General features: G+C 35.6%; 10 protein-coding genes, 1 long non-coding RNA gene and 1 pseudogene across 26 annotated transcripts; 5 read left to right on the top strand and 7 right to left on the bottom strand.

Annotated features, from left to right (window-relative positions):
• The first annotated feature begins 254 nt into the window (after positions 1-254).
• LOC122315392 lies at positions 255-1,238 on the top strand. Its single transcript, XM_043131267.1, has one exon. It carries the CDS (start codon positions 255-257, stop codon positions 1,236-1,238), a length of 984 nt encoding a protein of 327 aa, XP_042987201.1.
• Positions 1,239-3,145: 1,907 nt separating this feature from the next.
• On the bottom strand, positions 3,146-6,760 carry LOC122315730. Of its 3 annotated transcripts, none has more exons than XM_043131848.1 (8): positions 6,567-6,760; positions 6,313-6,464; positions 5,692-5,789; positions 5,403-5,468; positions 4,998-5,080; positions 4,257-4,303; positions 4,013-4,091; positions 3,146-3,929 (listed from the first exon to the last, which is right to left on the bottom strand). In XM_043131848.1, exons 1-8 carry the CDS (start codon positions 6,621-6,623, stop codon positions 3,915-3,917), a joined length of 597 nt encoding a protein of 198 aa, XP_042987782.1. In that variant the 5' UTR covers positions 6,624-6,760; the 3' UTR covers positions 3,146-3,914. The 3 variants fall into 3 exon arrangements, with proteins under 3 accessions (XP_042987782.1, XP_042987781.1, XP_042987780.1); XM_043131847.1 differs by having other exon boundaries at positions 3,146-3,911; positions 6,600-6,756; XM_043131846.1 differs by having other exon boundaries at positions 3,146-3,911; positions 6,567-6,753.
• Positions 6,761-7,121: 361 nt separating this feature from the next.
• On the bottom strand, positions 7,122-10,362 carry LOC122315731 (annotated as a pseudogene).
• Positions 10,363-10,795: 433 nt separating this feature from the next.
• Positions 10,796-12,105, top strand: LOC122315729 (DNA damage-repair/toleration protein DRT102). Its single transcript, XM_043131845.1, has one exon. It carries the CDS (start codon positions 10,925-10,927, stop codon positions 11,861-11,863), a length of 939 nt encoding a protein of 312 aa, XP_042987779.1. The 5' UTR covers positions 10,796-10,924; the 3' UTR covers positions 11,864-12,105.
• Positions 12,106-12,880: 775 nt separating this feature from the next.
• Positions 12,881-20,996, bottom strand: LOC122316751 (zeta-carotene desaturase, chloroplastic/chromoplastic). The gene is made up of 14 exons (XM_043133515.1): positions 20,498-20,996; positions 19,377-19,501; positions 19,122-19,256; positions 18,338-18,410; positions 18,114-18,187; positions 17,709-17,813; positions 16,807-17,051; positions 16,388-16,475; positions 16,091-16,133; positions 15,835-15,991; positions 15,555-15,683; positions 14,727-14,799; positions 14,170-14,334; positions 12,881-13,221 (listed from the first exon to the last, which is right to left on the bottom strand). The coding sequence occupies exons 1-14, from the start codon at positions 20,667-20,669 to the stop codon at positions 13,057-13,059; spliced, it is 1,749 nt and encodes a 582-aa protein (XP_042989449.1). The 5' UTR covers positions 20,670-20,996; the 3' UTR covers positions 12,881-13,056.
• Positions 20,997-26,098: 5,102 nt separating this feature from the next.
• On the top strand, positions 26,099-33,352 carry LOC122316039 (serine/threonine-protein kinase STY17-like). 7 transcript variants are annotated; one of them, XM_043132490.1, is made up of 17 exons: positions 26,099-26,506; positions 27,027-27,141; positions 27,873-27,973; positions 28,132-28,189; positions 28,223-28,251; positions 28,769-28,823; positions 28,950-29,060; positions 30,224-30,274; positions 30,449-30,615; positions 30,699-30,806; positions 31,236-31,309; positions 31,550-31,753; positions 32,008-32,117; positions 32,429-32,509; positions 32,673-32,726; positions 32,818-32,952; positions 33,048-33,352. In XM_043132490.1, the coding sequence occupies exons 1-17, from the start codon at positions 26,316-26,318 to the stop codon at positions 33,129-33,131; spliced, it is 1,728 nt and encodes a 575-aa protein (XP_042988424.1). In that variant the 5' UTR covers positions 26,099-26,315; the 3' UTR covers positions 33,132-33,352. The 7 variants fall into 7 exon arrangements, 3 of the variants coding, with proteins under 3 accessions (XP_042988424.1, XP_042988425.1, XP_042988423.1); XM_043132491.1 differs by having other exon boundaries at positions 28,132-28,251; positions 31,550-31,725; positions 32,022-32,117; XM_043132489.1 differs by having other exon boundaries at positions 28,132-28,251.
• LOC122316040 lies at positions 33,320-35,154 on the bottom strand. Its single transcript, XM_043132492.1, has 2 exons — positions 34,245-35,154; positions 33,320-34,040 (listed from the first exon to the last, which is right to left on the bottom strand). Exons 1-2 carry the CDS (start codon positions 34,500-34,502, stop codon positions 33,720-33,722), a joined length of 579 nt encoding a protein of 192 aa, XP_042988426.1. The 5' UTR covers positions 34,503-35,154; the 3' UTR covers positions 33,320-33,719.
• A 1,773-nt stretch (positions 35,155-36,927) lies between these two features.
• On the bottom strand, positions 36,928-39,430 carry LOC122314765 (thiosulfate sulfurtransferase 16, chloroplastic). The gene is made up of 6 exons (XM_043130343.1): positions 39,068-39,430; positions 38,773-38,883; positions 38,498-38,571; positions 38,268-38,338; positions 38,073-38,126; positions 36,928-37,256 (listed from the first exon to the last, which is right to left on the bottom strand). Exons 1-6 carry the CDS (start codon positions 39,238-39,240, stop codon positions 37,182-37,184), a joined length of 558 nt encoding a protein of 185 aa, XP_042986277.1. The 5' UTR covers positions 39,241-39,430; the 3' UTR covers positions 36,928-37,181.
• A 1,178-nt stretch (positions 39,431-40,608) lies between these two features.
• Positions 40,609-52,705, top strand: LOC122316025 (ganglioside-induced differentiation-associated protein 2-like). 3 transcript variants are annotated; one of them, XM_043132453.1, is made up of 4 exons: positions 40,609-40,948; positions 41,060-41,324; positions 41,542-41,808; positions 52,428-52,705. In XM_043132453.1, exons 1-3 carry the CDS (start codon positions 40,612-40,614, stop codon positions 41,759-41,761), a joined length of 822 nt encoding a protein of 273 aa, XP_042988387.1. In that variant the 5' UTR covers positions 40,609-40,611; the 3' UTR covers positions 41,762-41,808; positions 52,428-52,705. The 3 variants fall into 3 exon arrangements, with proteins under 3 accessions (XP_042988387.1, XP_042988385.1, XP_042988384.1); XM_043132451.1 differs by lacking the exon at positions 52,428-52,705 and adding an exon at positions 41,941-42,028; XM_043132450.1 differs by lacking the exon at positions 52,428-52,705 and having other exon boundaries at positions 41,542-42,028.
• A 194-nt stretch (positions 52,706-52,899) lies between these two features.
• LOC122316026 (UPF0548 protein At2g17695) lies at positions 52,900-55,079 on the bottom strand. 4 transcript variants are annotated; one of them, XM_043132457.1, is made up of 5 exons: positions 54,939-55,079; positions 54,466-54,526; positions 54,178-54,354; positions 53,887-54,085; positions 52,900-53,142 (listed from the first exon to the last, which is right to left on the bottom strand). In XM_043132457.1, exons 2-5 carry the CDS (start codon positions 54,522-54,524, stop codon positions 52,954-52,956), a joined length of 624 nt encoding a protein of 207 aa, XP_042988391.1. In that variant the 5' UTR covers positions 54,525-54,526; positions 54,939-55,079; the 3' UTR covers positions 52,900-52,953. The 4 variants fall into 4 exon arrangements, with proteins under 4 accessions (XP_042988391.1, XP_042988390.1, XP_042988389.1 ...); XM_043132456.1 differs by lacking the exon at positions 54,939-55,079 and adding an exon at positions 54,654-54,932; XM_043132455.1 differs by lacking the exon at positions 54,939-55,079 and adding an exon at positions 54,779-54,932.
• A 1,227-nt stretch (positions 55,080-56,306) lies between these two features.
• LOC122316024 (putative F-box protein At1g65770) lies at positions 56,307-57,895 on the bottom strand. The gene has a single exon (XM_043132449.1). The coding sequence runs from the start codon at positions 57,796-57,798 to the stop codon at positions 56,578-56,580; it is 1,221 nt and encodes a 406-aa protein (XP_042988383.1). The 5' UTR covers positions 57,799-57,895; the 3' UTR covers positions 56,307-56,577.
• A 7,709-nt stretch (positions 57,896-65,604) lies between these two features.
• LOC122317023 lies at positions 65,605-67,854 on the top strand. 3 transcript variants are annotated; one of them, XR_006244361.1, is made up of 4 exons: positions 65,605-65,780; positions 66,569-66,644; positions 67,219-67,366; positions 67,699-67,854. It is a non-coding gene; the product is annotated as an uncharacterized LOC122317023 (long non-coding RNA). The 3 variants fall into 3 exon arrangements; XR_006244362.1 differs by having other exon boundaries at positions 67,219-67,371; XR_006244360.1 differs by lacking the exon at positions 67,699-67,854 and having other exon boundaries at positions 67,219-67,608.
• The last annotated feature ends 287 nt before the right edge of the window (positions 67,855-68,141 follow it).

Raw genomic sequence — 68,141 nt, 5'->3', positions numbered from 1 at the left:
GAAAACAAAACCTCCAAATTCCCCCCGTCAAGTTCCCCCCGTCAAGTTCAGATTACTCATCTACCCAAAAATCAAAGTCCAAGTTTGCTGAAAGAAGAGAGAAGAAAGTCCAAGTTGCTCAAAGAAAAACAAACCAAAACCCCCCATGATTCACACCCACTTCCCCTGATCGATCTCCATGCTCTTTCTATTGTCTTTAAACTTTCTAATTCTTGAAGTGAATATTTTGAGAAACAAACGCAAGGTTAAACACCATGATTCCAGCATGTTTCAGCCAACCCAACACCCTCCCAAGCAGCTCTCAAGTACCTGATCCTCAAAACCTCATTACCTGCATATACCAAACCCAGCTCTGTGGCTCTCCCTCCTATCTCACACTCACCTGGTCCAAAACCCTCTTCTCTCACTCCCTCACCATCTACGCCGCGGACTCTTTCTCCATCACCATCTCTCTCTCCCCTTCAACCTTCTCTTTCTTCAGAACTCGACCCGGCTCAAAATCTATGTACTTGACCCGAAGTCATTGCCAGAGGATCAAGCTCTACTGGGACTTCACCCGGGCCGAGTTCACGAGCAACTCCGCCGAGCCCGAGTCCTGCTTCTACGTCGCCATCTCGTGGGATACCAAGCTTGAATTCTTTCTCGGTGATCTTGTCGATGAATTGACTAGACGGTCCGGATTGGTCATGACTCGCCAACTCCGGGAGCCAGCCCTGCTGTCCAGGCGGGAGCACGTATTCGGACGCAGGAATTACGTTTCCCGAGCTCAGTTCTTGGGAACCAAACACGAGTTTGGAATTGAGTACTGCAGTGGGGGAGTGCTGAAAGTAAAAGTGGATGGAGAAATAAGCCTCGTTATCAAAAGGCTTGCATGGAAATTCAGAGGGAATGAGAAATTCTACGTTGGAGGCATTGAAGTGGAATTCTTTTGGGATGTGTTTAACTGGGTGAATGATAATAATGGAAATGGACACGGCGTGTTTGTTTTTCAAGTTGGCGATGGTGGGGTGTGGCCGGATATGGTAGGTCCAGAAAAGAGGCTGATGAAGAAGAGCTTGTCCTCGTCGCCGGTGTCCGGTACAATTCCATCGCCGTCAACACCGTCGTGCTCGAGTGTGCTGCAATGGGCAGAGGAAAACAGTGATGGGGGGAGGAGTTCGTGTTCTTCATCAATTAGGTCATGTGGGAGCAATGGAGGAGGGTTCTCTTTGTTGTTGTATGCTTGGAGGAAGGATTAATTGATTATAAGGTTTTGAAATTTATTGGTTGATGAAAGCAGTTGATTTGTGGTAATATAATCTGCCTTTTTGTGAAGAAAAAAGCGATTTCAAGTTGATCGGAAGATCATAATTCTTTATATATTATTGGCGTTGGTTCAACCATTTTGTTCTTGATCATCATCATCTGGTCATGTCCCAGATTCAGTAGTGCTACTGTCATTCTGCAATATTTGTCTTTTGTCAGCTCCGATTTGATGATTCGTTCGGTACGTTGTTTATTTCTTATGAACAGATCTAGTCACGAATTTATCAGTATATTATGTATCATTTACAACCTGAGTATATTAATGATCTATATGTAGTACTGGTCATATATACATATATATTTATATACATATATATGGGAGTCGATCATGAGTTACTTGAGAAATTTCCTATGGCTTTTGTGGGGGATTTTTCCCTTTCGCTGTACATGATTAGTAGAAGGTGGCGGGGCAGGGGGTGTGGCGGAGGAGTGAGGAGCGATCGCCACCTACTACGGTGAGGGCTAAAGAGGGCACATAAAATTGCACTTTACTGCGGTCCTGCGGATCCGATACATAAAGATGCCCCCCATGACCTGAGTGATGAGGTTGAAGTAGTCAGTTTAAAAGTGAGAATTAGATCAGGAGAAGGTTCCAATATTTCTCCACTACAAGAAAAATAGTTAGCCACAAAAAAATTATATAAAAATAAATTTATAAACTGATGTGGTTTGATGTAGTATATTAGATTATAAAGTTATTTTTATTATAAAGTAGATATAATAAATTCTACGAAACTAAATTATAGGTTTATTTTGTGTAATTTCTTTATCTCAATAGTAATTCTCATTGTATAATATCTATGATCCCACCGCCCAATCAAACGTAATAAGTACTAACGTTTAAATCATGCATCCATGCTCTCGCATGCACCCGCTCGCCTTGGTCCTCAAACCTACTTGCTCAAAAGGTAAAACCACCTTTGTCCAAACGAAACATTATGTCCTCAATTACCATATCTTTTATGAAAAAGAAGAACTACTCCTTTCTTTAAAATAGTAACCAAATTACTCTCCTCCTTAGGCCGGAACCTGCTCACTCTCCGTGATCTCCCCTCATTGTGCGATCCAGTATGTAGGACTCATGGACCGCACATGCATGCAAGCGGCTTGCGCACGTACGCATGAGTTCCACACACGGTCACAAGTCGACCGGCCTTGCCTCCAACGCCTCAATGAGCGGCATCTGTTGTACGAAGCTTCATAGGACTCAAATATTCAAAATAGGCCCCATTCCAACTCTATCTGTGGCCCCATGTGCAGTACAAGCACGCGCGCTTTCTGGGTGCTGTAAAAAATTTGCAGGATAACTCATTTTCAACTATCCTATTACTTTCTTACATTTCCTGGTCATGGCTTCCAACTGCAACATCTCAATCCACTCGTTGGATGACAGCAAACTATTTCCTTTGGCAATTTCCTCCTTGACGTTGCCAAAGAACAGGGCCCATACATTTGAGATGGTCTTTTCTTATCCTTTTATTTTTGTATTCGGTACTGCATTATTTGTACTTGGGACTTTTCTATGGAGCGCCTCACTCTTCCTATCGTACCTTTGATTTGAAATTCAATGTAACTTTGATGAATAAAATTATAAAAAGGTACTGCAACTATACCATATTGAGAGTGAGATGGCAAGGTGAAAGTTTTTCCTCACCCACATGCAATATGGGGCGTTTGACTTGGAGATAAAGTTGCATTGAAAAACGGTAAACCATCCACATGCTCAATTTCCATATAATAGGTTCCCCCCAATCCAGACCAGGGTCCAAATATTTCTCCTGTTTTTCAATACACGTGCGATGAAATTTCAAGCGTATAGCTTCTATTCTACAAATCTTAATTTGAAAATGAAATAGAACACAAAAGGTATGTCATATATGTGTGTGTATATGTATTCTTCTTAATAACAATATTTTATCAGGAGCCATTACATATCTTACACTCTGACCTACATGTGGCTCCAAATAAAAGCATAATTAGTTGACATGATTTACTTTTAAAGCTTGGACTTTAGTTTTCCAGACCAAGAGGAGCTCTCGCTGTCACTTTTACAACCCATCTTCTCTATTTTCACGTAAAAATGTAATGAATCAATGATTATGTTCCCTAAAAGATGAACATAGGTATAAACTATAAAGCTCACAGTTCTGGACACTGTACACTCATGCGGGCTCCAACATTAGTGAGTGCCTGTGCCATACTATAACCACACAATGGATATATCTTTCACTGTAAAGAATATAATGAATGTCTCAGAAGGGATAGATGATGCCAACTTTCTATTGTTTATGTAAACCCGTCAATTTTTTTTTTTTTTAAATAATAATAATAATAAGCACTATTGGAGTCTTGGAGATATTTGCCGTGTTGTATGTTTTCCCCAATGGTTATGTCTTGATAATTCTGAAGCACCCACAGAAACCGTGTAATTTCCAAGCAAATTCTAATAAGAACTTACTGCTGAGGCAATAGCATATGAATCTTTGACTCCTTCACATTTATTAAGCCTTGAACATTCAAGCACTGGACCTTCCAAAACTAGGGGTGAATATCTGGCCAATTGCTTCGAGTGCAGAAACATTCCAACTCTCAGCATGCCTAACAATCTGTCAAAGTAAAATAGGCTAGTGCCTGTAACTAGTGGCAATCATGGCACACAAACAAAAAGTTCTTATATGAATGTCGCATCAGAAGAAAGGTTTCTTACATTGAAGTTGCCATTTAACTCATAGACTGTACTTCCATCAATGCAAATCAGGGGCTTCCATGGAAGTTTCAGGTAAGTCCTGCAGACGAGATAAAACAAGTTTACCATAAATTAGGCTGGAACAACATCTAGTGGGAAAACAATTTGTACAAAATGGTTGATTTAATCAAGGGGGGATGTTTTTGTAGTTTAAAAGTGAGGGAAAATAATAATCAAGTAAGAGGAAGCATGTCTGGTTAAGCACCTTAGCTTCCACGTTGCTAGCACAAAATTAGTTTTGGAATTCATACCCTGCAGAGAAGTCATATTACCAGACATTAATGAACTGCAAGTATGTGGTAATGCAATTTGACACTGAATAGAAATATTAACAGTATTGTACTAGAGACAATGTTCTGTACACTTCAGTTTTAAAACAAGACTAATCATAGAATAACAGAAAGCAACAAATTACTAGCTGGGTAATGTGCCTTCCTAAATCTTTGAGAGAACAGGAAAATCCCCAAATGGATAGAACTCCCTTTCAAGCTGCATAACACATTTTGGTTGTAACTAGAATGAGATCAACTACAAATTCAACTGATGCTGACACTGAACAACTGTTTTCTTAAAGTGGATGCTGTGTACATTTTCCTTTTAAACACCTCAAAAGAAATTCTGCAAACAGTAATCCAACATCTAAACTTCCACCTTCTAGAAAAACAAGAGAATAAAAGAAAGGCATAAAACCCATCAAGTTTCCGTTTTCATATACTAGATTATAAAGCTATACCACTCATGGCCTGGGAATTACAGATGAGAGAATCTGTGGCTAAAACCAACTACAAAAATGGTAGGAAGCATAACATGGGGACAAAAAGATAAAGAAAACTCACATTTTTATTTTTCCAAATGAGTAATTTCATAATCAGTCAACACAACGATGCAGATACCCAACTATTCTGTTATTAGAACTGAAATCAAACTTCACATTGAGGATGACTACCTTCTCAATCTTTTGCAATCCAATTGATGGATGGTCAAAGAAAGGAACAAGCAATTTTAAGTTTCGTGAATATAACTCCTTACCTGAAAAGTGGAGCAGAGAAATTAGTTGATTCTTCTCTTAAGTACTTAAAAGCTTCCATAAAGTGGCAATTTTCAGCCAGTTTTTGATACTCAAGAGAGAGAGAGAGAGAGAGAGAGAGAGCTCCTAAGTTGCACATTATTAACAGAAGTCAAGTGAGATAATGGTTCTCTTCAAACTGAAATGTATAGAATCTAATAGTAGAAAAGTCAGGTGTTGGTGAACTAATCATTATGTGTGGTAGACATGTAAATCACTTTGAAAATAGTAAAAATAATGCTAATCACACCAAAAAAAAGAAAACCATATAATGAGTCTCCTTACCTTGAAATTTAATCGTTGGATCTTCAAAGATACAATCTTCAGCATATATTGCAGAAGTAAAAGCCCCTATTTCAAGTGAAAAGATAGTATTACTGGCACAGAGCCTTACTGTTGAATAAAAAGATAATTAACTGATCTAAATTCATGTAATTATTCTATAATACACAGAGAAAGGGTTGGTTTCCTTTAAATCAGTTCAACTTTAACCAATCATCCCCTCATAATTGAGTTTTTTTTTTTCCCCTCACATATGCTCTAAACAGAAAGTTTTGAATATGAAACCAGGTACCTGTTACGAAGTAGGCATTCTCATAATCAGATTTGAGGATCGTCACCACATCATCAACACCAGATACTAAAATCTCCTCTCTCTTTTCATCACTCACTCTTTCAAATTTGCAAAACAGTTAAGTGTCGTAAAAGTTAGCAACACACATATACCACACATTTCTTTCATGAATAATCTGTATAATTTATAATGCACCTAGAGCTATACCAAATAACATGTTATAGTGGTCTTTATAAGACTGATATCTATTAAGCAATCGTTCTTAAACTTCCATTCCCAGGAAAAAGGTGGAAACGAGAAAGGAAAAGAAAAGAAAGAACTTTATACCGTAAAATTGTATTAGCTCTGTTACCGATAGAAAATAAATTGTATTAACTCTGTTCACAGAAACAGAAGGTCTCGATCAAATTCCTTTCGAAAGTAGAATCAGGCCCAGTTGATCGCGGTTTGTAACACTTGCTGTGTTACTTTAACTATCGCTAATTTACGCGCGAAACAAACAGAAAATGAAGGAGGTGAAATTCCTAAGAAAAATCGAGCTGAGGGTCGAGTTAAGATCCTAATAAATTCAACTAATTTATTTTTATATTTTTGTTCTCACAGGAAACAAACGGAAAGTACCTATTTTTGTTGTAGGTGGAGGAAGAGGAGAAGAGTCTCAAAAGCTCTGTAGCGCCGCTCACCACGAGTTTCAAAATCTGCGGGGTTCCGGTTCCGGATGCGGCGGCTTTCTTGTCCGGTGTTCTGGAGGAGCACCGTGGGCAGGGGAGTCTCTGCAGAATGACGAATGGAGGGTCAGAGAGATTGAGACTTTGAGAGTCATCGAATCGAAAACAGAATGAATGAATGGATTGGTTTGCACTTGGGAGGGTTACATTTGGGCGTATGGTCAGAGGAGGAGGTTTTACACAGAAAGAAGAAAATGCTGCCATTGCCGGCCCCACTCTGAAACTGAAAGATATTCCCCACTTCCTTTTTCTTGTTGTTTCTTATCCGCTAGTCTTGAAACCCAGAGAGATCCTCTGTTGGCCATAAAAATGTTAGCTTTTGAAGGCCAGTATTAGCGACGGTTTTCAGAAATTAAAGTTGATTTTGAATTAAATACAATCTAAAATAATCTTTAGTACACCTTTGTAAGGCTTTGTTGCTACCATTTTATTGAGGGGAAAAAAACCTTTGATCAGATTGGAAGAAAATTAAATGAAATATTTATTTTAGATGATAATTACAGTTAGTGAATGCACAAATACTGCATAATTATTTAAAAAATAAATAAATATAGTATTTATATAAAAAATTAATCTTTTAATAATAAACTCTACTCTTTTTTAAAGTGACTATACAGCATTTACGTACTCCCACATACATTACTCGTTACATTAGTATTTATAACCTGCAGTTGATATGCCTACCACTTATACAACGAATTCATACATACATAATACTCATGTAATTATTTACTTGCATGAAAAACACCAAGTACATGAACTTTGCTAACGACATTTATGAACATTACTATGACAGTTTTCTACAAAGATGTGTTCAATGTACATAAATCGTGTTTATTCCCAGCAAGAATTCTTAAGGACTGATATTCATGAAGACTGGACTGAACTCCATAAACTCATCATTGGCTCTGTTCATATGTACTCACGCCTTTATCTGCAGGCTTAAGGATTTGAAAAGAACAAGTTAGGTTTTCATCAACACTCATCATGGCTCCAGCATTATCAAATTCACCACAATAGTTTGGAGCAGAGAATATTGTAACAAGCTGCCTATCAGCAAAGAATTCATATCCATCCTCAACAACCTGGAACATTAGAACAAGATGATACATCCTGGTAAGCTGCTTGAGTTACAGAAAGAAATGAGGGAAAAGAAGGTAACGTCACCAACCTGATGGGCACGGCAAACAAGGTCCATGTCATTCTTCATCAAGAATTCTGAGACGCTATCAGCACCAAAAGTGTAAGAGACCCCGCGATCGTTCGTTGCCCAGCCTTTGACATCTCCATCAGGATCCGACCAAAGCAAATCACAAAGCAAACCAGAATCCGGAACATCAGATGGACGAGGTAACTCCCTGATTTGATCTAAATTTGTTAGAAAGGGAGAAAGGCCACCATGTAAGCACAATAATTTTTTTGTCTATGAGCGCCGCCACCGGAAGACAGTTGAAACAATTTGTAAAAACTTTCCAAAGTCTAGTATTGAACCGGCGTTTACATTCATCATAAAATCCATATCTCTGATTCATTGATGCGCATTCATGATTCCCTCTCAAGAGGAAGAAATTCTCAAGATACTTGATTTTATAGGCAAGCAAAAGGCATATTGTTTCTAAACTCTGCTTGCCACGGTCCACATAGTCCCCTAGGAATAAATAATTGGCATTGGGAGGGAAACCTCCATACTCAAAAGGCCTCAAAAGATCAGGATATTGTCCATGAATGTCACCTGGTAAATAAATAACAGAGATTACTATCCAATTTTTTTGTAAAGCTTAGCATTAACCCAACTTCAAGGGTGATAAACAAAATGCAAGCAAGTCAATAATTCAAAATCCAGTCTTTTACACAGCAAAAGGCCAAATAGTCATTTAAGTTCTACTTGTTTGTAATGCATATTATCCAAAAATGTGAACAAAGTTTATTGCTTCTCCCCTTCTTCAGGAGATCCCCAGAGCCACCAGAGCAAAGAATTAGAACACATAATAAATGTAAGAGTTTTGTGCACCTACCGATCACTATAAACTTTAGAAGGCGAGGAGTGGATAGATCATAGATGGTAGAAACATAGTTTTGCTTGCTTTGTACACTATGATTATCCGGAATATCCATTGTTATTCTTCAATTCCTAAACTCTGCTTCTTTAACCCCATGTTCCATTTGCTCTAAAATTACTCAAACGAATCAGACATGCAATGACTCGAGCACCAACATTGATAGCACTCAAGAAACCTACTTTGCTTCATTCATTTAAAAATCAAATAATCCAAATCCCAAGAAACCTGTTGTGCCTTGAGCCGCCCAGAAATCACACCCACAATAGATAGAGATAGTATTTAAGTGGTTCGACAACTTGCATACGTCCATTGAAGCGGAAATTCAATTTTTTAATATATTTGTACAATTTTACAAACACTCACAACATCTCTCTATCTCTCTCAAATGGCCTCCGTTCTGGGTTTCCCCAGAACCCATTTTCGCGCTCAGCCCTCTGCCCGATCTCTCACCTCAGTGAGGATAATTTTCTCTTTACAAATTGTCTCCTTTTATAGGAGAAATCATGGGGAACAAATAGCCACCCTTCTTGACCAAGTGAGTCTGAAATGGTGAGTGGGTGGGTGAGAATTTCGGTGCCTAACAATCCAAGAATGAAAACGGTGCACACTTGGGTTGATTTCAACAATCACCCCCTTCACCCAAGTGTGCCATACCAGGCTGCTTGCAAACTGATTCATTCTTCAAATGATTGCACTCCTTCATTGAAATGCTTGTCAGCCATGAGAGATCCGCTATCAAATGCATCTGCAGGTACGTCTTCAAATGGATGTCCAGATGCTTCTCCAAATACATCTTCAAATGCATTAGCATCGTCTACACCCACAGAGCTTGCAAGGAATTTTCTTCAGAGGAGATTTACAAGTGCCTAACTGCACAATCTCAACTCTCTAGGATTCTTTCTTTTGCTCGAGTCCATGAGTCCGCACTCATGTACACCTTGAGCAAACTGAGCTTCACTCTAGCCACATCCGAGTGAACAATCTGCCTGGTGCCTTTACAGCTTTCAAAACCAGGCTCTATAATCCTACAATCACACCAGAAACCAACCATCAAGACCATAATATGAAAAACGCTTGTTTCGTAAGCTTTAACGATTGAAACAAAAGCTAATATTGACCAAAAGAGAACGTACCGCAGATCTTGATGGGGGCTTCGACCTCCAGAGATTGGGCTGCTGGAGGAATATTTCCCTGGAAACAGTGCAGAGCTGGCGGATTTCGGTCTCCATGAGCTGGACCTGCCTACCTGCCCGCACCTGCCTATACCCCAATAGCCTGTTGATAATGTCGTCCAGTACGACGGGATCCATTGTTGCCAGAAATTCCACAAAAAGCCAAAGACTTCGGAATACAGAGAGCTATCTGGTGGTTTCTTCTGGGGAAGCAGGCTCTTTCTGAAAATGGTGTTGGTGTATGGGAGGTGCTTTGGAATGTGGCTGTTTTTTTTGGTTTATAAAACTCCGCAGTTATGTTCCAGTGCTACAGTAGTAAAACTACAGAGAGTTCGAAAAAAATTAAGGTGTGAGGAATCAAGGGCTTGGGGTGATGTATGTGTTCGAAGAGTAGAGAACAAGATGCAACCGAGGATGTCGAGGAGAATTGGATGCGAATGAAGAGAGCTGACAGCGATTTCTAGGTGGCGGAAATGCCTAGTTCTATTCGTCCGAGTTAGATCATTAAAGTTAAAATGAACTCCACTTTGATGTACAATTTTTGAAGGATTTGACATGTTATCTTGGAAAGACATTCAATTCTGTTGAATGTTGGCTCTTGGCTCGTTTCACTTTCCTTCCTTTTTTTGTTTTTTTTTTTTTTGATTTTAGATATTTGTTTCTTATGTAATTATCTTTCCATACAGTTATCACTTTTTAACCATTCATTTTATAATTAATTAATATAATTATATAATCTTATTAAAAATTAATTTTAATTTTTGAATTATCTTTCAACAATTTTTCTAATCTTTATATAGTATTATAATATTATCCCCATATTTTGTATTAACAGATGTTAATAATGTAATTCTGATCATTGATAATGTTTTAATAAGGATTTCTTTTTTTTTTTAAATCATGGAGCAATTTTTTTTTAAATGATAGAAGGATAATGATTGGTTTATTATTTCTTAATATCTCTTTACTATTTTTTTAATTTTTTTACTTAATAATTAATAAAGTTACTATTAATAAAATTTTAAATTTTTTAATAATTAAGAATGTTAAAAAATATATTTAAAAATACTAATAATAATAACAGTGATAGTAAAAGAGCAGTAACAGGTGGCGGTAAGAAGGTTGTCTATTGTTATCTAAATTCGTAGAGGCTTGTCCTGGTCCCTGGAAAAGAATCCTTTCCACTCGAACTCAAAGTCCCGTCTTCAACAGAGTGGTGTCTTGACTCTAAACTGACTATCTATCCCTGCAACACTTCCAGTCTCCCTCCGCCATGGCCGAGGCAACTAGCAACAACAAGACCTCCACTCGTCCCCAAAAAATCATTGCCGGAGCGGACTCTTTCGGCTGTGCCCTCAAGGATACCCTCGTCTCCCACCTCCGATCTCTCAACATTGACGTCGAGGACCTCGGCACCTCCTCCTACTACTCTATCGCAGCCGAGGTTGGTCGCCGCGTGTCCTCTGCAAACTCTTCCGATACCCGTGGCCTCGTAGCCTGTGGTACCGGAGTCGGCGTATCCATCTTTGCCAACAAGTTCCCTGGCGTCTTCGCCGCCACCTGCCTCACCCCCGATGACGCTCTCAACGCCCGATCCATCAACAACTCCAACGTCCTAGCCGTCTCCGGCACGTCCACCTCCCCCGACTCCGCTATCGAGATTCTCAACTCCTGGCTTGACACCCCCTTCAAGTCCCCTTGCCCCGCCTCCGGCTCCAAACCCTGGCCCGAAGACATCCTGTCCTTCCTTGACAACTCCCTCTCCGAAATTCCCAAGATCGGATCGGAATCCCAATCCGATCCTGATTCGACGGCAACCTGCGCCATATGTTGTTTGGTGAAAAACCGAGAGTTGAACCCGATCGACTTGATACCGGGGGGGTCGATGAAGATCTTGAGGGAGAGCCCGACCTCCGCTATAGTGAGGTTCAAGGCTGGGAGCGTGGAACCTGCGCACCACCATACCTTCGGGCACGACCTGGTGGTGTTGGAGGGGAAGAAGAGCGTGTGGAATTTGACCAAAAAGGAGAAGTACGATTTGGTTGTCGGGGATTATCTGTTTACTCCGGCTGGGGATGTGCATAGGGTGAAGTATTATGAAGATACGGAGTTCTTCATCAAGTGGGATGGGAAGTGGGATATGTTCTTTGACGAGGATCTTGAGGCTGCCAGGACCGCTATTGAGAAGGAATTGGATAGTTGGTCTTCCTGAAAAAAGAAAAAAGAAAAAAGAAAAAAAAAGACTGTTTTTGAATGACAGTCGTTGTTCTTGTTCTTTTTCTTGTGCGTCTGATGTTTTTGCCGGTTAAAGATGCTTATAGGGTTGGGTCCTATGGTATTCAGGTCGTGGGTCGTTTCGTTATAAAACACGTATGTATCATAAACCATCTCGTGTTTGTTTTTGTAACAAAGCTCTTCTTATTATATAAGAAACTGCTAGATTCACGAAAGGAAGTTCATTTTTGTGATTCTTGTGGAGTGTTGATGATGTGCATACTGCCATTTGTTTGGTGGTTTAATGCTTCCACACTAATTTGGATCATGCTGCATTGTCTTTGGTTGATTTCCATTCTCAAGTTTGGGCGTTAGTATCTCTTATGTGCAATAGAAGTGTTCTCTCGTTTGACATCCCCATGTAATAGCTGGTCTGGATGGGAGGGCTTTTCGGGAGGAATGGTGAGAATGCACCAGTCCATTGTTTGAGAGTTATGTTGAAGGAAAGGAAGAGAAATGGTGTATCCATTCTTTTGTATGCATTTTGTATGCCCCGTGCTAATTTGAATATGAATATAAATTTACCTTAGACTATTAAGATTAATTGTCCAAGAATTTATTAACTTCTCTGGTGAGGCTAGATCTAAACTATGGCTCAATTTCGATTTGAGGAAGCGCTTGCAACATCTTGCAGTCTAGACCCCTCTTCTCTAATTTTCAGCGGATGGAATGCTATTATGATCACATCCAGGTAGGAAAACCACTTCGATGCCTTCCTCCTACCCTTTTCATTCAAGGAATAAAAATAAAAAAAACAGTTCAAAGAAACAGATTTTTCAAAGGTGAAAGTTCAAAGCTGCATCCAGCTACGAAAATTTGAACTTCAGTCTTCAGCTGAAGTGCAACAAACTACTTTTTGTATGCTATACACTCCGTGCGCCATGCTCGTTATCAAGAGCAGCCCTCGATTTCCTTTCGAGAATAACTGAAATGCGATAAATCATACTGACAATACTGAACCGAATGCTGGTGGGTGGCATTGATTGAATTCTATTGGTATTAATGTCTCACGCTTTACATAATTTGCTTACATTACATACATAATGAACAAACGTGCTCCAAAGCAAGACATCACCTAGTTCCCTCAATTTTTGAGGTGGGTCACTTCATCTTGAAAAATAGATGAGAGCGTCAGACTAGACTCAGCTCATCAGCAATGGCAGCTTCTGTTTGTTCTTGAGATTCAATAGCAGTAAGCTTCTTCCGCAATGCCACCAACTCTTCCCCAGCATCACATATAAAGGCAGACGCTTGCCTGCCAGATAAAGTTGCCCCCTCCATGCTGTCTATGTAATCCTGGAAAAAACAGAACGATCAATTGTCAAGACTTTATGCTAGTTTCTTCAAAAACTTTTCTTCTGTTATAATCCGCTGCTTCGTGTGGCATGGATATCTTGTAGATAAGACAAGGACTCATCAGCTACCAACTTACATATCAAGGGTCTATAGAAACATTATTGGTCTGTTATTTTTAAAGAAAAAAAAAATTAAGGTTTAGAGTAAGAGATTGTTGGAACTAGTAACTAAATTATGGTGTCCATTCTTTCCACAAGAACCAGATAGTTCCCGTGACAGTGAACAGATGGATAATAACTAATTTTGGCCGTCACAAGGTGCAGACTGGACATGTTAGTAACTATTAGCTAAGGAATTGGCATTTGGCACACAAAATGTAGTCAGCATGACTCACCAACCATCAACGTTCGGCCACATTTGGAGTGGGGGGAAAACAGAATTCCAGTTTTATGCTTAAAAGAGCTTCTTTTGCTTTATTATTTTAGTAGATCATAATATGAACCCAGGAACATAATAAAGAGTCCCGGTGCAGCAAAGGCTCTGATATATATATTATTACCAGAGGATTATGTCTCATCCATGCATTAATTATCTAACTAAAAACTGATTTCTTGAGTAGAGATTTGGTTTAATGATTGGAAATTATAGACAGAGCAAAGGAAAAGGATTTGATAAGTTAAACAAAAAGAAATTGATGGAGAGAAAGCAAATGGGTGTGCATTGGCCAAACATTAAATAATCAGCCACCAAAAGAAGTAGAAATATGAAACTGCTATCCCAGTAATTAATAAAATAGCATTTTGTATGACCATGTTCTACTCAAATACATAACTAGATATCTTAGATTATAATCTTTTTCTGGAAGAGATGCTAGCACAAATGTTCTTAAGTTATATGCATGTAACAACCAAGCATTATATGTGAGTGATTCAGTGGCAGTAACGTTACCTGTTTTGTATATGAGCCAGCAAGGAAGAAATTTTTTACAGGTGTCTTCTGATCAGGTCTAAATGGATCTTTACCAGGTGCCTCACGATACAAAGATTGCCCAATTTTGACAACAGATGACCAAGTAACTTCCAAACCTTGAGATGATGGGAATAAAGCCAAAACCTGATAACGTAAACAACCTTGAGGAAATTATGAGGCTTTTTTTTATGCACTCAATCTAACTCATAAGACGATACAAAAAACTCTTCTGACAGGGCTTTGACCAGTAATATATTGAAATATCGAAATTTAGAAGCTTGCTCTCTTTCTTCTTCTTTTTTTTAATTTATTTTTTTAAAGTAATTTAGAAGCTTTTTCTCTCAGCAGACCTTTTATATTATCTCCTTCATACTAAAGTTGTAACCATCTGCTTCTATTCAGGAAAATTATTTAATGAACTAAAAACAAATTCCCAACAATGAAAATTGGACTGCAGAAAGAACAAATCAAAGCAATCCGCTCTCAGGTTTCTTTTCAGTGCAATTTATTTGAGAAACATGAATGAAGGTACTAACCTGCTTCGCCACTCTTGCAATGATTTCCTCGTTCGGCAAGGGCATGTATGGGTCACCCGGGGTCAGGACACATCTGCAGGAGAGGAATCGCTCTTTTGACTTGAATACGAAACAAAAGATTAATGGAGAAATAAAAATGTGAGAATAAAAGGTTCAATTCCAAATTGCACACAAGCTAAGAGGCTTTACAACTTAATATCTGGGCTCACAAAATTCCAAATTCTTACTGCAAGTGTTTAGCCATCTCTAAATAAAACGTTTATATATAATTTTGTGCAAGTATAATGGATTTTAGCATTATAACACTGAAACAAATGAAGAGGTATGATACATACAGATCAGTGCACTAAGTGTGAAGCATAGAAATCTGATGAAGGTGAAAACATCAAGTGGCAGGCAAGCAAAACAACACATACATTTTTGGGCCCTTTTGGTAGTGTTTCTTTTCCTCTATTACCTTTACCCAAAATTTTCTTTTCTTTTTTACATTTGGTAGTTGTATTGAAACTCCTCATTTTGCAGAGACCTACAAGCCCTAAACAACACATTGTGGTAGCAGAATCAGTTGACAGTGGTAGAGGTAGGAGGGTCTACATCAGCACACAGAATGTTCACCATTTTGGTGCAAAGAATGAATAGACAAACACACTGACTCACAGTATCAGAACAAGCAAAACCTGATTGTCCGAATACCATGCCACTTAGAACTTCAAATAATAAGTAATGATTGCGAGTTACTACGTCCCTAGTGACTAAAAAATGTGCTGGCAGATCAACATTGCTGCAATGCAATGCACAAAATGATTGCAATAAGAATATTTTCCTTACTGGAGTAATGAACCTTGTCCCTCAATGTAGTAATCTTCTGGAGATGTAAGTGCTAGGTCTGCAAAGCAAGAGAAATCTGCGTCTGGAGTATAAAGAAGGTTATCTAACCCCACAGCTTGCCTCAATTGCCTACCAGTCAGAAAGTAATGGTTCACAAGGAAATAAACCACCAAAGCAATGGGCTTTCGGATGTGAAACAGAAACAGAATTGACTTTGGTCCACATAGCAATGCCATCCAACTTTTCCATGCCAATAACACAATATCGATGAGATAATTACCTCGACCGTTCTAGATCCTGCAATTCTGTGACCCAACCACTGTATCTTAGTTGCACTGTGACAACAGGCACTCCAACTAGCTCATAAATATTATTGAAAAACTCCGATTCCCTCCACTGGGTAGGAAGTAATCTTTTGATTCCAGGGACATCACATGCTGCCATCAAAAGAATAGACCTAGGCATTACATAATATTCACCATAAATAAATAAACATAAAGTTACACATAGGCTTGGAGGAAGCGCAAACCACAAACCTGCAACATATGCATCAGCCTTCACAGTTTGCTTATTGGTAGCCTGTGATAAAAGCAAATATAGGCATTAACCTTTGAAGAAGAATCCAGCATTCTGATTTAAACCCCGCACAGATAAAAATCCTAACTGGATATGGATGCAACTCAGCGCCAGTATAGAAATATTTGATTCATAAATATTTGAATAAACTTAAATATTTCAACCCTCAAGTAACTCAATTTTATTATGTCTAAATGTATGAATAGTATGAAAGCTTCTTTAAGATTTTTAAAGCAGTGAAATGTGAAGCAAATCACCTTAGACATGGCAAGTCCTGTAACATATGTGTCACCATCGGCGGATTTATCATAAAGTATCTGTCTACAACCCCACCTAAGATGGAACCTGTTCTAGCATAGGAGGAGAGGAAGAAATCACTACCATAGAATAAAACAGATTAAGATCCTCCAGATTTGTTAGGATGGTAGTTCTAAAATAGTTGATTTTCCTTAATTTATTGTATCTTGTTTACTTATTAAAAGATTGTTGTATTTTATTAAGTTGTATACTGAGGTGACAAAATCTGAACCATTTAATAAAACAATAGCGCAGCACCATGATACACTAAAAAAAGTGGAGGATCCTAATTGAGGAGGGATACAACAGTAATTAATGAATCATTATTGAATCATAATTCCATCAAAGTCATGTAGTTCTTGTCCTCCACAAATAATACCTGCCCCCTTTGTCTGTGATATACTTTCTGATAGGCCCACTCAAGTAAACATCCGGTGAACCCTTGAGCATGCGTAGTAGGGAAGCCTCCGTCTTAGTGGCAAACAATGAGAATATGGTTAGCATGCAACGAGCACTGATATTATCACAATCAATAAACCCAAGGGCATAGGCAACAGGATCCCACATTCTCTGAATACTCATGCGTGTACCACCTTTGGACAGGAACCAATCAGAGAAGCTGATCTGTTAAAAAAATATCAAAGGTTCAACATATTATAATCATATTAAACATAACAAGTATATAAACAAAGTGTGAAAATGAAAAAGATCCCCCCTTAAAAACCCAAACAGAAAATACTAAAAAAAGTTAGGGGACAAAAACAACCCCCTTCCCCCCCCCCCCCCCCCCCCCCCCCCAAAAAAAAAAAAGAAGTCTTCATGAGAACTAACGACTTCTCTCCCGGCAATTTAGGCCCCGTTTGGATTCAGAAAGTATCTCATCTCATTTTATCTCATCTTATTAATTTTTTAAAATTTTCACACAAAATATAATAAACAATTTAACTTTTTTAAATTTCAATTCAATTTTTTTAAATTCTAAAATAATAATAATATTTTATTCAACTTTTATCTTTCATCTAAAACCATCTCATCTTATCATTGAATTCAAACCAGGCCTTAGTTTTCAGATCTCCCAAGAATGATAGACAAATTTTACAGAAAGATGTAAAGGATATTGCTGCTCCACAGATGTGTCTTGTTGGAGAATGTGTAGTTTGACTTAGCATGCCAGTTAGTTAATAAAACAGAAAAAAAAAAAAAAAGAAAGAAAGAAAGAAAGAAAGAAAGAAAGAAAGAGGCAACTTTTCAGAATCAACTAGTTAATAAAACATCACTCACACCGTCCAAATTCCGTATGTCCCTCATTGCACCATCTGGATCAACAAGAGCCCTCACGACTGGACTTAGGGCAAGAGCCAAAGCATTTCTTGCTTTATCATAAGTCTGCAATTTTTCAATATCCAAAACATAGATCAGTAACAAATTCCAAAGCAGCAAGAAGATTCTTCAACTTTTCCAGCATTGCAGAATGAGGTCTGTTAATAAGTAGATCATAACATCTACATATTTTCCTCCTTTTTCATTTCAATGTCCCACAGAATGCCAAAATTAAGTTTGACAGACTGCCCCACAAAATATGAAACATATCTAGAACTAGAAACTGTGTCTGTGAATGATAATGGTTGGCCACAGTATGAAACTGTAGCTGTAAAAAGGCAGTACCGACGGCATAGTAAGCACTACCTGAAGTTGATTTGTAGATAAAAATGCGCGAATCCCATGTAATGGTGCTCCCATAGGAAATCTAAAATCAAGTTCTGCAGTTGAAAGTCAAATTATTAGCAACATATTTCAGTATAAATTATTTGTGTGAGACAGAACTTACAAAAGCAATAGGGCAAAATGAAACTGTTAAACATACTAATTATATGGTAAAATTTAGTTTGAGACCAATCACTAAACCATACCACCAATTTGACCCTCCTTGTTTACAAAAGTGTGAGTGTGGTCCTTCACAAGTAGATTTTTATCAGCACCCACCTGTGTTCAAGCAGAGATAAGAAATTTATTAGAGACCACATATTTAGAAGCCCTTTTCATCAAGATGAAGACATGGCAATAATTTCAAATTATTAGGATACTTTACAAGATATTGATACCAGAAAGATAATTGGTACTTTTTTTTTCTTTTGGGGTTTGGGGGGGGGGGGGGGGGGGGGGGGGGGGAGGCGGGGAGTAAGTGCAGAGCAGGCACAAATTTGAATCAGCCATCAGATCTTAAAACAGCTTACAACTTTTTTCCCAGATAAATAGAGTATTCTTTACATTCAGAGAACAAAACACGATTCAATGTTGCAACAGAGCAACTTTATGTTGAATCAACAAAACTACACTATCATTTGAACATAGTAATTGATGCAGCCCATGAATTAATATTTTGTTTACAAGCAATTGATATTATATATTATCCATAAACAAGCAAACAATTTTGAAACTTTTCCCTTTAACAAAATTGATAATACAGTAATAAAGGTATGATACTCTTACCACGAAATTGAGTTAAGATATCTTGCTCAATATCATTTAGCATCGTATTAATAAGGTCAAAAACTGGTCATGGTGTCAAATCAATCCAATTTTCAATTATTAGAGTTTTATCCATTCAGGATCACATAGAAGGTACCATTTACAAGTTATCATCATACAAACCATAAGATGTCATATTACCACAACCAATCAAGTTATGTTCACCTTTTTCATCAATCGGAAAAGATTATTGTAGCAACCAAAGAAAACATGCAATCCCATTTCAATGTGGTTCCCGCGTTTGTCCACAAAAGATCCTACTTTTCCACCAATAAAAGTCCTTGACTCATATATATCCACCTGAAACAACAAAAGCAGAAAAGCAAAAAAAAGCAGGAATGTTACTAATTTAGTCTGATGAAAATCTATTAAAAAATCACAGAAGCTAGAATCCTAGAGCAAGAGAACAACGAGCCAAACCTCATGCCCTTGATCCAAAAGTTCAACTGCTGTCGACATGCCTGCTAGCCCAGCTCCAATAATAGCAACTTTAAGCTTAGGTCCCCGATAATGTTCAGGTTCTGGTGGAAACAACCCTTTTGGAGCTGCCAAATAAAGTACTCGTTTAAATACACCAATGGCCAAAGATGGCAACTAGAACTACTAACTGTTTTACCATTAGCCATAAGATTTTGAATCTTCTGGTTACATAATAAAATTAAAAAAGAAAACTTTTTCATCTGATGGTAATGTTAAACAAAAATGCAGTCTGTATTACTATATTGCATTGATACACTTGCCTAATGGGATGGCTTTGATCAAAATGAATAAATTCCATGTTCTACCATCTTTGTGTCCATATTTACAAAATATTAGCGAGCTATTTCAGCACATTTGATTAGCTTTTCCTCTAAATAACATTAAAAGATGGAGAAGAATCCATTTGTCTTTAGAATTTTCACAACTGCAAAAACTCATGCACGTCCTAGGATTTGATCTTACCTCCGCCACAAAAAGAATTCCACTCATCGGATATAAGAGAGGCCATTCGTAAGTGAACAGTTCCAGTAAAGTTTGAAAAATTCAACCGTTTAGGAATGGGAAGAAAAAAACTGGTAGTCCAGAAAGGATAGTGTATTTCCATTCAAACTATGTTACTCGATATAATATTATTCTCTTGCTTCTTACCGGAACCAGAAGATGAAACATCCTACTTAGCAAGCAAATTTTCAGATAAACGAACACCCAATGGTAAAAAAACTACTCCAAAACGTCATCCAATTGCACTCTCGCTATAGCAGAATTCTAATCACACAAAAAACACCTCCCGGCTCTCCACCCCGCCAAAACCATAAAAAAAATTAAAAAAATAAATAAATTAAAAATTAAAAAAAAAAAAAATCCCTCCGCAGATAATCTATCGAATTCTCAGAAACCATCAAACCCCTCAAACTCTCTGAGAATTCACTCAACCCGTCAATATGAACCAAAAATTTCTCACGAAACCACAAAATACTGAATACCCAGAAATCTAAATGGCACAAAAAGCGAAAATTATAAGATAAAACAACAACAAATTGAAGAAAAAAATGAACACTTACCATTAATACTCATGTCAGAAACTTTTGTGTCCAAAGAGTCCAAAGAGCAGCGAACCGAGGCCCTCTGGCTCTTTGCCTGAGCCACCGAACGCCTACCCCAGAATAAGAATCCTGCCGTATCACAACGGGTACCAGTGACAGAAGTCGCCGGAAAAAGAATCCAAGAAGCCATAGCCAGAAACCGAAACGAGGAAGAATTAAAAGCTAAAGAAAATGAACTCTCTCCGCCTTTGTCTCTGCACTAACTCAGTTGTAGCTGCGAGTGAACTAATTGGTATCAAAGAAAATTAAAATTTCACTAGATGACGTTTTCGTAGACGCAGAAAGAGAGGGCATCTGAGGTATGAGATTCGCTTAGCCGCAGTACTTGGAAGTTAATGGGGCACTTGGAAGAATTGTGGTCATGCATGTGAAGTGGTGGTTCCGCTAACACGATAATGCGCCACCAACGCTGGACGGTGGACAAGGAGCAGAATTCCACCTTTTCCTTTCTACTTCTTAAAATCAAAAGTGAAACGAAAATGATAAAATTACCTGTTTACAATTTTTCAACAACCTTATAATAAAATAGTATTTTTTAAAAAATATTTATTTTAATTTTAATTTAAAAAAAATTAACACCAAAGCCCATTCTTGGATGATGGATCTACTTCCAATGTTAGCTCCAGTCTAAATTTCAATTTAACCTTAAAAAAAATAAACTACCCAAAATTTAGTACACCTACTTGATACCCAATTTATAAACATATAGTATCTCTATGTCAGGCACTAATAATTCTAATTATCATTTCTATACATCACTTTTATTTAATAGTAAAAAATACTATGAGAGAAACTCACTTCTATCTCTAGAAAAAAAAAAAAAAAAAAAAACTTTTCATTCTCTCTAAACACCCTTCACATATTTAGCTAGGGGGGATGAGAGTTTCGGGTCACTTCCCCCTCCCCCTCCCTCCTCCTCTGAGTAGGAATCTTTTTGTATTTTTTACTTTTCAGGCCAAATAAGGGAGAATCACATATCTGGAAGACTTCGGTGACCACAGACCAGCACGCACCCCTCCATGGTGTTGTCCAGCTATCAATCTTCAAGACCATCGAATACAGTGCCAAATGGCCCGCATGCGCGGGTTGAAAGTTCTTGAAATTTTGACGCGTGGCTCTCACGCGCCACCGAGAAGTCCTCTATAGACGCCACAAGCAGTGATTTCGGGGCTTGTGAGTCATGGACTTCCAAGATCGGCCGTTGGTTTCCTCCTACCGTGGGCGTGTTCTGCACGCGCTACAATAGCCCCTGGGTGCACTAGTTTTTCGTGTGTTGTGTTCCTATTGTAGTTTATTTCATGCCCTATCTTTACTTTCTAAAAAATAAAAATCCAAAAAAATATTACATTCGGACCTTAAAAATCCAAAAAAATAGTACATTCGGACCTTAGTCCGAATGGAGTGGTCCCCCCCTCCGCTTGGCAGTGCTTATGGTGGGGTGGGTGCTTCATATTCCGCTTAGTCAGGGTATGGGATTTGGAAATTCTGTCGTAGACAGAGTTGTGCTATCTCTTAGACTTAAGTCTTTAGAGATCTGCTGTCTGGACTAGACTATATCAATCACGGTAGTGTGTTGAGAAGCTATTAACGTTTGTAATTGGCTTGTTGTTAAGTTATATTTGTATGTCCTCTTTTATGAATGGAATGTGATCCATTATTTAAAAAAAAATCACATTTATTTTTTTTTTAATTTTTTCTATAATTAGTATGTGGTATATGGATAATAAGTAGAACAACTCAATTAGTTTAACAAGAATAAAATAAAATAAAAATTAATTTTAAAATATGTAAAGTGTGTGGTGTGCGATGATGCTACTGATGATGAGTAGCATCCATTGGCACAAAAAGCTAATAGCCACTTCTAGGGGTTGTTTGGATTGAGAGAGTCTTTCAACTCATCTCATCTCATCTCATCATTAGAATTTTTTCAAACTCCTAATAAAATAAAATAAAAAATTTAATTTTTTAAAAATTTAAAATAAAAATAATATTCTAATAATATTTTATTCAACTTTTAATTTTTATCTCAACTCAACTCATTATCCAAACATTTTTAGCCTTAAACGCAGTCTATGTTATGCTTGAAAAAAGAAAACAAACACACAATCTATGTGCATGTTTTATTGCAGAAATCTAAACAACCATCCTAATCCAAAGACACTCTTGTTGTGAGATCTCTAGGAGGCTGCCTACCCTCCTCCCTCCACTTATTTACTATATTCTTCTTACTTTTTTCCATTTTCACCGTTGTGGGCTTACATATTGGGAGAAGAAAAATGCTTCTTACAAACGCGATGGGGAGTCTACACGCAATCATGGCCTTCTTGGAAAATGAAACATATTTTACAAAATACATCGTGAGTCCATGACCCCCCTTTTTCTTTATGCTCTCCTTCATCCCAGCCCCCACCCCCTTCTCCCCTTATATTTGTTTCTCCTTCTTTTCATAGCTTCTCTTCTTCTATCCCACAAAGAAAACTTCCTTCCCAATTACCATGGCCTTCATCTTAGCCATTCTCAATCACCATTGTCTTCATCTTTGTAGTTCAAAAAACTTCATTCCCTTCCTCTTTCTTCTTCGCCACCTAATCCTTTGCTACCCTACCAAGATGCAAGACTATACGTATGAAACTCAAGTTTTGCGTTTCCATCATGTAGCAATCTTTTGTGCCTCCAAGTCACAAGCAAAAATTAGATAACTTCCATAGAACTCAAATGTAAAAGGAACAAGATATAAATGACAAACGCTTAAACTAGTTCTGCATTTTGCCTCTTCTAGCCTGCCATAATTGAAGTTCGCTTGGAAATATCATCATTGGTTCAGAAGTGAATTCACAGTAATGAACCCCTATAAACATTAAACAATTAATAAAAAAAAACTCATAAACAAGAACAAAGAGAATTTTTTACCACAATGTATTGAAGTGTGGGTTTGCAAACCAAGAGAGAGGAATAGTACAAATGGATTTGCAAATATATGTACAAATTCTTCACAAATTTTGCAATCAACCCTTTTATACCTCGATTTTTTGTCGTGCAATCATTTGCTTGTGAAGAAGAGTCATAGAAAGCTATGGAATAGAAAAAGAGGATTTTACATGAGCATGGAATAGAAAAAGAGTGCAATATTTTGACTCATTTGCTTGAAGGAGTGAAAACTAGAGGGAATGAGAAGAAAACGTCTAATTTGTAGAACAAACTGGGAAGACTTTGTTTCGAAGTTTCTTATCTCAGTCTATTCTTTTTCTTTTTCTTTTTATTTGACTAACATACCATGTCCTATCAGTCAATTGTATGGCGGTTGCAAGTAGTCGACTATACGTAGAAGAGCTGTTTATATATATATATATATATATATACAAGTTTACAATGTCAAAACTCGAACAAACATGATTTGTAGTGCTTAATATGAAAGTATAGTGATAATGTTGTGAGAAATGGGGTTTCCAGGTTATTGCAAGGCAATGGGATGATACCCATTTTGATAATTGCTGTGGCTTATATTATTTTTCAGATATAAATATAAAAACTTTAGTTGTTATGTCGAACCTTGTCGTCACAATATATAAGTTCAGAAAAGAATGCTAGATTTATTTGTAGAATTACTTAAAAACAATTATCTACGGTTTGGATTAGTAAGATAGCTCGGATTACTTGATAAGGTGGAAGAAAGTAATGTTTACAGCAATCATAGGAGTACTTGTGATTCCTAGTAATTCAGTCATGTAAACATGTCTATTTAGATTATTGTGGTTGTGGTTTGTGTTAAAAGCTCAAGCTTTCCTATAGGTGCTCATGATGGAATGATTACATCCAAGATTCTTATGGTTTTTGAATATGTAGGCGGAGACCATGACAGTAAAAGTTGGTTAAGAAAGCACTTTAAAAGAAAAAGAGAATCTGCAGGAAAAACATACATATTTAGCATATACCTGTATATTCTACAAAATTAAAGGGGTGCCATTGATTAATAAAAGAGTTATCTTACGTATAGTTATTTTTACGTATTTTTTATATATTTTATTGATGTAATTAATCAAAATAGTTATTTTTTATTAAAAAAAATGATATAGTCAATCACATTAATAAAATATACAAAAAATATATAAAAATGACTGTATATAAAATTTTTATTAATTAAAATAAAGTTTTGAAATGAGTAATGCTAGATATAAGTCTCAAATAAACAAGTTCACTTTTATGAAAAAGTTTGTGTAGAACTTATCTATTTAAAAATTTTGAATCATTTAGCATTTACTTTGAAGAGCACTCCAGGCTCCCCCACCAGTCTCTTGATCTTATCCTCCACTATCTCAATTTAATCAAGGACTAGTATATTGTTTCAGTTCTTCAAAGACTGTACTCAGCCTAATATACAATACTATTTATCAATAAAGGAACTGAACAAGAGCATTGTTAATAAATTATGAATATATGCAGGACAATTTTGATGAACGGAAGAGGGCCAGCCTATCCAAATGGCCTCTTCTGGTAGAGGGCCAGCCTGCCAGGTGTTATGACAAATTATTTAATATGGAAAGCTACATGAAAACTGTCGTGACACCTCACCTTTGTGTATAATTTTTAACATTTACTTATACGAGGCTGAGTTTGGCATTAATTTAATTATGGTTGGCTCAAACTCAAAAACAAAATTTAATTAAGGTTGGATATATATGTACTTCATTTGTCTTTTTAGCCATATGTTTTTGCTTTTCTCAGGAGTCATAATTCTCGAGAAAATATTGTTAATGTCAACTGTTTTAAACTCATCAGTTCAAGAACAATGTGAGGTATCTAATTGATGAATTTTATAATTTTTAAAGAGATTTAATAAAAATAAATTTACAAATTGATATAATTTTATATAATATGGTATATTTATTTTATATTAAAAATAATTTTACAATTTAATATATCATATCAAATCATATTAATTTATAAATTTATTTTTTTGAAAAATGAAGTTTGTGATTTAAATGATGGTAAAATAAACCTTTTACAAAGGCTGATGCGAAGGGTGTGCGGCACTATGGGTATACTTTATAACGGAACTTCTTAATAGAAGTCTTGTTGAAAGTTTTGAGTCACAAGATTAGAATGCGGTTTGAATAATGAGATGAGATGAGATGAGATAGTTTTAGATGAAGTTAAATAAAATATTATTAAAATATTATTTATTATTATTATTATAAGATTTAAAAATATTAAATTATTTATTATATTTTTTGTAAAAATTTAAAAAATTTATAATAATAAGATAAAACAAAACACTTTCACTCCTCAAACTATTCTAATTTCTTTTAAAACGACACTTTGATTGCCTTAGAAAATAGAACTGTCGCCGCTGTAACTTCTGGAAAGATCAAAATGGCTTTTATGGAACTTTTGAAGGCCAAAAAAAAAAAAAAAAGACGACTCTAAAAATTGACTTTTTCGAATTTATTAATTCTCCCGTATAAAGAAACTAGAAAGTGATAATCGTAGCTGAGTCAGCATCTTCTTGACTTCTTGGCCCATGTGCTGAGGTGGACAGCTCTATAAGGAGAGAGAAAGAGAGAGAGGGTCTATACTGAAGAAAGACAAGCAAGAACAGAATCTCTCGAAGCTTCTTTCCTTTCTCTCTCGCTCTGAAAATTCGACAAATCTTCCATACTCGATCCTCCTTGATTCTTCTTCTTCACTATTTATTCATCTTAGTCCCTCACTCTCCGTGTAAATCTAAATCACTTGCTTCCTTTGGCGTCCTTTGATTTTGGTGGTTTTTCTTCTTGTAATGGCGATCGAGGAAGACAGTGAGAGCTGCGGTAGTCGACCCGCGCAGTCGCACCATCCTCTCCAGCAAAGGCATAAACTGGAGGTGTACAAAGACGTGCTTCGTAGAATCCAGGACTCGAATTGTCAGGAGGCCAACCTTCTCGGCTTCGACGATCAGCTCTGGCTTCATTTCAATCGTCTCCCTGCTCGGTATTTGTCTCCATTGCCCTAGTTTTTTTCACTTTGCTCGTAATGAGTTTTTGCTTGTTTAATTTCATTTATTGGTTTATATTGCTCGCTTGTTGCTGAGAAACAATTGGAAAGGGTAAATATAATATTCTTTTTTACAAGAATAATGGTAAAGAAAATATAATTAGGATCGTACTTCTGAAATGAGTTTCCAAGTTACATTTTTTCTCTCTTGAATAAGTCTCAGCTATTCTTTCTTTGCCCATGTATATTTTCTTTTAGTGAAATTTGTTGTGAGCATATTATCGGTTAGTAAAAGAGTAGAGAATCAGGCCTTTTTGGATGCGTTTCATCGTTCCTTATTTGATGTTTCATTTTAGTTCTTGATATTCTTTTGTTCTCTACTTTTTATGATACGAAAGAGAGCATTAGGGCTATTAGTTTCTGAAACCATCATTTTCGAGGTATGAAACTTTGTTACTCAATCACAATGTGTTTTTAGAGCTAACTTTTTTGAGCTACCTAATTGTTGACGTCATAGTTACGCATTGGATGTGAATGTGGAGAGGGCAGAAGATGTGCTGACTCATAAAAGACTACTACAATTGGCAGAAGATCCTGCTAATCGACCAGCATTTGACGTTCGTCTGGTGCAGGTATGTATTTTCATTTATCTAGATTTTTTTTAACTATGTTGCTGTCTTTCTTTTAAGAAGGTGGTCTATAAACGACCATAAATTGTGCCTGTTGCAATTTATTTCCTCGTACCTCAATTTTGGAATGAAGAGAAAGAAAATCTATTTCTACTTCCCCGGCAATGAATTATATCTCTTTTCCCGAGTCTAAAATGACGTTACATGACTGGAAGATAAATCCTACTATGTTCGTTTTTATCGTGGAACTTTACATTCAGATTAAATAGTTTTTCAAAAAAAAAAAAAAAAGAATAGTTCTGAGCATGCAAAAAATGATCTTAACTTGTCTGATTCTACATCTTTTTTTTTATTTTTTTTGTCCTAGTAGAAGTTACTTCCATTAGGTATTTCACTTGAAGCTCATTCTATTACGAGCCTTGATGTTGGCTGAAACTTGGCCCATACTCTTCTGAGATCTCTCTCTCTCTCTCTCTCTCTCTCTCTCTCTCTCTCTCTTTATTTATTTATTTATTATTATAAATAGTAATGAAGTAATAAATGGCGATCACAATGGGACTCAAACCCAAATAATCTTATGAGATATTTGAGGCGTTCTGAGAAAAAAATAGAGAATTAAAAAAAAAGAAAAAAGAAAACTTCTTGGAGGTTAACACTTCCTTTTAACCAGTCCAATTAGTTTGGAACAAAAATACATACCTAATTATTCTCTATGATTATGTACTTTAATGCAGGTTTATCCCATTGCAAGTGGAAATTCCATTGATTCCGTTCATTCAGATTCTTCAATGAAAGAAGATGCACAGAGTTCTTATAATAACCTTAGCAAACAGGGGTATGGCTCTTTACATGTTTACCTGTATGGTTGTACTCTACGTTATTATTCAATGCTCAGTAACATGTAAATAGTTTATTTTCAGGTTCTTCTTTATGTATTTGTAATCTTATTTGAGATATTCATCAAGTTATGTTCCCATTCCCCTATTTCCCCAGGATCCATCTGCCACCTACGTTTGGTTCATCTTCAAATCTTGAAGCACCTGCCCTTCAAGCCAGTAGAGCTCATGTTGAAGATGGAGACAGTGCCATGAATGTGACGCCATCCTTTCCCATGTAAGAAATTGAAGATTTCAACTCCATTTGGAGTAGTTATTTATACAGTTGAGATGATGCAAAGTTGTCCCCCCCACCCCCCCCCCCCCCCCAAAAAAAAAAAAAAAAAAAAACCTTCTTCACGCTTTTTCTTGAATTTTAGACATAACATCTTCTAATGCATGTGTGAATGAGAGTGAGTTAAAATACAGCAATTTATAGCTTTTGTTGGTTTTTCCGCCCGCGCGTTGGGGGGGGGGGGGGGGGTGTTCCATCCTTCTGGCGGTGAGGTTCTCTGTCTTGGCCAATTTTCAGTTTGTAGTATTTCGTGGTCGCCCATCCAAATTGACTATACAAGTTTTCTTCTCTTGTCTTGGGTGAGTATAATAGGAAGTGAGCAGTTTGGTGTTATATGCCATGAATACAATCTTTTTAATGATTGGTTGGTGTTGATTAATGTCTTTCTGTTCATTTCTACACAGTTTTATTCTATTTTCCTCAGCTGCACAGTTTTATTGAACAGTTACTAATCTTGTAGGCCTATGCACGAGATTACGTTTTCAACAGTTGACAAGCCCAAACTCCTCAATCAGGTACCAACCCACATGCATGGAATATACCATCATGTGGTTTGATATTATTGCTGGATAAAATGGTTGCATGATATTCTCTCTCCCTTTCTTTCTACTAATTAACAGTAAGACCGATCTATTTGCCAGTTGACTTTAATACTCTCTGAGATTGGACTGAACATTCAAGAAGCTCATGCATTTTCGACCTTGGATGGGTTCTCTCTGGATGTCTTTGTTGTTGATGGTTGGCCTTTTGAGGTATGATCTTGTACTTTTCTTTTGGGAATATCATTCCTGCATAGTATGTTCCTCTGTTTTGTTGAGTAATATATAATTGCCCATCGCTGAACTTTTTTTTTTCATTTAAGATTTACATGGCTTGCATGTAAATCCTTACCCAGCCTACTTTTTCGCTTCTGCATTTGAAGATACATTTTTTCCCTTGTTTATATTTGTGGATATTTAATTGTGTTAGCTAGTGTTTTTCTTGTATACAACTTGTGCACGGAGGCCATGCCTTGCCTTATTAATAAAATTTTTGTTTACCTCAAAAAAATACTTAATTGTGTTTCTTGGCATTTCTCAAATTTTAAAAAAAAAAAAAAGTTTCTTTTAATATATCTGTACTTTATTTATTGACAAGTCTACATGAATTTTAAGACTCCCCTTTCAGAGTTTTATTTTCCGAGCCTTGCAGATCGCTCATTTCACTTTTCTGTTAATCTTTTTAAATTAGAAAACTCAACAAATTGTCAAACAACATTCTCATCCTAGTTCTATTTCACTGTGATGAGGTGGGATTGCCCATCATCCTTTAAATTTTTCTTTAAAAGAAAAGGGAAGATCCAAGTGTGATGAAAAGTTCCACATTGGGATGTGGGATAGGAGTGTAATTTGGAGTATTATTCTTTTAAATTTCATCTTTGGTTCGAAAAATTAAGTGATAGAATTTTAACACATTTACTTTTGGGGAACATGATATGAGTGTCATTCATAGAAGTGGAGTATAAGATCAGAATTGCACTAAGAGGCAGCTCTGTTTTGCAGACCTGGAAGGATTCTCTCTCTAGGTGTCTTTCATTTCTTTCTTTGATTTTTTATGGGAAATTTTTTAGGTAATATAATTTCATTGGGCATCAAAACCAAAACCAAAATCTATTTTCTTTTTTGCTTGATTGTTTAAATGTTCTTTGCACTGAATATGTTTTTTTTTGGTTTGTCCTTTTTGTATTATTGTAATGTAATTCATATTGAGGATGTTTCTTCTTTCGAGGATCTTAATTTTTTCATGGATTTCTAAAGGATCTCGGTTTTGAGTGCCTGCATACCTTTTGTATTTAGAAAGACAATGGCATGAATGTCTAAACTTTTGTCTCGTTAACATCACTATGGTTTGATATATTTGCATGTGTTACATATAGGAAACCGAGGAGCTTAAAAATGCATTGAAAAAACAAATTTTGATGTCTAAGGTAATATTTTCCCAACTACCCATTCCTTATAGTTTTATCTTTTCTTTTCCTCATCAAAGTAGATTTTAGTCAATGTGTTGAATGAGTCTTCAGAATTTAGTTCTTGTAATAACCCTTCGCAGGCAATACCAGAATCATACTACTCATACATGATATTTATTAAATACGCTGCAGGGGCAATATTGGTCCAAAGAGCGTTCGGTTTCAACTGAGAACCAGACGAGGATTGAAACCTCTTCTAATTGCATAGAAATACCGAGTGATGGAACTGATGTCTGGGAGATTGATGTCAGACAGCTGAAAACTGGAAACAAAGTTGGATCTGGATCATTTGGTGATCTGTAAGTTGTCTTTTGGAGACCTGTGTCTGATTATGCTTTTGTTTTCAGCTGATCTTTTTTTCATGCTTAAAAAATTTCTTCAGGTATAAAGGCACATATTTTAGTCAGGAAGTGGCTATCAAAGTTCTCAAGCCTGAGCGTGTCAACCGGCGGATGCTTGGAGAGTTTTCCCAGGAAGTATATATAATGAGGTTGGTTTCAATACCTGCCTATATTTTTTGTGGAACAACATTTCCTTTCCAAACATTGTTCTTTAAGCTTTAGGATGTCTTCAATGCCTCCTTTAAGATTTCTCACTCCCCCCGCCCATTCTCTCTCTCTCTCTCTCTCTACACATATATATAAGGGAGTGTACTTTCATTTATGGAGATTGCCCTTTTAGTCTAATTATGCATACCTGTTATGGAATACTAGAATGCCATTTCAACACGAGGCAAATCTGTTATATATAACACCCCATTGGCACCTTGCCTTTGAATGATGCTACTTTATATCTGCATGGTTCCATTTCAGTTGTATTTGGCATGCCTCTCTGTTTTTGAGGGAGTCTTCTGGTCTCTGCATATTTCTTTCTCTTGATGGTTCCTCCTTTTCTTGTAATGACTTATCTTAGTATGCAGGAAAGTCCGTCACAAGAATGTTGTGCAATTCATAGGTGCATGTACGCAACCTCCAAACCTATGCATTGTGACTGGTAAATACACGAGAATCTTTAATAACAATGATACTGTGTACTCAAGATTCTAATTTGTTACCTCTAGATCTCACAGTTGATGCTATTATTTGCTGCTCCCTCTCTCTTTTTGAAACTGAATACAGAAAGTACCTTTTCTTTTTGTAAGATTTATCAATTTTTATTTATTGTTATATTTGTAGGATGTTTCACCCAACTTACTGATACCAGTTTTGAATGCTTATGTTTGTTCTTTATCAGAATTTATGTCACGAGGAAGTGTCTATGACTTTCTGCATAAACAGAGGGGCGTATTTAAGCTTCCATCTCTACTCAAAGCAGCAATTGATATTTCCAAGGGAATGAATTATTTGCACCAAAATAAAATAATCCACCGGGACCTCAAGACTGCCAATCTTCTGATGGATGAAAATGAAGTAAGAGTATTTCATGAGTCTGCAAGAGGTTGACCCATTCTGTCAAACCACATTTTTTTTTTTTAATTTCTATCAAACTCGTTTATTTATTTCTCTCACCTTATGTGGTTATTATACTCAATTGTTTCCCTTTTTTAATCCCTTGTGAGTTGTGATACTTTTTCATTCTATTGAATGCCATTTTTACTCCCACGATTTTCTTTCAAACGGTGGAGTGAAAAAAATAAAGTTTAAAGGAAAAGGTGTAGTAACATGCTTGTTTTATTTGTTCTAAAATCCCAGACACTTCTGAACAGGTCATTAAGGTTGCTGATTTTGGGGTTGCCAGAGTGCAGGCTCAATCTGGAGTGATGACAGCAGAAACTGGAACGTATCGTTGGATGTCTCCTGAGGTATGTATTGTTCCGAGCATTACCTTAATTTTTTGTTTGTATTTTTTACATTACTGCATGATGCAAGATTTTTGTCTCTGGCAACTTTTCTTTTCGGATACTTCTCTTGCTCATGGATTTATATTGTCACCAACAGTTTCCATGTGCTAGAATATGTTCCCAGCCATTTATCGTTGCATAACCCCATAATGAGGTTCAATCTTTGTTTTGATAATGTAGTTTTGTCAGTAGCTTACACTTTACAGAGGAAGTGTTTATACTTCCTGCATCTCCTAGCATTTTCTTACAGTGGTCTTTATGAGTGAGTGAAGGTCATTGAACATAAAGCATACGATCTCAAGGCAGACGTCTTCAGCTTTGGAATTGTACTTTGGGAGCTTCTAACCGGAGAAGTAAGTCTTATAGTCTTTTGAGGAAAAAAAAAGGATGCCCCCTTTTCATCAAACAAAGGAATTTTTTCTTTTTTGTAACTTCCTCTATCGGTTCTTTTACATTAGTTAATGATTGATGGCATATGTAATCCAATGTTAACAGTCTTTTATGTTCCATTACCAGCTTCCCTATTCCAATTTAACCCCATTGCAAGCAGCTGTTGGTGTGGTGCAACAGGTATTCACTCTTTACATTTCACATAAGGTCTACCGTAAAGACATTTTTTGTTATTTATTTAATAGGTCTCTTTAATTAACATGGCCGTCAGGGTTTACGGCCTTCAATCCCAAAAAACACTCGCCCAAGACTTGCTGAGCTTTGTGAGAGGTGCTGGCACCAAGATGCAGCTCAAAGACCTGAATTCTTTGAAATTGTAGAAATCCTTCAGCAAATGTCTGATGAGGTAAAACATAGTCTAATGGTAATCAGTTTCTCACCAATGGGGTCTTAAAAATTAATCTCATGAAACCATTCAAAATATGATGGCATTGAAAGCAGGTTCGGACTGAGGGAGTATACAGTAGCAGGGATATTAAACCACCTGGAGGCTTTTTTTCAGCACTCAGGAAGGGACACCGATGAAATTGTGGAACAAGCCACGAGTATTTTTAATGCTGCTGCATGTACTTGCATTATCAGGATTGTTTAGGCCATTTTCCATTTGCCTTTGTACAGTAATTTTCCCCAGGAAGGAACTAACCCTAGTTATCTTGTACTTGTAAATTTAGAAGTTTTGCTTGCTGACGAATGAATATTGGACGAACATACAGTAATGGAAAATTAATTGCACTTTGTCCCTGAAATTTCTAATTGTTTACATTGTTTAGCCAGTATTAATTCTACTACAATCGATACATATCCAAGTAGAAAATATTATCTATTTGAGTTATTTTTCTGTGAAATATAAAAATAGAATGTGACAAAATGGCCTATGGTACTATAACTAATTAGTAATCACGATAGCTCCTGATCACCGTTGAGGAGCTGCCTTGCACGAACACTGACCTGCAATCGGGCAAGTGCATGCATGCAATGGAGGGCTACACGTGCCTGCCGCCGGACACACACCCCGCAAACCACTGCTTGCAACTTCACCAGGCTCCTAAGTGCTAGGAATGCCCTTCTTGCCTGTCCAATTTTGAAAAGGAAAAAAGTCACCACCTTAATTAACTAGATCCAATATTTAATTAGCTTGTAAATGTAATAGGTTAAATATATTGTTAGTACAAGATGTCCCCTGAAAAATGCTTGGATCTTGATGGCTGCAATATCATCTTTGGTTAGATCTTTCTTTCTGGATATTGACGGTATCGATGAAGCTCCACCAATGGCGTTTTCGAAGATTGCTGCTGTTTCCTCAGTTGTAATTGTATCGATGATACCCCTATGTGATGTTCTGCGGAACTTTCTACGGACTCTGTTTAACAAATTTTGGGACATTCGCATTGTTCTGCGACCGTTTTCCTTCCTGCTGGAGCTTGCTCGTCTTGCCTGACAAAGATGATTTTTTTCGGTTCAGACTCCAAAGTAACTCTGTAGATGATCTATTTCTTAGGAGAGTTATTATTCATCCTGCTTTTAATCATCATCCTTGGCATGATATTAATTTTTAATAAATGAACTTTTAATGAAAGGATATTGATGATAGAATTTTTCTATAGAAAAATGTAATGGCTCGGAGGAAGGAGAGAGTACACGATGGCCTCGGAAAATTGCTTGGATCTTTATGGCACCAACATCTTCTTGGGTTTGATCTTTATTTTGTAATGGTGTTGATGAAACTGCACCATTAATTGGTCCTTTGACATTGATGGCCATTTCTCCTTTAACAATTGCTTCTTTGGTACAAGAGCTGCTTGGACAAGTGCTGTTATTGGCAGAAATGATCTCTCTATGAGAGCTGCAAAAGCTTCTCTGGAGTGTACTGCTGCAGCAATATTGGGACATTCCCATTCTTTTCCTCTCGGAGCTCGATGCCTTGCTCTCGCTTGCTAGAAATGTCTGTCTTACCTGTTCGAGTTTAAATCATCCCACAGTACCAGGTTATATAAATAATCCTAATCCATTAATAAGATCTTTGTCCTTAGTGTGTTCTTCCTTCTTTCTACTTTCTAGACAGATTTGAAGTTATTTATCTTCAACGTGTCAAACAAATCATTAAGGAAAATATGGCAAAAGAAAATGCAGTTGGGTTGGATAAAACGTACACGATGTGCCCTGAAAACAGCTTGGATCCTGATGGCTGCAACTTCTTTTTTGGTTGACTCGTCCCTTTCATGTACTGATGATAGTAATGATGAAGCTGCTTCATGGGGATCGCCTTCAATATCAACGGTGGTTTCTTCTTTAGAAATTGCTTTTTCAGTGGAATTGCGTGGATAAGTGTTGCCATTGGGACGGAAAGTCTCTCTGAGATTTTCTGCTAGACCTTGTGGGGACTATCTTAATTAAATTTTGCAACATTCTCTGTCGTTTCTTTTTAAAGCCTGTTGCGCCCGCCACGCTTTCACCTACTACAAATGTCCTTACCTGTTCAAGTTAAATGATAATCAAAACCCAAAGCATATTAATGGAAAGAACAAGAGATGCCCCTGAAACTTCTTCCGGACCATGTTAAGCCAGTTTTTCGATATCGCCATTAATGTTGTTTCTGGTTTCTGCTTCCGTTGCTAAAGCTTGCTCGATTTTATATCTTTTTCGCTCAAAACCTTATAGGAAGTGGTCGCGTACATGAAGGGGTACGTAGGAAAAGTGCGCTACATGTTTGGTTTGAAAGACACAGAGAGAAGAGAGAGAGAGAGAATTTTGTTGATGAATAACTGCCAGAAATCCGAGAACGTGGAGGGATGAAGTTCTCTCGTGGCAAGTAATAATATGCCTGCATATTTTAAAGCTTAAAGCTTACATAATAATAAAGAAAAGCTTAAGTGCAAATTTAAGGGTTTTCTTGGGTTGAGATGTTTTGCCATGTTCCACAATCACTCCTCTATAAATGAAATGAGTTTTCCAAGCTGGCCTTCCTTTTAAAGGCATCTGAAGTCATCTATAATCTGCTCATACCAAGATCAATTTTCTTCTTCACTGTTAATGGCTTTGATAATAACTTCAGCATCTCCAATTGGCTCCAAATATCACATTTATGAATCCTAGTTCAGAACAAATTTCCATTACCCTCCATAGTGTATTACATTCAGCAATTGCAGGTTGGATTATACGTCTTTTGTTTACACAAAGGGATACCAAAATCTCTCCTTCCGAGTCTGATGATGACTTCAATTTCCATTTTCTCATTTTTTGTGTCAATTGCTGCATCTCAGTTGGCATTGACTGTATTTCTTCCTACTTTTTTTCCATCTGTGCATATCCCTTGCTGCCACATTTGTTTTTTGCTTTTCATTTTGGATAGTCTGGTGAAATTCTTCTAATCCTTCGCCGGCTGCTGGAGCTGCCACACTCGGGCTGCCAAACTGGTTTTGAGAAATCAATGCATTTCTTTTAAGCGATATCCTTCTGTTGTTGTCCACTCCAATTCCTCGTTGTATTTAAATCTCTACCCGTTAAAAAAAAATGAGAATTTGGATAAAAAAAAAAAAAAAAAAAGAAAGAAAAATAAAAAGAAAGAAAGAAGAGAGAATCCTCAAACTTTTTTTATTTTTTTTTTCAAAAGAGCCGGTAGCCACATGTCCAGTGATCCTGTCCCAAGTTTATTAAAAAACCCTCACTTATGATGGAGGAAAACTGTGATTACAAGAGAGCATCCTCAAATTTGTTTTGCTATGTACAGTTGTAGAGTGCAAGTGTTGTGCAGCTGCATTGAAAAAGAGTAGAATCTATTATTAAAAAATGAGAAAGTCTATTTACAATCTTGAGTAGATGGCTGCGTGTGCGTGTGTAGTCCTATTGATAAATTTGGGTAAAAGGAAAAAAAAATCATTTTAAAAAAGATATTATTGTAATTTTAATTTTTTTTAAACATAATTACATTAGCTTGCATAAGCAATCCCCAAATGGGGACGGTACATAGACTAACTCTTAAAAAATTAATTTTTTATGTGAGTTTTATATTTATTTACTTTTTTTAAAATAATTGTACATTTGTACACTCATGACTGCAACTACCATTTCTCTTAAAAATAAAAGGATAAATTTATAACTGAAATCTTTTATAATAGACACCGTAATTTTTGAAAAGATTATTCAGGACTTGTACAACTCTATCTAATAAATTGAAGATTTTCAGTCATAATATGTTGTCTAATAATGTAGTGACCATATATTTTATAAGATGATACACACACACACACACACATATATATATATATATATAATTGTTTTAATAATGGAGGAAGGTTATATAAAGTGGCGCTATGGCAGTGGCTGAGTGTAAACGGAGTTGTATAAATATAATTAATCATCTTTACAATAAGAGGTTTTATTTACAAATTTGGCAAGAAAGAAACTTGACCATCTTTTGAATTGTGATCATCCATCACAATTTCATTTTTATTCTTAGCTCATTTTACACATACATTCTCAGTATACTTTTACTTCAACAGGACCTCGTTTGCTTCCCTGGTATCGCCTTTGCTCTTCCTTGGATTTATTTCATCAGTATTGTCTACAAAGCACACATCACGATTCTGTTGGAAGTCCGATCTGTTTCCAGGCAGCATACCCTCCAGCTATGTCTGTAATGCCACTAAAACCCTGCAGTACAGAAGTTTATCAGCCTTACTCAATTCTTTGAGAACAAAGAGTTGTAGAATGAAATCCATTCAAATGTGCATTTCAGACACAACAAGTATTGCATCATTTTTCGAAGAAATGGTGCATTTGTCTCTAGCATCAAAGCCAATCCCAGGACTCTTTAATCACAAGAACCAGTTCATTTACATAAGAACCAATAAGAAAAATTGATGCTTTCAGTGTATGGTCTATGAAACTAATTAGTTTTCAATGTAATCAAACTTAAGAGTGATTCTACATCAAACTACTGCTCAGTTGTGACATCCCAACTTTCAGGTCCAAATAGTCTCAATTTAATAAATTTGGAAATCATTTTGGAATTGATCAGCAACCTAAAATGAACAACCATTTCCAATAAACTCTCACATACTTTGAATATGCAAGAAGATTACAGAAATGATTTCAAAATGACAGGCTGTTATTCTAGCTCTGTACACCCCATTGGTAGGTAATGTCAACGGACGCTTCGAAAAAAATAATGTTGCAACTCCAATAAATAATAAGAAATCCATTTGCAACTTTTATATTCAAAGAAAAAGTGAGTTTATATGTGCATCAATAGCACAATATTATATTCCCCTTTTTGTTCAAAGTTCAATGGTGCATTATACTATACCTACACCAGATGCCTTTTGCTGTAACTTTTCTACAATAATGAGTACCCCCTTGGAATATTAATACGTTTGACATTGATATTCAACCTTATTCTTCTTGCTTTCCAACTCCAATAACCATAAATAAATGCTTTAGAACCAAGTTAAAGATTGATGTGCTTACAGCAGCTAACAGATCAGTGGCAGCCATGAGCGACCTTTTCCCAATCTGGCAACCCTGCAAATCCAGAACACATGTAATGTATTAAGCGCTTAAACCAGTCTGAAAGAAGCAAATTACTATGTTAAAACCAGAGATCGTTTCAGGTTTCAGGCCTGTAGGTAAAGAAAAAAAAAGCTTTTAGGAACAGAAACTTACAACAATAATCTCATCATATTTTCCGAAATGTGATGAAACTTGTGCAACAAAATTGGGGTTCTTTGCCATACCTACTTATACAATCAACATTAGAAGAGGAGAAACATGATCAGGAATAAGAAAAAGGAAAATAGGTGTATAAGAAAAGAAACTAAATACCATAAACTAACTTCCCCATGTAAAATTCCACGAATAAATTAGCATCAAAAGTCAGTGAAGGATAAAAGAACCTGATCCAACTCTGTACATGTAGGGGATGTTAATGGCCCCAGGTGCATGTCCTGCACTGAATTCTTCAGGAGTCCTACATTCACAATAAAACAATATCATGCGATATACACTGATTAAAATGTAGCAAATACATTTCTGGTTTGTCCTATTGCTCAGGATATATAGGCCAAGATGAACAAGCTTGCTTTTGAAAGAGCACAATGAAAGCACATGCGAAACACAAAGCATATTATATAGACGTACAAACCCTCAAGAGAACTAAAGGGAAAACTACCTGACGTCTAAATACCGGTGTCCAGCTTGCAGTAGCTCGTGAGCCACACGGACCGGCACCGACGTCGGAACTCCGGTGGCCTCCAAGTTCCCATTCAGAGCACACTTGGGACTTTTTGAGTAGCCCCACGAAAATATTCCATATCAGCAAAAAGAGAGAAATGAATGAACATCAATCATAACCAAAGCATCAAAAACCCGCACGCTATTAATATAATGCTTATGCTCTGCTTGTTTGTCAAGAATAAGAAAACATAATTCACCCATCATATCCATACGTATACATTCATGCATACCTGAAGTTGGTAATGTTTTGCTTACTGGCAAAGCGACATGGCTTCTGATTGGGCGTTAATGGCAATAAACGACCATGTGAGTACCTTTGATTGGGCTTGAGAGGGAAAAGGATTGGAGGAAGGGAAGAACCAGTTAGGCAGAAAGCAGAGGAAACCAACGACTCAACTACCATTTCTTCTTCTTCTTAATTCAAGGACAGAGTGCTATGTTTTTGGGTCTTCTCTGATCTTTTTTCTATCAAAAACTGGAGATTTGAGTACAGGGGATTGTGTTAGGTGTGATATATATTATATGGCAAGGATGGTTACAGTGATTTTTGTTTTTATTTTCTGCTATCTGGTGATAAATGCACAAAAGTTGATGACTACTTGACGCTTTGTAAGGATAAGTTTGAACCGCGAGAAAGAAAACAAAGTGGCCCATTCACACAGCTGCATGTTTATTATTATATTATCCGTTTCTTTTTTTTCTTGGTAACTACATGTTTTCATTTCCCAATGCATTGCACGGTAGACTGCTATTACACGTGGCAAACCATCAACCTGACCCCACCAAGCCATTTTGGGCCAGTAATGGATATGGGCTGATTGTATTTTACTTCCTATTTTATATATGGGCTTTGTTGGGCTTAGGCTAGAAGTCAACCGAACCCAGTAGAATATAGTTATGGAAGTAGTTCTCTGATTTCTCCCTTCGTTCGTTTTGGTTGTAGAGAGTAGATCCAGTCTCATTCGGTTTCTAAAAACTTGATTGAAGCATTGAAGCCCACATCTTGTCATAGTGGCGATGTGTGAGCCCCAATTCACACATTTAATCCGAACGTCGTATTCCACTAATTATCCTACTTCGACGAGGAGTGAATGCTTCTTTTAGCATAAGCACGTGGGAAAGAAAACTTTCATAGGTTGCCTAGCAAAGATAGCTAAATTGGACATCTCTGTGTTAGCCATCCTCTTTAGCCATCAAAACTACACCTTATAGTTTTAACATACAAAATAAATAATAAAATATATCTCTTTCCATCAGTTTAAAAAAATTTTACGTTGTATTAAAGTAGAGATCTTGAATTAGAATCTTGATTCTACACTCTATTCTATTTTATTAAATATTTCACGTATTAAATCACCAATTGAAGAAGAATCTGACCATGATAATGTTAAGATATAAGTAATCCTCTGCTGGACACTCGACCATCATCCTGGCAGGTTGATTGACTATACTCATGGGAGATAACATGTTGTTTTGGGACAAGTTATCATGTGAGAACATCAGCATGATCAAGTACTTACGCAAACTTCTGGTACTTTTTCTTCAGAGTTTCTGTTTTTTTATTTTTTCATATTTGATTGAGCACCTAAGTTCCTACCTTCTCAAAGCAACATAAGTTGATTTAGGAAGATTGAACGAAGGCACATAAAAAGAGTTGTCATGATTCATGACGAAGAAAGTGAGAGAGCACAACCAAAAATACGTGCTTCCGAGCAATTGCATGGAAAATGGACACCAGTAACATTCGTACATTGTTGCTGACTTGTGTATCCAGATGTACGTGAATATGGTTTTTCTGTACAAAAAGAATATGCTTCAGAATATACCCTCCGATTTTCTGAACCCGGATCTCTATCTCATAACTACGCTTGTCCTCTCCGAGATCAATGCTTCTTTCTCTCTTTCTTTCTTCCTCCTACCCAATACACATTCTCTGCCTTTCCCCTCTCCTCTGTTTCTTCCAAAATTCAACAAGAAGAATATGTGTGCCCACACTTGCCAATCCCAACGACAACAACAGCAACTCATTGAAGAACTGGAGATCTTCAAGATCAAAGGCAGAGACAGACGTGGTCGCAAGATCCTTCGCATTGTCGGAAAATTCTTCCCCTGTAATCCATCTCCTCCCTCTCTCTGTCTTGAATTTTGCAAATTATCTAATGAAAATCTTTCATTTTGACACATGAGTTTCTAATCGTTTCGTCGGTGTTTGGTCTCGTTAGCTAGGAGTTTGAGTGTCGACGTGGTGAACAAGCACCTGGAGGAGAAGGTGTATCCGAAATTGGGTAAAAAGGCATTCTCGGTGGTGTACGTGCACACAGGCGTTCAAAGGTGCGAGAACTTTCCCGGAATCTCAGCCCTAAGATCAATCTACGAGGGGATTCCGGTGGACGTGAAGGAGAATCTTGAGGCCGTGTATTTTGTCCACCCGGACTTGCAGGCCAGGCTCTTCCTCGCCACCTTCGGCCGTCTTCTCTTCAGCGGAGGGTGATAACTACGAACTATCCCTATAATGAATAGTATTACAAAAAAACCTTAAAACTCATCATGATCAGTATATTTCACTAATTGATCAAATTCATTTATTCAATCATCTGTCCAAATTAAAAGAATTCATCGTTAATCATGGAGACAACAACATGAACTTCGACTCGAGTCGCATGCTAATGACGTGGGTTTTGCGTGTATGTAAAAATGTGGGCAGGCTATACGGGAAGCTGAGGTACGTGAGCAGGCTGGATTTGCTGTGGGAGAACGTGAGGAGGAATGAGATTGAGATCCCGGAGTTTGTGTATGATCATGATGAAGATTTGGAGTACCGTCCGATGATGGATTATGGTTTGGAGAGCGACCATCCTAGGGTCTACGGTGCACCCGCGGTGGATTCGCCCGTCCCATTGTACTCCATGAGGTGCATCTCATAAAGAACATGAAGAGTATGGATGGGCCTTGTGGTCAGCCTTTTTTCTATGTGAGTGATAGGCTTTTGTTACTTTTTCTTTTGGGCCTTTTATTTTATTTTAATTTTTAATTTTTAATTTTTATGGGGCGAAGTTTTGTTAATTGGGGGATGTTTTCTGTTCGGGTCGAGATGTCGAAATAGATGAAAAAATGGGACTTTTTGAGGTTTGGACGACCCTCGGCTGCCATTCCCGTGGAAAGTTAGACAACCAGAAAAATTACGCCTAAAACATACTCCGTCACCATATATATATATATATATGTATTTTTCATAGAGATTCTTCATGTGGACTGTTGTTGTAACTGTTGAACTCAAGATTTCAAGTTTCATGTGATTATAAATCTACACATGGATTTTGATGATAACAAATGAATTCAAAGAATAAAGAAGTCTCAAGCTCAAGTTGTCTACACAATGGAGTCAAACACATCAAGGAAACAAGCATGAGCAAGAAGGGAACAAGTTCACATTAAAATTATAGAGTAATGTTGTAAATCTCTTCAAAATTCGAAATTAGGATTAATGCTCAAAATTAATATTTTATCATAAAGCATTAAAATACATTTTCCACATGTGCATGAATATTTTTGAAAATTAAATTTGAAAATTTTGAAAGATGATTGATTGTCATCTTTTGCATGTGCATGCCTTGATTAAAGGGTTGAACTTTGAAAATATTAAAGATGATTGATTGTCATCTTTCACATGTGCATGTTTTATTTGAATATTTTCAAAAGTGATTGATGCTTTTTTAGACTTATACAAAAAGTAAAAGATTAGGTTTGAATTTTTTGAAAATGAAAGTGTGCTCATTTTGTCATATGCCAAAAGTAAAATATTAGGTTTGATTTTTTTGAAAAAGTGAATGATGTTGTCTTTGACAATTGAGAAAGAAGAACCTTTTATTTGAATTCTTTGAAAAAGTGAATGATGTTGTCTTTGACAATTGAAAAAGAAGAACCTTTTATTTGAATTTTTTGAAAAAGTGAATGATGTTGTCTTTGACATGTGAATCTTTTTAAATTTGAATATGAAGTCTCATATGCCTATAAATAGATCATTTGAGAGATTCACATTCACAACACCAAGAGCATACAACATTCATTCAAAGCTTTCATTCTCTCTTCTCTAAACATTGAGCCTTAATCCTTGTTCATTTTGAGAGATATAGCTTGCGCTGTATTGTTTTTATTTCACTCGTTGAGGAGTGTTTTCTGATAACCTACCCACTATCAGCTTTTGTATCAGAAAAAGGGTGTGTATAACCCTTGTGTGTGTAGAAAGTATTCTACACAGGGAATAGTTGAATCACCACGTGTAAGGTGATTGCAAGTGTAGAGGGTGTTCTACACGGATCCTTTGTAGCGGTGTTGTTCAAAGGTGTAATAGGTTTCTATCTCCACCTGAAGGAGGTTGAATAGTGAATTTGGGAATCCTCAAGGGGTAGCTTGAGGCGAGGACGTAGGCAGTGGGGCCGAACCTCGTTAACATACTGAGTTTGCTTCTCTCTTACCCTTACTCCTTATATTTATTGTTATTTCATATTTTGTTTATATTTTATATTATATATTTGATTTATAATTGTTAATTTTTTTTAATACAACTCAATTCACCCCCCCTCTTGTGTTAGTCATCTGGGCAACAATTGGTATCAGAGCTAAGAGCTCTATTATAAGATTAACTATCTTTTGAGTTAAGATCTTATGGCTAACATTGCAGCTTCATTTGGTGAAGGTCAATCTAGTAGTCGGCCTCCACTCTTTTGTGGAGATAATTACTCATTCTGGAAAGTTAGAATGAGAATATTTCTTCAAGCTCAAGGTAGAGAAATATGGAAATGTATTGTAAATGGACCTTATATTCCAACAAAAGTGGTTGGTGGAGTAAAGGTCAAAAAGGAAGAAGAAGAGTTTGATCGTGAAGACGATAGACTTTATACTTTAAATTTAACTGCTATGAATTTATTATATAATGCTCTTAATGGAAATGAGTTTAATAGAATAATGAATTGCGCTACGGCAAAGGAAATTTGGGATAACTTGGAAGTAACTTATGAAGGAACTTCGCAAGTCAAGGAATCAAAAATTTATATTCTTACTCATGAATATGAAATGTTTAAGATGAATGATGATGAATCTATTTCTAGTATGCACACTCGTTTTACTAACATCATAAACAGCTTGACAGCTCTTGGCAAAGTTTATTCCAAGGTGGAGATAGTAAGAAAAATTCTCAACTCTTTACCAAAACGTTGGGAATCAAAAGTTACAGCGATTCTTGAAGCTAGAGACCTCAAGAAGCTCGAAGTCAATGAACTCATCGGGTCACTTATCACCCATGAGTACACATTGAAAAGAGGAGAAGAAGAAAGAAAGCCAAAGAAGAGCTTAGCACTTAAAGCTGTTCCTCATGAAAGTGAAAGTGATGAAGATGAGGAAAATGACGATAAAGATGAAGAAGTTGCGATGATAACAAGAAGAATTCAGAGGTTCTTGAAGAAAAATAGAACTCCTCCGAGGAAATCTTTCAAAAAGTTTTCCAAGAAAGATTCAGGTAAAAACGACACTTTAATTTGTTATAAATGCAATAAACCTGGTCATATCAAGCCAGATTGTCCTCTGCTAAAGAAAGATCGAAACAAGGGCAAGAAAGCAATGAAAGCTACATGGGATGATGATTCAAGTAGCTCAGATAGTGAAGCAAGCAATGAAGAATCAGCAAATCTTTGTCTTATGACTAAAGATGACATTGAGGTATGCATGAAGTCATCCACAAGCAAAAATAAGTGGTTTTTAGATAGTGGATGTTCAAGACACATGACGGGAGACAAGACTAAGTTCTTTGATCTTAGATCTAAAGAAGAAGGACACGTGACATTTGGAGACAACTCGAAAGGGAAGATCGTGGGAATAGGTAAAATTGGTAATGAATCTTCTCTCATAATTGAAGATGTTCTACTTGTTAAAGGTTTAAAACATAATCTTTTGAGCATAAGTCAATTATGTGATAAAGGATTTACAGTTACTTTTAAAATGGATAAATGCATTATTTTGAATGATCATGATTGTAATATTTGTTTTATTGCTTTTAGAAACAATAATGTTTATACAATTGATTTTGAAGAAATTACCTCACAAGATGCTATTTGCTTGTCAGCTCAAAATGAAACTAGTTGGTTATGGCATAGAAGATTAGGTCATGCCAACATGGAACTTATTTCCAAACTTTCAAAAAATGATCTTGTGAGAGGTTTACCAAAAACATATTTTCTTAAAGACAAAATTTGTGATGCATGTCAATTTGGTAAACAAACAAAAACTTCTTTTAAAACTAAGAAACATATTTCCACTACTAGACCATTGCAACTGATACACATGGATCTTTTTGGACCAAATAGAGTTGCAAGTCTAGGAGGAAAATATTATGCATTTGTTATTGTTGATGATTTCTCTAGATATACTTGGGTCATCTTTCTTGCTCATAAAGATGAGGCACATAATGCCTTTACCAAGTTATGCAAGAGAATTCAAAATGAAAAGGGCTATACTATTTCAAGTATCCGAAGTGATAGGGGAAAAGAATTTGTTAATAAAAATATTGAAACATTTTGTGATGAAAACGGTTTTATTCATAATTTTTCTGCTCCTCGAACTCCTCAACAAAATGGGGTAGTAGCGAGGAAAAATAGATCTCTTCAAGATATGGCAAGAACAATGCTCAATGAGAACAACTTGCCTAGTTATTTTTGGGCCGAAGCGGTAAGTACTGCATGTTATGTTATAAATAGAGTTATGTTAAGGTCTAAATTAGATAAAACCCCCTATGAGCTTTGGAATGAGAAAAAGCCCAACATTGGTTACTTTCATGTATTTGGATGCAAATGTTTTATTTTGAATGACAGAGATAATTTAGGCAAGTTTGATGCAAAATCTGATGAAGGTATTTTTCTCGGGTATTCTACTAATAGTAAAGCTTATAGAGTATTCAACAAAAAGACTTTAACTGTACAAGAATCTATGCATGTAGTATTTGATGAATCTAATTCTCCACTCTCCAAGAAATCTATTGATGAAGAAATAGAAGGTATAAATAACACAGAAAGTCTCAATCTCAACAAAGAGAAAGCAATAGAGGAAGTTCAGCATGGAGCCATCAGGAAAGATCATCAAAATTTAATACAAGATGCAACCAAACAGTGGAAATTTGTGAAAGATCATCCAGTGGAACAAATTTTGGGAGAACCTTCACAAGGTGTAAGTACTCGATCATCTCTTAGAAATATTTGTAATCATACTGCTTTTCTATCTCAAATTGAACCCAAAAATATTGATGACGCACTTCTTGATGAATCTTGGATTCTAGCTATGCAAGAAGAGTTGAATCAATTTGAAAGAAATGATGTTTGGACACTTGTTCCTAGACCCAAAAATTATACTATTATTGGAACAAAATGGGTTTTTAGAAACAAGAAAGATGAGTCTGGAGTCATTACTAGAAATAAGACTCGACTTGTAGCCCAAGGTTTTAATCAAGAAGAAGGAATCGATTATGATGAGACATATGCACCTGTCGCAAGATTAGAAGCTATTCGAATGCTACTTGCATATGCTTGTTATAAAGATTTCAAACTTTTTCAAATGGATGTTAAAAGTGCTTTCTTAAATGGTTTTATAAATGAAGAGGTATATGTTGAGCAACCTCCAGGTTTTGAAAATCATATTTCCCCAAATCATGTTTTCAAACTCACAAAAGCACTATATGGACTTAAACAAGCTCCTAGAGCTTGGTACGAAAGACTCAGTGGTTTCTTGATTGAAAAAGGTTTTTCAAGAGGAAAAATCGACACAACTCTTTTCATTAAATATGAAAATGATGATATTCTTTTGATTCAGATTTATGTTGATGATATAATATTCGGTGCTACTAATGAAAATATGTGTCAAGTTTTTGCTAAGACTATGCAGGAAGAATTTGAGATGAGCATGATGGGTGAACTTACATTCTTTCTCGGATTGCAAATTAAGCAAGCAAAAAGTGGGACATTCATCAATCAATCAAAATATATTAAGGAATTACTGAAGAAGTTTGGGATGGAAAATGCTAAGGAAATTGGAACACCAATGAGCCCATCAACTAAACTTGATAAAGATGAATCCGGTAAGCCAGTTGACTCGAAGATATATCGAGGTATGATTGGTAGCTTATTATATTTAACAGCCAGTAGACCAGATATTATGTTTAGTGTGTGCTTATGTGCACGTTTTCAATCATCTCCAAAAAAATCACATTTAATTGCAGTTAAGCGCATTCTTAGATATCTTAGTGGTACAATTAACCTAGGGTTATGGTACCCTAAGCACACATCTTTCGATTTAATCAGCTACACAGATGCAGATTATGCTGGCTGTAAAATAGATCGAAAAAGCACTAGTGGAGCATGCCATTTCTTAGGTCATGCATTAGTTTCCTGGTTTAGTAAAAAACAAAATTCTGTTGCACTATCTACTGCTGAGGCAGAATATGTTGCTGCGGGTAGTTGTTGTGCTCAAGTTCTCTACATGAAGCAACAACTTGAAGATTTTAAACTCATGTATAATCACATTCCAATCAAATGTGATAATACAAGTGCTATAAATCTTTCAAAGAACCCAATACAACATTCTAGAACTAAGCATATTGAAATAAGGTATCATTTTCTTCGAGATCATGTGCAAAAAGGTGATATAATGTTAGAGTTCACAAACACACACGATCAGTTAGCAGATATTTTCACAAAACCTTTACCAGAAGATAGATTATGTATGATCAGAAGAGAAATAGGTATGATGCATGCTATGAATATCTCTTAAAAGATAGACCAGAGTCAATAAAAATAGAGATAGATTTTTTTTTAATACTTTTACATAAATTTGAGATTCTTAGCCTCATGTTTGAGACGCTCATTCTCTTCATACAATATCATGTCATTCTTATTCATGGGAACCGGCAAGCGGAATGAAGAATCTAATAAAGATTTCAACTGTTTATTCTTCTGCCGAATGATTCCTTCCCTTGTGTGAGACTCTTGAACAATTTGTTGAAGTACAACAATTTGTTCTTTGAGCTTTTCAACTTCGTGATTTTTGGCTTGTAGCCGCTGAGAAAAAGCCACAATAGAGGAAGAGTAGCGAGTCCCAAGACTCACCAAGTCATAAATAGCATCAGAATCTGACTTATTAGTCAGATTATTATTTTCTTGCTGCAACATGGCACCAATGGTAGCTGCAGAAAGAACAGGAGGTTGAGATGCAGAATGCCTCATGGATGGATCTAGAGAAATGTTAGAAGAATGAGCCATTGAGAAAAGAATAGAAGGCTTAAAACGAGAATGCTGAAGGAATGCAGATGAGTTATAGAGATGAGATGAAAACTTGATGCGGATTAGATGAACTTCAGGACTGATTTTATAGAGATAGCATAAAGAATAAGACAAACTATTTTCTCTTCAAATCTTATTTAGTCAAAAGAAATACAAGATATGCTGGACACACATTGTCAAAAGTTTTCTTACTAAGCCAGCGAGATTAACAGTAGATTGTCCCTATTTTTCTAGTAAACGATGAACCTCTGCTGTTATCTGCCGATGTTGACCTTGTATCTGAACCCTTTCTCGTTCCAGCTCTTCTATTCGTGGTTGCAGATCATGAGCATACCAATCTGCAAATTTTTTCAACTCTTGGTTTTCTTGCTTTAGCCTTTTATTCTCACTATCCTTATTAGCAAGCTTCTGTCGTAACTCAGATATTTGCATGTTAAGATGATCAATCTCACTCACCCTCGCCATTAACCTTCGAGACATGATCGTAACAGAGGCAGCATATTGATTACTGAGCATTCTTGATTCTGCAATAATCTCAGAATCAGCCTTACTAGAAAAACGGTTCACTGCTCCTATCATGGTATTGACGGCCTCAGGAGAGAAGATTGATGATTGATGCGTCAAGGGTTCCTGATTCAAGTCTGGAACATTAGTGGAAGAGAATTGCTCAGCCATTCTATCGTTGTGGAAAAACAGAACTCAGGTCAAGAAGTGATTATTTTTTTGGCATCCGATAGATGAAAATGATCATTTTTTTATAGAAACTCGGAGCCTTCAATCCCGTTTGTCAACAACATCAGGCGATTGTTTAAATCTTCAGCCGTATTAAATTCATAGAGTTAGGCCTCGAGGCTTTGCAGCACTTGTCGGGTCACGGACGGCTCCATTTTTCAACTATCTACAGTGACTATTAAACGCATCGTTTTCTTCAGTCCATTTTCTTGTTGCGGATCCTTTTTAATGATGCCAAAAGGGGGAGAAGTGTTAGACTAGAACATTAACATTGTTTAAATTGCTAAACTTGTTATATATGCTTGGAATTATATTTATACTTTTGCTTGAAAAACTAACGCATATTTTCAGGGGGAGCTTAAGTATTAATATAGGTTTCAAGTTCTATCAAATATTTGTCATCATCAAAAAGGGGGAGATTGTTGAACTCAAGATTTCAAGTTTCATGTGATTATAAATCTACACATGGATTTTGATGATAACAAATGAATTCAAAAAATAAAGAAGTCTCAAGCTCAAGTTGTCTACACAATGGAGTCAAGCACATCAAGGAAACAAGCATGAGCAAGAAGGGAACAAGTTCACATTAAAATTATAGAGTAATGTTGTAAATCTCTTCAAAATTCGAAATTAGGATTAATGCTCAAAATTAATATTTTATCATAAAGCATTAAAATACATTTTCCACATGTGCATGAATATTTTTGAAAATTAAATTTGAAAATTTTGAAAGATGATTGATTGTCATCTTTTGCATGTGCATGCCTTGATTAAAGGGTTGAACTTTGAAAATATTAAAGATGATTGATTGTCATCTTTCACATGTGCATGTTTTATTTGAATATTTTCAAAAGTGATTGATGCTTTTTTAGACTTATACAAAAAGTAAAAGATTAGGTTTGAATTTTTTGAAAATGAAAGTGTGCTCATTTTGTCATATGCCAAAAGTAAAATATTAGGTTTGATTTTTTTGAAAAAGTGAATGATGTTGTCTTTGACAATTGAGAAAGAAGAACCTTTTATTTGAATTCTTTGAAAAAGTGAATGATGTTGTCTTTGACAATTGAAAAAGAAGAACCTTTTATTTGAATTTTTTGAAAAAGTGAATGATGTTGTCTTTGACATGTGAATCTTTTTAAATTTGAATATGAAGTCTCATATGCCTATAAATAGATCATTTGAGAGATTCACATTCACAACACCAAGAGCATACAACATTCATTCAAAGCTTTCATTCTCTCTTCTCTAAACATTGAGCCTTAATCCTTGTTCATTTTGAGAGATATAGCTTGCGCTGTATTGTTTTTATTTCACTCGTTGAGGAGTGTTTTCTGATAACCTACCCACTATCAGCTTTTGTATCAGAAAAAGGGTGTGTATAACCCTTGTGTGTGTAGAAAGTATTCTACACAGGGAATAGTTGAATCACCACGTGTAAGGTGATTGCAAGTGTAGAGGGTGTTCTACACGGATCCTTTGTAGCGGTGTTGTTCAAAGGTGTAATAGGTTTCTATCTCCACCTGAAGGAGGTTGAATAGTGAATTTGGAAATCCTCAAGGGGTAGCTTGAGGCGAGGACGTAGGCAGTGGGGCCGAACCTCGTTAACATACTGAGTTTGCTTCTCTCTTACCCTTACTCCTTATATTTATTGTTATTTCATATTTTGTTTATATTTTATATTATATATTTGATTTATAATTGTTAATTTTTTTTAATACAACTCAATTCACCCCCCCTCTTGTGTTAGTCATCTGAGCAACAGTAACTAATAATGTTGCTGGAAGGATTCAAATTTTGGTGGGAGTTTTCGTTTTTGGCTATTAAATGTGAAAGAAATTGCTGAATTTATTAAGTTCCATTTCAAAACGACAAAAAAGACAAGCTTGTTCTCCACAGTTGAGGTCTTGAGAAATCTAGGGACAGGTATACTTGAGCAAATTTGGGGCCTTGGAATTTCTATGCTAATAACATTTGTCTCTCCACTCGGGTGGCTAGTAGAACCTAAGCATGGATTTTGTAGACCATAAGTCTATAAGATGGATGCAAATTGCCTTAATTGCACTCTTCACGGGGAGTTGCATCTCATACCTCAGCCTCAAGTTGACACGCAAGTTTAAATCATTAGCTGCTATATGACTAGATGTTATCTTCACGGCGTACCTTTTGTTTTCCTACAAAAACAGAGTGAACCATTTCTTATCTTATCTTGAATGCGAACTTGGATGTTATCTTTAGCTGAGGAATGAACCTATTTGCAATTGTTCTGCAACACATTTCATTGTACTAGAGGATTAAGATAAATGGAAAAGGGTTGGCATTGTTTGTCCTATTATAATTAAGTAGAGAAATGATAGTTACAATCGTAATTATACAAGCGTCGCGTAATCATTTAAAAAAAATGAATAAACACAGAATTCATATAAGAAGAAATTAATTTTTAAATAATAAATTTTATTTTTTTCAAAACACGGCGCTTATCCACTTTATGATCATATATAACATTATACAATTAATTAATATGCTAGAAAAAATAAAAAATAAAAAAATGGGCTATATATGGGATTTTAGTTTCTATCAATTTTCATTATTCTTCAAAATTTAAAGGGTGAACCGTTTGAATTAAGAAAAATTTTACTTGTCATCTTTTACACCACATATCAACATGTGAATTGTTATTTTTATTTTTTTATTTAAACACATATATTAATTTGGTTTTACTGTATTTTGTTGCTATGGAATATTTGAAAAAGAAACCTGCTTCCTACCCTTCAAGATCTTAATTTAAAAGAAAAAAAAAAAGGAAAAAATAATTGGATAGGTACCATCGGATGGTCCATTGTCGATTTACCAAACAAAAAGTGCAATGGTGCACTGCCAAAACCTGATATGAACACGATTATTAACAGTTTTTTCTTCTGTGCATGTTTTCTCTCCGGAGCATGTCTCACGTTAATTCATTTTGGCCTTCCCCAACTTGGCTTAGAGCTAATAATCCATGATTGTGAAACTTTGTGATCTTCAATAAGGTGTACTGCATGCTGTAGTGTCTTCTTACTACACCCAATCTTCTTCTCCTTGGTGTTTTCTCAGGATGGAATCGTATCCTCGAGTCCCATGTATCTCGCTGTAATAATTGGTGTGACTAGTAGATGAGAAATGATATTATCCCGTGTATTCATTTTGATAAAAGTGACTAAATATAAGATTTGCATGAAAAAAAATTTAATAGCAAACTTCACTCTTTTTCAAAAGAAGTGCACTGCGCTTGTATAATTCATGACTATATCTAACATTATTCATTATATTGCATTAAAAGAATAGCAATATTGTATCAACCACCTTTTAAAAAAAATATAGAATAATGATAAAAATACATAAACTATATTTATAAAAAAATATAAAAAAAAATTAAGAAATAATGTTGGTTAATATAAGGACTCGAACTTCAATCATTATATTCAATAGAACAGAGATTAAGCTTGGGTTGACACTCGCATGCATCTACTTATGATTCATGAACCGACTTGGTTTTGTGCAGGGAATTAAAACAGATTATCGGGCGTTTGCTATCCCGGAAAGAGTTTTAAGGTCATTATCAGTTGGCCAGAATACTGAGGGTCCTTTTCCCTTCTTGTGGTCCAATTTCTCATTTGTAAGAACAGGTTTAATTTTCTTTTTTGAATTGGCACTGAGTGTCACGCTATTGACTATTCAGAAGGATACGAAGTTGAATATGATGATACGAAGTTGAATATGATGTAGAGTGCATTTAGTTGTGTTAATCAAAATGGACTTGCGGACCGAGTCAGGACCTCATCTTCTTTCCCTCTTTATTTGAATGTTTGGTCATGGCCCGAGAATGGTGGTTTTCACCGACTCAACCAACTAATATCTCAGATTAAGAAAAATATCTTCCAAATTAAGGGCCAAGATGAAATTTCTTCATTCAGTGGATGATTCTCATGATGCATCCCTGTAAACAAGATATCATAGTTTGCTGGAAAACTATAAGCGAAGAAGGGGTGAAACTTTTTTGAGATAAGGAGTTCACATTTGCATTCACATTACTGCTGTGAAGCAGTCGAATGTTTAACAACTGCATTGGTAGATTGATGAGCAAAGTACTTTTGCCTTAGTTTTACATAGGGATACCCAATAAATGATAAAAAGTGGGCAGGTTTCGATAAGGAAAGTATTTCATACCACACTTGGTTGTTCTGATCCAACTCAATTGAGAAACGTTCTTCCCCAGCCTGTTTGATGACGAAATTCCAAGCCATGTATTAGTATCAGTAGTTCATCGAATTTAAGCAGATTTCTCATGCTAAAAGTTTATTCAAATGTTAAACAAGGTAAAAGAACTACAAGTACATGCCCTCTAATTTTACAAACGAAAGGATATCATACGAAAACATTATACTAAAAAAAATCAAATCAAATATCAGGAGTTGAAAAACCAAAACAATAAAAGAAGAGATAATATCTTAGGATACAGCATGGCGTACATTCACTGAGAAAAATAGTTCAGTTGCAGCAGGTTTAATCACTAGCATGTCAAGATGATGCAGTAAAAATGCAACTGACGGAACTAAATGATTCTACCTACAGAAGTAGCAAGGAAATTAAATAGTAACGTATGACAGTCTTAAAACACAGAGATGGTGGATGTGCTTTGAGCATCAGAGCCAAAAAATGGATGGATAAAGGACTAGATCTTCACTAGAACAATATTGTCATATCACAGGCATCAGCTAGAACTAATCTTTCAAAGGGCCAAGCATTATAATAGAGAAAGAATGGAGAACTCTTGAAATAAGGGGGCAACATGGTCCAATGAGAAGGCAACTTAAGAAAATATAAGCTCAAAGTCAGATGGTCCAACCTGATCCTTGATCTCTATTTTCTACAGCTATTGAAGCAGATCGAAAGGTGTCGAAACAAACCTTTAAGTTCCCTAGCTACTATATGTGAGGAATAACAAATGAAAAAGCACTAACCAGAAGGTGGCCTTGAAGGGTACCGCTACCAAATCCAAAAGAAGCCAAGGCCTTGCTAGCTTTTCTAGTTTCATGTACATACACAACCTCAAGAGGCATCATGACCCATGGGAGAAACTCCTTGAGGCAAACACAGAATTTGACTCCACTCTGAATGGGAGTCTTGGGATCAACAAATGCCCAATCAAGTCCAAAATGCCTGCACAAAACAGATTTCAGACACAGAATTAGCATTTCCACCCACAACTTTTCAAGGGTTCTCTACATCTAAAAGACTAATATTCTGCACACCTCCAAGTCTGAAGAGCGCTTTTACCCTTTTCATAAGTCTCTAGACCAGAACCAACTAATACACGCGCATGGTTTAGTAAGAAACCGTCTTTTGAGAGCTCCTTGTCTTCTTGGAGATAAGACAGGGGCTTAGCAGTAGCTCCTCTGAATTTAGAGTCGTAGTTGAAAGCACCTGACCTGGTGATAATAAGCTATTAAGCATCATAATTCATTAGTTGAGTTAAAAAAAATTAAGGGATGAAAAAAATTTCAATTTCTTTGCTAAAAAGAGAATCCAAGCCTTTATACTTGTTGATGCAGGCCTTCTGTTCTTGAGGAGAGGGCCGATCCCAGCATAGGAAAACCATCCCTACCAAATATATATTGATTATCTTCAACTGGGTAGCTACCAAAGTGCTAAAATTGAGCGAATGACAACAAAGTAATGCTATTGAAAAGTAAACATACAATAGATTAATAAAAGCCGAGTTTTTTACCCGAACGAACTTATATAAATTGAACAAACAAGCTTATGAAAGGAGGCCGATTCAACAAATTTCCAGACAGATTTGCAGTGATCAAATTATTCTGAAAGTAGCAATTAGTAGAACGAGACAGAAACCTGCGGCAGCACGAATTTACAGAGTTCGCGAGACAAAAAGGGGATAGTTCTACGCCAGAAACACAATAAACAGGAAATCGAATGCGTTTGATAAACAAACTGCACTCAATATTAATTCTATACAAAATGAAAAGATCAAGACAATGTAAGAAGTTCTAACCTTTTAGCTCGAAGAAGTTGTTGAAGGTTTTTTCACTTATAAAAAAAAAAGAAGTAGTTGAAGGTTTGGCTTCAAAGTCGGGTAGGTAGAGAGAGTACTGTGTTGAGTCTTGTGGACACGAAATGACTCTCTACTTCACGGATTAAGATTTATATTTTTATAATTCAAACAATTTTATTTTTTATTATTTTTTTATTTTTATGTAGATCTACTCTTTGAATATTAAGTGATTATGTAAAATAAAAAAATTTAGATATTAGATAGAATATAAACGAAGTTGTAAAATAGTAACATGGATAATAAAAAAGCTGTAGGAATATAATTATTCTTATAAAATGTGTTTGAATTGAATTAATCCATCCACCTATTTCTCTCATTTTTTTTTTCATTCTCAATTAGCATTTAATACTGTAATTGCAAAAATGTCTCAAGCTTAATTATTCCGTTGTTAAAGTGAAATTTCTTGTTTACAAAAAATGCTTAATATTCCTCTATCATGAATAGCTATTTTAATAATATTAAATCATCTCCTTTTTTTTAAAAAATATAATTAGAAAAATACTTTTTTTTAACTATACTTCAAAAAAACTTTAAAGTGCTTCGGTGGCCGGCTGCCTACAAAACTGGGGTAGTCGAACCATTTTTGGGGAGGCTGGCATTCCGAGAGGGGTCGTGACACCATCGAAATGAGTCTTTAAGGGCGACACAACCGCCCCATGACACTTGCTGGTCTTTTCCTTGAAATCTTAAGGAAATAAAAGAGTGAAAAAAAGAAGAAGGAACAACTCAAGCTCCATCTTTGTACCAGAAACATTCCCATGACATAGCTGGAAAGAAATTGTCTTTTTTGATGGTATGTTACAATGGCTCCACCTTCCTTAACAGCTCACCGGTATGGATCAAAGTTAAGAAATACTACATAAAGGGAACAAATTTGGTTTTCTAACGACCAAAAGAAGGCAGAATTCTTTACACAATTCCACTTCCTACATTCGGTTCCTATTCTCTTTTGAATGCCTTGTGCAGGCTTACAAAGAAAAAAAAAGATATAAAGTAATCTTGATCTAACATATCTTCATCCTAATCGTGTTATTGTCTTAACTAAGAGCAACCTTAACTTCATCAACTGAAATGAACATTATCCATAACAGTGCTCTATAAAAAAAATGAATGATCGAAGCTTATATGGTGTCATCCCGAGTGTTTAGTGTTATATGATTCATCGATCAATTTCAACTTCTCCTAGAAGGGAAAGTCTGCCAGGACCTTGCCAAATGGCGAAAAGGATCCCAACAATAATGTCTCTAATCATCATATTATCTGCTGTACATTTACTACGTTACAAATAATCTATAGGCCATGTGCATATGTGGGAATGCTTTAATATCATGAAGGCTGCAGACATTCCATTGAATACATGGGTTCAATGAGATAATCAACACCTATGACGCGCTAAGCGACACAGCTGGGACAGGTCAGGAGATGTCGCAAATCAAACTGAATTCATAAAGGACACAACATCATAGAGAAGTTTATCTCACAACATCATAGAGAAGTTTATCTCTACTGAGACTATCCTATACAGAAGTAATCTTACAATATTAAATATCAGATTTAAGTGTTACAACGCAGCTTACAGTCAGCATTTGGAGGAAGTCAGATTTGGGCTGAGCCAAGATGGCGGTGGCCGAAATATATGAGAAAAGTGTGGGAAACATTGGATCTTGCTAAAGCTACCATCCCCCAAGTTGAAGACAAAAAAGCCATTTTCATCAGTGAAGTAAATGCAATTTCCTTTACAAGCAGGGAATTCTCGAGCTGAAACAGAGAAGGAACAGTCGTTACTCAAGATGAACATCGTATCGCTCAAGTTCTTCACTAAAACCCAAGTACCCCACTCTTGGTCCAGCTTATAGACTTTGAAATCAATTGTCCTAGGGCAGACATGGGAGCTAGGGAGATCAGCAAAAATGTTCTCATCACGGTATCTTCTTTGACTCCGCTCTCCATCAAAGTATCTATCAAGAACATAGAGTTCTCCGCACGACTCCACCAAATACTTCTGGCTACCCAAGCCACACAACGGGGGCGAAAACTGTATCAACTTCAACGATGAATCAATCCAGGAAACTGTTCCCAATCTGTCAATAACATAGAACTGCCCCTTGTATACAATAATGTCATCATAATGAGAATATTGCTTATCTACAAGGGTCCATCTCTTATCTCCATATTTAGCGTAACCCAAATTTCCATCTAGATATATAATGAATACCACACAGTCCTCAGCACGAGTCCACGCAGAGTTGGGGAAAAGCACCACTTTGTTCACAGTAGTAAAAGAACTCCCACTAAGAGATTTTCCTACTTTATATGCTTTGCTTACCTCCAAGACCCGAAAATCCAATAGATTTATCAACTTGGGAAAAGACTCGGGGAGAACCCTGATATGGCGGCCTGAAAGGGGGTTCAGAAATCGTATTTTACCAGGTTCAGACTCCTCGACCCTGATCAACCAGCCTTCAGAAGGATTTGGATTCTGGTGTGCCAGCTCAAGACGATAGAAGGTAGTTAACGAGACATAGGCCTCGCCTCTAGGGCTGATTGGGTTGGGAAAAGGGAGAGGCAGAGAAGGAGAGATCTCGCGGAAGGAAGGAATAGAGGATCGCCATGAAGCACAGACGCTGCGAAACCGGAGAACTTCGGCGCTAGATTCGAGGCTTTTGCCGATGCATGGGAGGAGTTCCTTTGGAAGATCGGACCAATCGACGATTCTCTCCGTCATTTTTTTTTGGAATTGACTTGCAGAATGATTTCGCACCAAGTCACAACGGAGGTCACACAACACGCCACTGAGCATATTGTTGACGGGCGGTGCTATAGTCACCGACAAAAAATACCTTAAGGGGAGTGCTACGGCCACCGCTGGGGCTCCCGGCTAAATTTTTTTTTTTTTGTTTATTTTTTTCACATCATTTTTTTTAATATTTTTAAATATTTAAAAAAATATAAAAAAATCACAATAATATTAAAAAATTTTTACTTAATCACTAAGAAAATAAAAATTAAAAAAAAAAAAAAAACTGAAAGCGGTAGCTCCAGCGGGAATCTAGCATTTTCCATACCTAAAAATGCTACCGACTGAGATGGCATGATGCCACGTGGCTAACGTCCCCGAGAATTAGAGCATCCTGGTTGATCCCCTTCTTGCCTTTACTACTAAACAAGGATGCAATCTCGCTGAAGCCATTCAATAACAATCTCCCCGAAACTCTATGCAGCCAGGTCTCCATAATGGAATTCAAGGAGGAGGAGTCCTTCCTCATCTTCTTCCTCGTGTTTCCGCGCTTGATGCCGGTACCGACGATTGAGGCAAATGTGGATGCCGACACTGCCGCTGCTTCCAGAGCATACGGGAGACACAAAAACATTCTTGTGGTTCTACCGAATCGATACTCCATTTAATCAAAGGATATACATGCACCAAGGGGAAGAAGATACGACAATATAGAGGGGAAATGAGCATACCAGGATGGCGACATTAGTGTTGGGCAAAGGGGCTTTGCTTCTGCTTCTTTACTGAAAGCTAAAAAGATATAGAAAAAAGAAAGGAAGACGCAGAGACTGAGAGAGCTCATAGAAGAATCCAGAAGACAAGAAGAGATTGAAAACAAAAAATTAAAAACACACTTTCAAAATTGAAAAAAAAAAATGAGAGCGACTGCGTGCTTGTGGGGGCGAGAGGGATGCGAGAGGTTTGAAATGGTGGGCATCGAGAGGGTGTGGCAACTGACAAGTGAGGCAGAGATCATGTTTCTTGCAACGTCCTTTGTTTTATAGTTTTAAATGGCCAGGTGGCAGAGCCAACTCAGTCGGTAGATATCCTCTGGAGAAATCCTCGGTGGAGTAACATTTTCCCATAAATGGCATTTGAAACATGCATAGTGACATCTAAATGGCATCTTGATGTGCGGTCACCAGTGGTGCCACATGATTTGCTGAAAAGGAAAACATAAAAATATATTAAAAATGGCATCAAATGTTCTTTAATTCCTTTTATATTTATGTTTTATTTTTTTTTTAATAAATCTCGTGGTGCCAAAAAGGTCATTTGGGTAGTACGTTTTAGATGGTAAAATAGCATTATTTATTTTTAAATTACTAGTGATGAAAATTGAAATATGAGATTTTAGATTAAAAAAAAGTATATTTTAAATTAATAATATTCGTGATAATACAATTTTTATATATATACTTTATAAATTTCAAACTAAACTAAAGTTTACTAGATTTTTGTGATATTTTTGTTTTTTATATATAATCATTGGCACATCCTCAATCAAATAAGAGATTATAGAAAATATTAATTTTATCACAAAAATCTTATAAACTTTAGTAATAAAAATTGTGTTATCACTAATATTATTAAAATTTCCCCCCCAATTATTTTTTTTTAATTTTTTTTATAATTCTGACCCCAAGTTTTAATTCTTAATTCCGGCCCTGATTTTGACCTTCTCTCTAGTCTCCAACATTCTTGTACGCTCCTTCTATTGAGGGGAAAAAGAAGAAGAGAAATTCATATATGTGGGCCGCGTTGTGTTTGAGGGCTTGGGCTTCTAAAGGAAATATCCGGCCCTCATGGAAAAGCCTCAGCCATTGTGAAGTTATCATGATAGCATGCAAAGTGGACCCCAACATCCACGAAAAATTCATGCTTTGGCTTTACAAAAAAGACATGCATGGCAGCTAATTCGGTCGGTCAAAGAAGTGGGGAGAATTTCTGTACTCGGACGGGCTGGCATGCATGCTAGCTATATATTGATACCCAAGCCCCCTTAACCACCCTGCTAAATAAATCACCAGATCAAGTACTCGATCGCCAAAATGCCATCAATAGGAAAGAATCCTAAAATGCAGAGATAATCTGCCGCAATATCCTTCATTTCTTGGCCTGGAAGCCATCGTTCTATCGCTATTTTGGTTTTTTCACGTAATTTTTCTTTTGTTTGTATGACTATATATGGTTTGAATATTCTTCAACATCCTACAAGAGCATTCGCCTAAACTTTTCCTAGAAAGTAATGGTTAGTCACTTGAGAAAAAAGGATAGTTCAACTGAGAACTCAGAGAATCATTAATAGATGAGGAAAGAGCTATATATAAACAAGAGATATGCAGCATATCCAAAGAGCTACAATGTTGCAAGCCTCTTGCAGAGTAGCATTTTAGCGTTTTGGATTTGCCCGTCTTTTTATAGGCAAGCTTGTTTATTGCTCGATCTTTTATCTACTAGTAGATTGCTCTGCTCTTTCATCAATTTAGGGAGTGAATATTTGGAAAGAAATGCAAAATCTACTTATGCATTTGTTTCATAATATTCACTATCTGAATTATCAATTGAACCCTCCTTTCTTGAATGGCCAGCAGCCATGACTTTGGGAAAAAATTGCTGCAGGTTTGCTCTTTTAGGAGGTTGAAGAATGTTCATGCTATATAGTCAAACAAAAAAGAAACTTGAAGGGAAAAAAATCAACCAAATAAAAATAGAGATAGAGATGGCTCACCAAGAAGCTAGAGAAGGATCTTGCAGTAGATCATCATTGAATTTGAGGAGATGTTAATGATAATACCATTAGCTAAAATATCTTATAATTTTTATTTTTATTTTTATTTTACATTAATATTTATGTCTTAATTAAATGTAAAATTTGAGATTTAAGTTAGATATTGGAATTTGGATACTATATATCACATTTTTCAAGAAAAGAAGTTTACTATTTTAACAGCTCAACTTAGGAAGTGTAAGTCAAAGTTACCAAGTACTACATAAAAAATTTTGTATTCTAGCGAACAATGTCTACTCAATGCATATTAAGTCTAATTTGCACTATTCTTAATTAATTAGACATATATGTCAAGTTTCATTTTTTTTTTAATAGAGACATATATATATATATCGATTAAGCTGACCATGCACGCACACAGATATCATGCATGATGTATAAAACAAAGTATCATGATATCTACTAATTAATTTCTAAATAACATGAGCTTAAGTACCACTTTTAACTCATGGTCGATCGAGAGATTACTGATCAATAATTCTAATCAATATATAATCTTAAATATCTAAAACATCATGATCTTCATCCTAATCACATTTTTGTCTTTAAAGTACTAAGAGCGCGCAATCATGATCTTCATCAACCAAATTGAATGTGACAAATGTTGCTCTTTTTTTTTTTTTTTTTTTTCACTTCAACATTATGAAGCTAGTTTAAGTCTAGATTCAACATATATGTCTGCATGCTATCTTTTATGGAATAATGATACACTTACCACTCTTTCACCACTACTTTACCACTTTTTTTAATTTTTTAATTTTTTTTTTAAATTTTTCTTTTACTTAATGATTAAGCAAGTGACTATCACTAAAATTATATATTTTTAAAATTTTTTCTTAATGGCTAAGGATGTTAAAAAAATATTTAAAAGAAAATGATAAAAAAATAAATATACTACAAATGATAAAGTAGTGATAAAAGAGTGGTAAGTGCATCATTACCCGTCTTTTATGACATCACTAGAGATTCAGAGCCTATATCCAAGAGTACTGTAAGTAAATTATGCAATTTCCTTCACAGCCAGGGAAGTGCTAATTATCTCGTTAACTAAGCTAGCTGTTGCAATCGATGTTAGCTAGACAGAGGATTAATATATTAATGCAGTAGAAATAGGATTAATTTTGCAAATTCAGCTCCTATATATATATATATATATATATATATATATGTTGGCCTTTAGTGATATAATTGATTGATATGCTCTCTTAGTTTTGCTATGTATAAGTAAAGTTGTGTACTAATCTGCATGCTAATATTGATTCTTTTATATTCAAAATTTGAATTAGCACTGTTTTCAATAAAATCTATTTTTTGACCAATCACATTAAATTGATACATATATTAATACATAATTGTACTTGTAACTAAATTTTTCTACCTTCAAAATGTGGCTAAGTTATACCCCCAGCCTGTACTATGGACAGTTGACAAAATACTGGCCGGATAATTTAATTAAGCCTTAAAAGAAACTCATACGCAATGACAGATCTAGATCTTTAAATTCATTGTTAGAAGGGAGAATTACTATTAAAATAATGAATTTTTTTTTTTTTAATTTTCATAATATATATACTGTACTTTATATGATAAAAAAATTATAAAAATGATTTGAGAAACAGAAAAGGTAATTAATAAACTTATTGATATAAGGATATATGGTGTACACAGTACATTTATAATAATTGATCACCATATATATATGCATGGATATAGAGTTTTCCTTATTTAAAGGATTAAAGGATTTTTTTTATTTTCTTATAAAAAGAAGAAAAGAGTAGAATATACGTACTCATGTCTATAAAAGATCATAAAATATAATAAAAAAGAAAAAACCCAAAGAGGGCTCCAAGGAAAATACAAAACGGTTACATGCATATATGCTATGATCAGTTCTTTTAATACATATATATATATATATATTTTAAAAAAGAAGTCTTAGAACCAAAATCTTAAGCTTCTAATAAAAAATCAATTTTCTACTGGAGTAGTTGGGGTACGATTAATGTAACGAAAACCAATATGTATATATATTATTTTAATAATTTAAAATATAAAATTATTGTAAATGTTTGTAAATTGTGGTACGTAGCCATGCATGCAGTTAAGGGATTTATTTCAAATTTTTAAATATTTGCTTTGTAATTTTTGACTTTTACTAATGGTCATGATCAATATTTTTATCTCCGAAAACTAACTCAAGTAGTTACTCCTATTAATTTTATCAAAATGATATATGAACAGCTGGGAAATTACATGCTATAGCTCCAAGCGGGTACGTAGATAGATCATGTTTCTGATCATGGTCATATCATATATACGATCACACATAACAGATGCAACCTATGCACAGATTTTGCTTTTATATGATTTGTACTCCTCGTGAGGAATTCATGATGGCAAATATTTACGTATTTGATGTAACATGCAATGCATATGGACTGGCATGCATCAGGAGGTTATCATGATGCATGGCAAAGTGGACCCCAAAATACACGAAAAATTCATGTTTTGGCTTCACAAAAAAGCTGTTATGGCAGCTTAATTCGGTCGATCAGTCAAAGAAGTAGTGGGGAGAATTTCTGTACTCCGATCGAGGGGCTGGCATGCATGCTAGCTATATATATATATGTTAATACCCAAGCCCCCTTAATTACTTTACTAAATAAATCAGCAGACGAAGCAGTCGATGTCCAAAATCCCATCAATAGGAAAGAATCCTAAAATGCTCTAGAGATAATCTACTGCAATATCCCATAATATCTATCCGACAGGTCCAGCCAACAACCGTCATCCACTCAAATTTTCAAATAAAGTCATGTCCAGCAACTCAAGATCGGAATATGAGAGTTCTATTGAGGATTTAGATAGTGAATGTTATGAAAATATTATCCAAGTTTCGTGTGCCAGTTGTGTAGAGTTGGGGAGAGGCAAAACTTTTCCCAATGTGGCTTCTGCTCTTAAGTCACACTAAGGATATGCATCCCAAATGCAACAGTCCTTGTCTCGAACCAAAATGTGGAAATCTTTTCTATGATCGCATTAGCCTAGAACAACATTTCAACACATGCCATTCGAAGTTCTGATTATTTTATATGTTATTAGAGAAGGCAGAGACACCCCAAGGCCAAGAAGAATGCTACAACGAGAAAAATAACATGATACTTTCTCAATTTGCAGATATAAATGCATGTCGATCTATATACAAGCTTGTTGACCTTTTTCATGTCTAGAAGTACTTATGCATTTGTTTCATTTCTTGTCCCACAAACTCATCTTTCAAATGTAAGATTATGATTATTCTAGTTATGATCATTGGCACAATTTTGGATCATGTTGCCTAAATATGTTACAATTGTTCATTTTAGTCACTTATGAAGATGTGTACTTAATTTGTAATACAACCTTCAAATAGTTTCCGATCTATGTATCATCTCTATATTCTCCAAAATCTCTATTTCTATTTTATTTAGTGTGTGTCGGGATCGATCCTTTGCTCTCTGCTAGATAATTAAAATAAGGTTTCGATAGAGGATCTTAATTAGCCTCCCAATAACACGTTAGAAGTGAAATGCAAACTTCGAAGATGTATTAATTTAATTAGTTCTACCGGACCTTTAATTTCTAATTGGCCTTTTGACTAAGATATTATTAATATATCCGAAATTAAACTTTAAAAAAACGGAGACCAAGATCAGGAAACTGACACAAAAGCCAAAAAGCTAGGGACCAAAAAATGCAAATTAAATAGAAAGCAACATATATATAATATGACTCACCCGACTAATTAATGGAAGGCTTGAACCCAAATATGTAAGAGAAATCACCTGACTTAACCGGACTGCATGGGAATTAGGCTTGAACCCAAATACGTACCAATTAACATGAACAGAATTATTATTTTTTTAATATTTATTTATTAAACAAGTATATATAATTGAGTTCTACTAATTAATATAGAATTATTTTTTCAATATTTATATTTAAAATTTAACTTTACAATTTTTTTAAGTACTTATAATATATATAATTCTTATATAACATAATATTTGGAGTCGCGATTCTTTATAGAAACTTGATTATAAGTCGAAGAAAATTAGTAATTGTTAGAATTAATATTGTTTTTCTTAATTAGTAAAAAAAGTAAAATTTCTGGCTTCATTAATCTTGGCCTCTCGGGTTGTCTTGTACATTTTAAGTCTCATATTTATTAATAATTTAATACCAATGTATGTACGTAATCTTTTAAACATTTTTTATAGCTAATTATTAAGGATCAAGATATAATCTTGTACGTGTTTTAGACTCTTTGTAAGATTAGTTTTAAACAATTAATTCATGATATTCAGGTAATAATTATTTTTGCACAATTCGCGGGTTATATATTGATGGTGACTATCTTATAATTTTTATTTTTATTTTTTATACATTAATATTTATGTCTGAAATGTAAAATTTGAGATTTAAGTTTGATATTGGAGTTTGATCTATATACCACATTATTCAAGAAAAGAAGTTTTACTATTTTAACAGCTCAACTCATGATGTATAATTATTAATCAAAGTTACCAAGTAGAGTAGTACATAAAAAGTAAAAAAGAACAAGAAAATGCAAAAAGCAAACGATCGAGAAGATCAAGAACGTACGTACGTAAGAAACCAAATAATTAAGCCACGAGCCAGGTTAGTGAAATTATATATGTAGGGTTCGGGATGATAGATCTAGGCTGGGACGTGGCTTCTTATATATAATTATCGATGCACTGATTCCTTTATTGGGTATAATTCCTTCTCGTTTTGGGATTTTATTACAAATAGTTTCTTGTTGATGTCAAAATCAAAATCTATAATGTTAATTGAATATATAGGATAATTAGTAGGGATGCATCCGGACCGAATTTTTATTTGGTCTAGTCAGAAAATCTGGATCCGGGTGATCCGGTTTTATAACCTGGATTACGCCCGGGCTGTTGATCCGGTTTTATAATCCGGTTTTATAACCTGATAATCCGTAACCGGGTTATACACCGGCTCTTTTTTTTTTTTGCCCCCAAAACGATCCCATTTCTCTCACATTTCGAACGAAATTCAACTCTCTCGAACGAATCTCTCTTTAGTCTTCTCTCACGCTCGTCAGTTGTCTCTCAAGTTCTTAACCCTAGTCGTGGTGATTGCTATTGCGATTGCTAATCCGTCCGTCTTTCTCTCGAAACTTAAGGTATATGAATCTCTCTCTCTCTCCCTCTCTGTGTCTCTGTCTCTCTCTCGGTTTGGGTGGATCCCTTTTTCTGAGTTTATGTTTGATTTTTGCTTGGATTAGAAGATCGTATTTCTCGTTATCTCCATGTGTTTTGTCTAAACTTATTCTGATTTAGTAGTACATGCATTTACGTGGAAGTCCCAAAAGGGATTGCAAGATTTAGCCTTTAAATCTTAGGGTTTGCATCATCTAGCTTCAAGAACCAATGGTTGTTGAGAAATAGCATTTGAGAAATAGATGGATTTAACCTTGGGCTGCACCTAATGGTTGTTGAAAACTAGCATTTGAGAGTTTTTTGGCAAAATTTTGCATCACCTTTTGAGATGGTAATTTTAAATTTTAAATCTTATCTCATTTGGAACAACATGCTTTGATGGTATTTGTTATAGAACAAATTTCCAAATATTTTTCTGAGAAGAGTCAAAAAATCTAGCCTATTATTTTCCTTTTTATGCCAAACAACGTCCTGTTTGGCAAAAACAAAATACCTTGATGTCTCACTTCAACGTCGAATTTCTCTATTTTTCATGCTTAACCACTGAATAAGGTTTTGTGATGATTATAGTAGCTTAACCAAATTTTATGGTTCTGAAATAATGTAATCTTTTGTATGTAAGATATTAAGTTCTGCTTAGTAAGTGGGATGAAATAATGTAATCTTGACTAGTGGTGCCAAAACTGACTTGTTGGAGATGCCATTCACATTGAAGTTGCACTAATCTGTACTCAATCTGCCCATGTGCCAGATGTTTCATCAAGATGGTCCATGGATCCTACCACTCGGCACACCACGGTTTTGGATTAGTAGATATACCACTTCAGGTAATTCATTTAAGAAGTTTTCTGTTAATTGTTCCTGCTTCAGTCATCTGTTAATTTTTCTTGTTTTTTGTTTCTGGGTTGGTTTTGTTTTGTTTTGTTTAAGTTTTATTATTTCATTATCATTCCTCCATTATTTTGATTCTTGGGTTATGTGCTTCATTGTTTTTCAGCTGTTATATTAATAAGTTAACGATACTCATGCCTTTCTCGTTTATTCTGCATTTATTCAATAGCTCATTAAAATACTAATAAATGGGAAACTCATGCATCATCTGGATATGTAAATAAACAATTTTTCTGGAGAAGCCTTGATAGAAACAATTTTTACCTATCCATACCTTTATAAACTTCGTGCATATCTGGCTATGCCTTTTGTTTCTTAAAAATAAAAACATGTTTTATTAATTAACGTGTTGATTAAAAAAAAGTTCAAATAATATCTCCTGGAAACTATATTTTATAAGAGATTCATGTGTCATCTGTATGCTCTAGTATAACCACTCACAAAAAAATTGTATGCGATTTCTTCTGTGATTCATTTATGTTGACTTGTTTAATGTTTATGAATAATTAGGTTGTCTATAATTGTGCATTTGGAAAAGGAAAAAAAGGAATATACTCTTACTTCTTTGATACCAAGGCTTCCTATAAGAGGTACTCTATCAGCAATCCTGCAGAGATTCTTGGATACTATTCTACCTAAGTTGCTGCTTTTTTAGTTGGTAAGGTAAAATAACTTGATGTGCTCATTTGAGTTGAAATGAATGGCTGATTAATTGTCTTATTTCTTTTATCTTCTGCTGTGGATAACTGTTGTACCTTTGTAGCTGACATGATTTGGCAATGTGGAAATGTGTTTTTCAGTGTACGAGGAAATGAATGTTCTTTTTTTTGGCAATGAGGAAATGTGTGTTTCATAGTATCTGACATAATAATATTTGGCAATGTAGTATCTTTTAATGTATTCTGTTTGGCATGGTTGGGTGACCCTTTGCACTCTTTTCTGAAATATCCATATCTCTATATGATTTGCTTCTTAATTTGTTGATTACAGGCCATCCATTTACCAGATCAAGGTAAAAGAAATCAATTTTTCCCCCAAATTCAAAATTCAAGATGTGAAAAGTTATAATATTATATTTGTTTAATTAGTTGTAATGTATTATTATTTATTTTATTTTTTGTAAATTTATGTTTTGCATTGTGATGTAACAACAATATTATCTAGTTTGCATTTTTATTTATTTTGTTTTTCAATTTATTTTTTTAGAAAATTCTTTTAAAGTGTTTTAAGTATTTTTTTTAAAAAAATTTGGGTAATTTAAATATGAGATCAGATTTTTTTTTTAAAGTGCTATAATTTCTTTTTAAAGTTAAAGATATTTTTAGAATCTGGGCGGATAACCGCCCGGATTTTAAAATCCGGATCCGGATGCACACCCCTAATAATTAATACCCAATTACGTATTGGTCCAGCCACCAAATAGCTTGAATTAA

Source organism: Carya illinoinensis, chromosome 7, assembly GCF_018687715.1.
Source record: "Carya illinoinensis cultivar Pawnee chromosome 7, C.illinoinensisPawnee_v1, whole genome shotgun sequence".
Lineage (NCBI taxonomy): Eukaryota > Viridiplantae > Streptophyta > Magnoliopsida > Fagales > Juglandaceae > Carya > Carya illinoinensis.
Note: the sequence above shows the minus strand (reverse complement) of the source record. Positions and strands in the feature narration are given on the sequence as shown.

Bases quoted from the DNA above. Each gene is read 5' to 3' on its own strand.
- LOC122315392 (XM_043131267.1), top strand. From the start codon at position 255: ATGATTCCAGCATGTTTCAGCCAACCCAACACCCTCCCAAGCAGCTCT.
- LOC122315730 (XM_043131846.1), bottom strand. From the start codon at position 6,623: ATGGCAGCATTTTCTTCTTTCTGTGTAAAACCTCCTCCTCTGACCATA. The intron at 5,790-6,312 runs GTACTTTCCGTT...CAAATTTGAAAG, and splicing joins TCCACCTACAACAAAAATAG to AGTGAGTGATGAAAAGAGAG. The intron at 5,469-5,691 runs GTACCTGGTTTC...CACTTGAAATAG, and splicing joins GAATGCCTACTTCGTAACAG to GGGCTTTTACTTCTGCAATA.
- LOC122315729 (XM_043131845.1), top strand. From the start codon at position 10,925: ATGGCCGAGGCAACTAGCAACAACAAGACCTCCACTCGTCCCCAAAAA.
- LOC122316751 (XM_043133515.1), bottom strand. From the start codon at position 20,669: ATGGCTTCTTGGATTCTTTTTCCGGCGACTTCTGTCACTGGTACCCGT. The intron at 19,257-19,376 runs GTTTGGCTCGTT...TTGTTGTTTCAG, and splicing joins TTTTGGATCAAGGGCATGAG to GTGGATATATATGAGTCAAG. The intron at 14,335-14,726 runs GTTAGTACCTTC...TTACGTTATCAG, and splicing joins TTGCAAGAGTGGCGAAGCAG to GTTTTGGCTTTATTCCCATC.
- LOC122316039 (XM_043132489.1), top strand. From the start codon at position 26,316: ATGGCGATCGAGGAAGACAGTGAGAGCTGCGGTAGTCGACCCGCGCAG. The intron at 28,824-28,949 runs GTACCAACCCAC...TCTATTTGCCAG, and splicing joins AGCCCAAACTCCTCAATCAG to TTGACTTTAATACTCTCTGA. The intron at 32,118-32,428 runs GTATGTATTGTT...GAGTGAGTGAAG, and splicing joins ATCGTTGGATGTCTCCTGAG to GTCATTGAACATAAAGCATA.
- LOC122316040 (XM_043132492.1), bottom strand. From the start codon at position 34,502: ATGGGAATGTCCCAATATTGCTGCAGCAGTACACTCCAGAGAAGCTTT. The intron at 34,041-34,244 runs GTACTCTCTCCT...CATCTTTGTCAG, and splicing joins CAATTTTCCGAGGCCATCGT to GCAAGACGAGCAAGCTCCAG.
- LOC122314765 (XM_043130343.1), bottom strand. From the start codon at position 39,240: ATGGTAGTTGAGTCGTTGGTTTCCTCTGCTTTCTGCCTAACTGGTTCT. The intron at 38,884-39,067 runs GTATGCATGAAT...CTACTCAAAAAG, and splicing joins CAAAACATTACCAACTTCAG to TCCCAAGTGTGCTCTGAATG. The intron at 38,572-38,772 runs GTAGTTTTCCCT...TTGTGAATGTAG, and splicing joins CACCGGTATTTAGACGTCAG to GACTCCTGAAGAATTCAGTG.
- LOC122316025 (XM_043132453.1), top strand. From the start codon at position 40,612: ATGTACGTGAATATGGTTTTTCTGTACAAAAAGAATATGCTTCAGAAT. The intron at 40,949-41,059 runs GTAATCCATCTC...TGGTCTCGTTAG, and splicing joins TGTCGGAAAATTCTTCCCCT to CTAGGAGTTTGAGTGTCGAC. The intron at 41,325-41,541 runs GTGATAACTACG...AAATGTGGGCAG, and splicing joins CGTCTTCTCTTCAGCGGAGG to GCTATACGGGAAGCTGAGGT.
- LOC122316026 (XM_043132454.1), bottom strand. From the start codon at position 54,513: ATGCTGGGATCGGCCCTCTCCTCAAGAACAGAAGGCCTGCATCAACAA. The intron at 54,369-54,465 runs GTATAAAGGCTT...GATGCTTAATAG, and splicing joins CAGAAGGCCTGCATCAACAA to CTTATTATCACCAGGTCAGG. The intron at 54,086-54,177 runs GTGTGCAGAATA...TGTTTTGTGCAG, and splicing joins AGCGCTCTTCAGACTTGGAG to GCATTTTGGACTTGATTGGG.
- LOC122316024 (XM_043132449.1), bottom strand. From the start codon at position 57,798: ATGCTCAGTGGCGTGTTGTGTGACCTCCGTTGTGACTTGGTGCGAAAT.